Source organism: Mustelus asterias, chromosome 6 (assembly GCF_964213995.1).
Source record: "Mustelus asterias chromosome 6, sMusAst1.hap1.1, whole genome shotgun sequence".
NCBI lineage: Eukaryota > Metazoa > Chordata > Chondrichthyes > Carcharhiniformes > Triakidae > Mustelus > Mustelus asterias.
Genome location: NC_135806.1, coordinates 81,879,614 through 81,951,702, shown reverse-complemented (window position 1 = coordinate 81,951,702; position 72,089 = coordinate 81,879,614).

Below are 72,089 nucleotides of genomic sequence, written 5' to 3'. Positions count from 1 at the left end.
CCCAGCGCAGATATGCACTTCTGGGAGGCTAGGAGACTCCACGACCTCCCACATCCGGCACTGAGAACAGCAAACTGGCTTCACATTCATAATGCCCCTTTTCCTCAGATTCCACAGGGAAAGAACTAAGATTTAAAAATTGAAAAACAAAAATAAATTTTTTTTTTCTTTAAACCTACCCTCCCTCGCCCGTTTCATCCGAAGTCCGTTGAGCCAAAGCCCTTCAGCTCTCACTCTGTTACCTGCTCAATCCGCTGCCCGCTACAACGCTGCCCGCTGAATAGTGCACTATAGAAACTGAATAGAAACTATGCCTTTTAAAACCTCGCGTGCTAAATGACCCCTTCCCAGGTCACCCCGCGGCCTACTTCCGCTTTTACCGTTAAAAATAATAAACTTTTAAAAACAAAAACCCCGCTAAAAATCAGATACAGCAAATAAAACTCTTACCAGTAAAAAGCTCCCTCCACAAGTCGCTCCTCTCAGCTTGCTCCCCTCGAAACAAAGGGAACGATTTCTTCAGGTAGGTCGATTTTAAATATGACCCCTTCCCAGATCACCCCGCGTTCTACTTCCGCTTTTACCATTAAAAATAAACTTTTAAAAACAAAATCCCCGCTAAAAATCAGATACAGCAAGTAAAACTCTTACCAGTAAAAAGCTCCCTCCACAAGTCGCTCCTCTCAGCTTGCTCCGCTCGAAACAAAGTTCCTTCCACAGTCCAAAGATGTGCGGGCTAGGGGGATTGGCCATGCTAAATTGCCCCTTAGTGTCAGGGGGACTAGCTAGGGTAAATGCATGGGGTTATGAGGATTGTGGTGGGATTGTGGTCGGTGCAGACTCAGGCGCGAAATCGCGGTAAAGTTGGGCGTCGGGCCTTTAACGTGGTGCGCACCCGATTACTAGCAGAGCGCGGCTTTACCAACACCCGATTCAGGCGCGGGCCGGGCCTGTGCCGGATCGGGCGGCCCGTCAATTTAAATGCATTTGCATGCATTTAAATCGACTTAACGAAGCGCGCGCCCAACTCTACCACCAAATCCCACTTTACCACCGTGCGGCCCAATCCGCGTCTGCGTTTTAAAATCTGGGATAATATTTCAAAATGTATATCCCCCCATCCATGTTCTGGAATATTATCCCAGATTTTTGACTGTCAGGTTTTTAGTCCCTGCGATTATAACTTTGACATTATCTTCCAAAGGGGATTCCTCTAATTCTGTGCAATGTTCAGATGAAAACAAGATGACAAAGGATCCAAGACTGCTCCAGAGGCAGAGTAGCTGCACCCAAAGTTGCCCAGGCAAGTCACATTCGTAAGTAGGGACACATCTGCCATGGCATGTGAGAGAAGAGTTGCCAATACAAGCTTCTTTTCACTATGGTTGTTCCCCAGATGTGGTAATCTCCTTGAATCTTATTTCCAACCAAGTTCCACCACGGGGACAATTCTGCCAAGTTCACCACAGGACTCTGAACATTTGAGCACCAACAATCCAGTTACAGATCACAAATGTATTATACAGGTCACTACTTGCTCACTAGGACACTGTAGTTTAATTACCTTTCCCATAGATAATTAGGCAGCACAAAGAGGATGCTACATTATTTGCAGTTTGCAAGATTCTCCCAAGTCCATCCGTCCCCCCCTCTCTGCTGTTTTGTATTTCGCGCCCGGGTGCGCTGCTTCGGATTTTTTTCGAACTGCGCATGCGCAGTTCACAACTCAGATCGGTCCGCCAGCGCCAAGCACTGCCGACAGCGCGGATCAGGCCGGAGTCGGCAAAACGCGTATGGGCACGCTGCAAAGAGGATTCCGGGCTCGGATCCGTATTACGCCCGGATCCCGCCCTTAGGCTCCGATTGGTAAAATCGGGCCCAATGTGTCGAACGGCCTCCTTCTGCATTGTAGGATTCTATGATTCTATGAGAAGACTTTGTCTCTCCAGGGAATCTATGAGATGTGACCATTTGGTTCACAAAATTCTGTAGAGACATTCAACTGCCATGTAATGCAATACCAGTGGCAATGAAGTTTTCTGTCACAAGGTTCTTCCATATATACACACCAGCAAAATAGCAGCACAGCTGCATTTCTGTTCGTGTTTTGGGCAACTGGTAGTTTCTTTTCAGAATACTGATAGACTGAAAGATATATTCAAATTAATACATTATACTTGCAGTGCTTGTGGTTTACTTACTTAATTTGGTCTTCTGTCCTGTGTGTTCTGTAAGCTTCTTTGTTGTGTCCATGTGCCCTTCTACTAAGTGTTCCCTTTGTTTAAGAAGTAGCACTAGTGCGTGGTTCTCAACTTGTGACTGCCAGGAGCTGCAGAAAGCCAACTACCTAAAGCTGTGACTAACATGAATGCCAATTGGCTGCTTCGCTCCTGCTTTATTTCAAAAAGTATCGCCTCATGATGCCCATTTCATGATCTTAGTGAACAGCCATGAACTACTTCCACAACTGTGCTCTCAGACGTAACTTAACCTTTTCAAGAAGCTTTTTATTATAGTAATCACAGGAGATTGGCATGGCCATTTACCAAAACAATGTTGTTGCTGTAGCAACAATGTAGACTATCTCAACAATTACATTATCTTTCTGTTCTTTCTGTAGGATGATGGGCTGCCTTCAACTTGTCACAAGTGAACCATCACTGGCTAACTGTACCATGTACTGATATTAATTCTGTTGTGCCACCTCATTAGGCAGCAAATTTAACTTTGTTCTAGGAATGTTTGACTGTCAATGCCAGTACTTTACAAAGCATAACCTTGGCGCAGCTAGCACAGTAGCTATTACTGGAACTGAATCTTGTAATCAGAGCATGAAGAAGTTTGACTATTTTCCAAGACTCTCTTCCACCTTTCTTCTCATCCTCTTATTCACAGTTACGTTAGTTAATATGTTTAACTTCTGTACTGATTTATAAAGCAGCATAATGCACATTTTAATACTGGATAATAATGTGCTAAAAGTTGCTGACTAAAATACCAAAGAACCTGGGAATCAGCAAGAGTAGTAAATTGGCGTTGGTCCAAACTGAATTCCCCATATTTCTGTAATGCATGTAGGAGATGGTCATGTCTCAGTAATCACTAGTAGAGTTTTTCATGGTCACAACTAGGCTGCAATTAGTATTTGAATGAAAGCATCTCATCTGGAACACAAGCCTGCAAATAAAGAATAACATGTGCTTGGCTGTTCAGCAAAGATGACTGTCATTGTAATCCTGCAACTTAAAGTAACAAAATGAAGATATGTGTCCATGCAAAAATAGCTACCAAACTGAAATGATGTAGTGCGAGGGAGCAGTGTCTAGTTTGGATAGAATTAGCATAGAACCATTGAACTCATTGGGAAGAAATGGGCACCATTCAGGATGGACTGCTGGCTCATGTAAGCAATCAACCCCAGTTAGCTTTCAAACATTTTTCTTTTCAATTCTGTCTTTGAAAGTATTGACAAATTTAACTTAACGGTAGTGTTACGGAATGTGGTGAGGCCTTCCCTTATTTAGATTGTGCATTATGACCCACCGCCACGGTTACCTGCCGACCTGGTTCTACAAGTACTCAGAGACCAGTTGAAAGGGAGACTTCATCATAGCTACCTGCAGTAAGGAGACAGAAATGAATTAAGTACAAGGAGATTTCACATTTCTTTTCATATCCTGGTAAAACTGATTCCACCAGACCACAGCATCAGTACCTTTTCAAGCGTTATTCTTTTTGAACACATTATTCATACAACTACAATATTTTTCATACTGAACTTAGAATTGCAACGGCTTAGATGAAGATTTTAGTGGAAATGGATTACAAAGAAAAAGTATTTATGAAAAGAATGCCTCAAAGTTGTATCGCAGCTGCTCATTCACACATTGCCTTTGTCTTCAAACTGAATTCGCAGCTATTTCAATTCAATACACATTTGACAGTAATTCCTTAATATTTTTTGAATGAGTGTGCAGTAATAAGGTGGTTCAAACCAGTGCTACATTCCTATGAAATGTCATTTGTAATTCTGTGATAGGCTCACTGAAATGGACACCACAAACTGCAAAGACTATTTGTCCAATTTGGGCAGTAGCCATAATATGCAATTTATTTTGTTTATATGTTTGAACTTGTATGTTTAGCAACTGAACCCACTCAACCAGATTGAGCAGATTTACCTTATTATGGAGTACTTCGCAGCCCTGCAGTTGCATTTATTTTATTATTGATTTCATTCGTCGACAAGAAACAGTGGACCCACCACAAATGAAATGTGATTTGCATAGACAAGGGGCGCGACCTCACCTGCAGTTCACGCCACGCTCCTGCTGCAGTGAGGTGGGAGAATTTGGCTGCCAGCCAAATCTCTGTTCACCGTGACAGGTTTGGAAAATTCTTGCCGGCGTGAACAGTGATAAGATTCCAGCCAAGGGCTTTTTTATAAAGCCACTTTTTAATGACAGGTCCTGTAAGGATAACATTCATATGGAGACCCGCAAACTTCTGTGCTCATCTCTTTTATAGTGGACCCATCTTTTCATTCAATTCCCACTGGAAATTAGAGAATGCCAAACACCACTGGTAAAAAAAGAAAACTTGCAAGTTGTCCACTGTTATTTGATTTTCAGACTTCCCCCACTTCTAACACCTGAGGAGAGAGTACAGCATTCAGGTGCAGGAGGGAAATGTTCATATAGGCACTGGCATGAGATGCTGTTGGATCTGAGAAACAGTGGCTCTAACAGTGAAGATTGGGTGGAGGAAAGGCTAATATGGGCTGGCTGCAATGTGGCAGGTTGTGGGTTTGCTTACTTTTTTGTTGTGCAGTCGAGGGATAGCATTAGGAAGTGGGTGGCATGGTGGCACAGTGATTAGCACTACTGCCTCACAATGCTAGGGACCCGGGTTCAATTCCGGCCTCGGGTCACTGTCTGTGTGGAGTTTGTACATTCTCCACTGCGTGGGCTTCCTCTGGGTGCTCCGGTTTCTTCCCACAGTCCAATGATGGGCGGTGGATTGGCCATGCTAAATTGAGCTCAGTGTCAGAAGACTAGCAGGGTAAATATGTGGGATTATAGGAATAGGGCCTGGGTGGGATTGTGGTCAGTGCAGACTTGATGGGCCAAATGGCCTCCTTCTGCACTGTAGGGATTCTATGATTCTAAATGCAGACTTGCCTAGCATCTGTACCCTCTTCACCTTGTAGGCTGGCATCCAGAGGAAAGAAGGAAGTCTATACGTTGACCCAAGTTGGTTGCAAGAGTTACTGGAAGATGCTAACTTGAGGGAGACTTCAACAGCCTGAAGGGACGCTACTCCAGATTTTGTGTCAGGATTACTCCCTTAGCCATTAACTCTTGAAGTTTTTGTTGTTGTTAGTGCTGAAAGGCACTGACTGGCGCATTGTGGCATATTGCCACAGATGTAGGTGTGATTTATCCATTCCCTGACCCTTCTCCCGGCAGCTAGCCCCCACACTTCCGAGTCTAGTGCCTGTCATTGAGACCCAACGTAGTCACTAATCTCCCCCATCTTGGCAAAGTAAATTAAACGAAGTTAAATAAAACCCTCTCACTATATCACCAGCTCAACAATTTGACAGTTCAAATTCCAATTCTCTTCCCGCACCTAGTGGTGCACTAAGCCATTGTAACACGAAATCCCCTCACCAAAGTATTAAATCCCCTAATGGCCCTCAATAAACCTCTCAACAGAGTCCAAAAAAATCCTCACTATGCCAGAACGCTGAATCCATCCAAATTAAGCCAACCACAGCACTAAAACCCACCAAAAAAACCCTCACAACACTAAATCTCCCAAAAATAACTGCTCACCACAGCAAAATTCCCCAACATAAAGTAACGACTCCTCACTGTGACACTAGGTGCCCCAAATTAGCTCCTCGCTCCATGCTAAAAACTAACCTGACTATCATTGCTCTGGTTAATCAGTGAGGTCTCCTCCAGTCACATGAGGCTTCAGGGTGGCCCTGGCAGGACCAGCGGCACTGGAATAACTGAACTCCAAAGACTGGTTCCCAGGGCCACTCCAACCCACCTTATTCCTCATGGCTTCCAACCAGTCTCACATTCAGGCTTCACACTGTGCCAGGCCCCGGCTCCCCCTTCAAGGAGCGGTTCACTTAAAAATGGTTGCCGCCAAGCCGATCGGACTTGATGACTGGAGGGGATATGGGTAAATCGAAACCTCCGAACCATTGTGGATGATCCCGTTAATGCTGAGCACATCAACACATTATTGGAGGCGTCCACCATTGCTCTTCTGCTGTCCACCATCTTGGCATCCGATGTATGCAGGGTTTGGGAGACTTTGACAAAAAGAAATGAAGTGTGGAAATTCAAAGAACAAAACAGTACCAGGAATGTGAGCAGGAAGCAAACAGACTTGACAAAAAAAGAGCCAATGGGGAGGAAATACCAGGCATAGAATCAACGCTTGGTTGTGCACTTCTCAACTACAGGCTCTAATACCAGCTCAAAATTAGGTGTGGGCCTCATATATATGTTTACACAGGTTGCATATTCTCGCAGCAGTTTGAAAGTAAGTCCCATAAAGGGGATTGCAGTGGACCAAGGGGTTGGCTGATCATGACAACTGAGGAGTTGGGCAGCACTTCTACTCAGGGTGACCAGCCATCTCAGATTTTCCAGGGTTGTCTCAGAATTTGGCTTCCAATCCCATGTCCCAGATCTGCACTTCCCAGGATGATATTTTTCCCAAATTCCTCTGAGCAGCGAGTGGAGAGGCTGCTCGAGGTCTGAGCATCTTCTGGTGGTGGTGGGGTGTGGCGGATGGCAGGGTGGGGAGTGATGGTAGAACATGCCAACTGATATAGGGCAGGGGGGAATGGTCTGAAGTCAGTGTTAGTAATTATCTCACGCTTGATTCTGGATCTGGCACAGACTAAGAGAGATCCACCAGGCCTGAAGGAGAAAGAGCGACTGGGCATGCCTGTTCAGAAAACAAATACAGTTTTAAGGGATTTATATTTGTATTGGTAAACATTAGAAATAAGGCATAGTTTTAAGTGTGTTTAATGTTTCTGTGTTTTCTGTGCTTGGAAGGTGTCTGGAACTAAAACTGCCGGCAAATGAAATAGTTCCACACCCGAAATGGTTGCCCTGCTTCTTGCAATTTTGGGCATTTAAAATTCGCTGACCCATTCAGGTGATTAGATTCATGCTGGAAAAAGGTGCTAGTATGTGTGGCGGTTGGTTAAGTTCCAACTGCGTTTCTATTGTGCTTAGAGAGGGCTACGTTATGAAGAATAAATGTAGTTGCAGAGGTGTTGCTTAATAACTGGAGGTCCACTTCCCAGGGGGAAGGGCTTCCTTTGTTCTTAATTTTTAACTGGGCATTAGAGCAGTTGGAGGTCACTGGGGAGTGAATCTCTCAACCCTGCCAGGAGAAACTGGACAGAATAAGGGAGTTGCAAAAATGCAAGCTTTCTAAGGGATAAGTTACAATCCAGATAACTAGGGAATTGGGACAGAAAGACTGACTGAGATGACTGAAGTTAAGTGAACCGAGACCAAGGATTTGTCCAGAAGAATTCAAGGAAGAGTAAAAAAAGTGCTCTGAGTTAGAGACAATTGCATTAACTAGATTTCAGGTGGGACAGCAGACCTTCAGAGGTGGAAAACGTTTGATGTCATTTTAATGAGTCAGGGATTCGAGAGTTAAAGCAATTGCGACCAGCGTGTATGGCAGTCAGTAAAAAGAAATCCGACAAAGGTTGCTGTAAAGTCCAGGACTAAATTCACTGTTAAAATTGGAGTGGGAGCTTTGTTCAAAAGTGCTATTTGAAAATCCTGGACTGGATTTCCGAACGCAAATACGAAGTGAAGGTATTACCATGAGAGAAGGTTTTAAAGTGTGCTTTTGGGAGGGGAGTTTGGAAACTCATCTGGGGGATTTTGAAGAGAAATCCATGGACACTAACGTGGGTTCAGAGTAGAGTGTGTGTTAGATCACAGCCAATCTGTCTGCTTCAAAAACAGACTTTGAGGACGATTCTCCCCAAAATATTCGAAGAGCCAAATTGCGTGAAAACTGGAGTAACTCCCGCTGATGTTTTTAGCAGGACTTTCAAAATGAATCTCCCACAATCTGAACACTGGAGAGTGCCCTTGCAAGATTCACTCTGAAAATTAGGGGGCAGGGCCTATTCCTGCTGGAGTAGTCAGCAGCATAGCACTGAGCGGGCCACTGCGCGTGCGCTGAGCTGTCGGCGCCGAGTTTGCCACATGCACAGTGGTCCCGCACTACCGCCTCCCGATTGCTGGCTAGCTCGATCGCTGGCAAGCCCCGCAAGCCCGCATCGTGCCCCCCAACACCCCCCCGGCCCCCAATCATTGGCCTCCCAGATGTCTCCGGGCAAGCCCTATGTCTTCTCCGCCCTCCCCCGCCACAGCAGCCTCGACGCCCCCTGCCCCCCCACCCAGGTGGCCAGCCCCAATCAACCCCTTCCCTCCTTCTGCCACCGATCCTTTTGCAGAGTGGCAACGGGAACCCCTACCCCCATTATTCAGCCCATATAGGCTCCTCCCCAATAGACCCTATCTTCACTGGTCCTGCCCCCTTGGCACTGCCCGATGCCCAGTGGGCAGTGCCAAGGGGGCCCTTGGGCATTGCTACTTTGCTCCTTGGGCAGTGCCATGGGGCCAGGCTGGCACTACCCAGCGGACACTAGCCTCTTACCTATGAACTCCTGGGGGGCCTCCATGGTCTCTGTTCCTTCCAGCGGGGTCAGGCCACCAGCTCCCCGTTAGTGGGGAGCTGTTGTAAACCCTGCTTGAGTGAACCACTCCTGGCTGGGGTTGTAGGTTGGGGGCGGACGCCAGAGGGCTCAGAGACTTCACTCCTGGGCCCGCTAATAGGATGCAAATCCTGATTTAAATATTGAAATCAGCTCCGTGCCAATTTCTGGTGCGGAGCTGATGATGCTACAAATCTTCATCTGGGAGACGTGTGGAGGCCGTGGCGCCCATTGGGGAGCCCGCTGAACGGCCTATGCTGATGTTTCCCACCCCACTGCGCTGACTGGGAGAATCCCCCCCTTTGTCTTTTAATGGCACCTTTGTAAATTCAAATGTACTTTGTCACCCATGTTGGTCATAGAACACCTGGCATTTGATAAGCTAAGGGGGAGTAAGGGAGCAGTGTATTATAATCCATTATTTCATGTCTATTAAATGTATTTTTCTTGTTTAAACTGAGAGTCTGTTCCTCTACGTTTGATTAAAAAAAGTTAAATTTACGGTCTTTTGAGCAGGGTTCCATTCCGGGATCTTCCTGTCCAATTGCAACATCAAACTGTCTGGGAAGGCCCAAGGGAGTGTTTGGCCAGATCAAGGGGAAAGGATCTGTACAGGCCTGGGAGTGGAGTATATGGACAGTTCCAAAGTGAGAGGGGACCTGACAGGCTTCTTCCCTTCTCCAACCTCTTCAGCCCTCCCCTCCAACAGCCCTGTTGGATCTTCATAAAAGAGACTCATCGAATCATACAGTGCAGCAGAGGCCCTTCAGCCCATTGAGTCTGCGCTGACACGCGAGAAACCTCCCATTTAATCCCATTTAACAGACGTCTTCCTACACCCTGCTCCTCCAGTCTTGTCAGCCCCATGCCCCCAGCCATTTGTCAACCCCTACCCCCCTTCTCTGGCCCTCCACCCCATCTGCTCTTCTTGTGTAGTCAACAGTGCCCCACTCCCAGCACCCAGGTGTATTAAATATGTAAATGAGAGCCCCACCTGTTTTAGGCAGTCACCCGGGATGCTTGCAAAATAGCCAATTTCAGATCAGTCAATTTTCAGGCACTCTTGGTCTAGGGCATGGACCGAGCTGAACTCATTTTACATCCATATGAAGAATGCATACACGGTCTGATTTGTACCCTTAAGAAACTACAAGTCATACAACATCAGTCCCCTTGAAGAAATAAGTAGAAAAGGAACAGATCAAAATACAGAGCCATCAATGGGCCTTGAAAAGAGCAGATTCTTTCAAAAAATAAGCTAACAGGGAAGGAAAAAAAAAGAGAAAAGTATAATTAAGAATAGGTTTTATAAACTTGTTTCCAAGTCCCACCTCGGCAGCCCCTGATCCCAGTATGGGAGTGCACAGTGGGAATTTGGCACAGGTGCCATTAATTGCAATAAACAGAAAATCCTCCGCGACTCAGTGACCCATGTAACCAAATTCTGATCTGCAGATCCAGCAAGTAAAGTCGAGCATCAATTTGTAAAATCTGTCTTCTAGCATATAGAATCCCTACAATACAGAAGGAGGCCATTCGGCCCATTGAGCTTGCATTGACTGAAATCCCACCCAGGCCCAATCCCTGCAACCCCATGTATCCACCCTTGCTAATTCCCCTAACACTAAGAGACAATTTAGCATGGCCAATCCACCTAACCTGCACATCTTTGGACTGTGGGAGGAAACTAAAGGACCCGGAGGAAACCCACGCAGACAGGGTGAGAACGTGCAAACTCCATAAAGACAGTGACCTGAGGCCGGAATTGAACCCGGATCCCTGGTGCTGTGAGGCAACAATGCTAACTACTGTGCCATCATGCCACCCGTAATGAAGTTACTGTGAAAATCCCCTAGTTGCCACACTCCAGCGCCTTTTCAGGTGCACTGAGGGAGAATTTGGCATGGCCAATGCACCTAACCAGCACATCTTTTGGACTGTGGGAGGAAACCAGAGCACCTGGAGGAAACCCACGCAGACACGGGGCGAACGCACAGACCACGCAAACAGTGACCGAATCTGGGAATCGAACCTGGATCCTTGGTGCTGTGAGACAGCAGTGCTAACCACTATGCTACTGTGCCACCCTACTCTATATATTTACCCTGCTAATCCCCCTGACAATAAAGGACAATTTAACATGGCCAATGAATCTAACCGGCACATCTTTGGACTGCAGGAGGAAACCAGAGCATCCGGAGGAAACCCACACAGACATGGGGAGAACGTACAAACTCCACACAGACAGTGACTCAAGCTGGGAATCGATCCTGGGTCCCTGGCACTGTGAGGCAGCAGTGCTAACCACTGTGCCACCATGCTGCCCTTATATAGTTAGTATCCTCAAAGCACATTTAACTTGAATACACCTACTCCATCTATGGAATTCAACGTTATTCAATTAACTTATTATAAATAAATAAAACAAAGGTCAATGTGTTTCATTGACAAACACTACTACAATAAAATCCACGTTTCTGTGTAGCAAAATACTTAGTCAGAGTACTGTTGTGATATAGCCTGTTGTCAGAAATATGATTTTAAACAGACATAAACCATTTATGTTTATCATAGAAAAGTGGCATGTTCAATTTGTTTAAAAACCATGCTATACTGCTATTATATAAGCTAAAAGGATTTGTTTACTGACAAATGAAAGAAAATTGCACAGCAGAGAAGGAACTCTCTTCTGCCAGTTCTTCACTGTGCTGTTTTTAACCTTTACCAACACTGCCACTGGATTAACGTTTTACTGTTTGGTATGTCTGTTGCTTAATCTGAAAGAAACATTAGCGCTGATTTCAGCTTTTTCTTGGCACCGATGTATAATCTCCCCTCCCCCAGCTATAAAAAGGCATGAATGCCGAAATTCCCAGTTCTCAGTACCTCAAAGTTCTAAGTGACAAATGCCTTTTGAGGTCTTTCAACTGTTGGCAGTTGTATTTTTTTGTACCCAATCTCCATGGCAACAAGGCATCTCGATTCCACTTGGCCTTGTCCTATACACAAATGACTGTAGCTCCAGTGATAAAGCCATGTGCTTAGCACTTACGCTGACACTATTTTCAAGTAAGAAACAATTTAATATTTTAGGTGAAATTTTATGATTAAAGGAATTCATTAAAATAAATTTTCTAACAACCATGATCACATTTTTAATTAAACCATTCAATGAATTCTCACCTTGAACTGTTCTTTCTCTTCATATTTTAGAATCATTAGCATTAATCACATGAGCCAAGACGACACGAGGACAGCCATTTTCTTTTCTACAAATGATTAATAAATGCATTACGCATTCAGACTGGTTTCGAAACCTGAGAGTACCCAGCAGCATCAGCTAATAAACTCCCCTGCAATGATTTAACAATATGAAACCACTGAGTAAGATAAAAGATATCGAAAACTGTCACTGTAGGGAAAGTAAGAAAAGGAACAGTTCTCTCCACGGTTACACAATGCATTCATCTGTCTCATTTTTATGGTTTAGATATATTCCATTGTTTTGCCTTTATTGAACTGCAGAATGAACTAAACACATGGGCTTTTAACTTGGTGTGTACACCCTGAATTTGCTGCATTGTTGGCATTTCTTTTTAATTTACGTATGCCTCAAACTTGGAATATTTTTGGTACTTATATCAAACCAATAAATCAGCATCGCATTTAATATATTTACCATTCATTAAAATGTTTTTAACCAAAGCTAGCACTTGGTGTCATTTTGCAATAATTACACTGAATGGATATATAACCATCAGCATTCAACGAAATGACATTTCCTGTGGGACTGGCTATGGACGCAAAGGTTAATGCTGAATAATTCATTGTTTCAATTAATTGAAAACACACATTCTCAGGAGAGTGGCTGTAACACTTCCACACAGTCTTATTTTGAGTTTTAAAGCTACAATATGTAATAAAACTAATCTACAGTTACTGAGCATTGCAGTTACAAATCAAGTATTCGCAATGGCTCCCTTGAGGATTCATCTGGCTAAGGCTGAGCCATATAGACTAGGATGGTTCTGAATTCAACTGCTGACCTGCGCTGGGGTTTAGCTGATCTCAGTGTGCACTGATACCGGCACTACAATGCACCTCAGTGCATCCAGGTTAGTGAATTGAAAATCTACGACGATGCACTAGTGAAAGGTAGGTCATCTCTGACTAAACCAGCTCTTGGTGGATCATGTAAAACACTATTGGGTTCTGCTCTTGTCTGCTAAAGCTGCACAATATTCCAGGATCATCCTGGAATGCAAAGGTAACCCCCCTTCTTGTCTTAAATCAGTCACCCCAATTAATAGCCACAAAGCTGGGAATAGGGTTGGGACAGAAATAGTGCAGGCCCAGTTTAAATCAGCGATGGCAGCCGTTACTGTGGTTGTCATTTGATGAAACAATTGCTGCATTATAGATGGAGCCAGAGAAGCAGAGGGTTGGGAATTTGGGGCAGCACTGCATCATGCTTTGCTGATGCAATCCTCCTTGAGGCAGTGAGGGAGTGGAGGGGGATTCTATTCCAGAGGTTGGTAGGAAAAAACAACCATCCCAGACAAAGCAGCACTGGAATGAATGCCAGAATCTGATCAGGAGGATTTGAGTTTAGTACACAAAAAGGTTCAATGACTCTCTTTGCTCCAGCAAAATGAACCAAGTAGGCCCCAGGGACTCATTTCACCTTTAGGTGAACATTTTTCTTTTGGTTCAAGACAATATAAATGTTGACAATATAAATATAATATTACAAGTGTGAGCATTCGTTTTGTTAATGACAACAAGAAAAGAGAGATGAAGTGTGAAGGGGTACAAAGACACTGTAGGCACAGTGAAACTTCTGGACAGTTGTGTACTGTTCATTGGCAATAAGAGTTGATCTATTCTGGGCTATGTCTTCAATGGAAGTTTTCTCACAGGCAGCTCCAAGTGAGTTCCAGACCATACTCCCTTTGACAGTACCATTCACAGTGATGTAAAAGAGTACATAACCCAAGACCTATGGTTAGCGTGGTGTTGGTCAGAGACATGTTAAGACTTAGAGATGGAGATGGCTCATTGCCTACACACATTATTGTATATATGTATGTAGTTACAAGTATTTAATAAAGGCTTGCTGTTAACATACAGAAGACTACAAAAACTTATATAACAGACATGTTTGGCTGAAAAACTAAGAAAAATAAAATCAATGGATTCTGAACTGAAAGAAGGTTCCAGCTGAAGCTATAGATGCTGAGAAAATGCCAGATAAAGCTCCTGATGGAAGATCCTGAAAGTTAAACTGAGTTTTTCCTGTTCTTGATGTGCATGTAGGTGGCGTAGTTCCATTATCTCGTCTGCTTGGCAGCATCTTGCAGCTGGTCTGCTGTGTCCTGAGCGCAAGTTGAGAATATGGACTCTATCTTGGTTTCCAAGTTGTGGCGTCTGCTATAGAGCTGGCGTACGAGGTGGTTGAGGAGTGTGAGAGAGGTGAGATGGCAGAGTCTCTCAGCGTAGTCTGTGTTGTATGTCGACTTGAGTGGGTTCATAACCTGTAGTCCTTTGGGAATCTTGTCTGCTTTCTTGCATCTTTGTAGAAACTTGATGTCTGTGTTGATATGTGCGATCTTCCTGAAGATCCTCTCCACTTTGAGCCGGTGGTTTGCGGTGTTGATGGTAGCCATGATGTGGAGATACCAGTGTTGGACTTTGGTGGGCACAGTAAGAAGTCTCACAGTACCAGGTTAAAGTTCAACAGGTTTATTTGGAATCATGAGCTTTTGGAGCGCTGTTTCTTCATCAGGTGAGTCTGATGAAGTTTCACTCACCTAATAAAGGAGCAGCACGCCGAAAGCTGATGATTCGAAATAAACCTGTTGGACTTTAACCTGGTGTTGTGAGACTTCTTATTGAAAGTTAAAGGCAGAGAGTTACTGAAGCAGAGGACTGCAAAGAATCTCCATCAGAAATCTAGCTTCAGCACATACAGTCCAGAGCCTGTAAGGGTGAGCTAAATCTTTTAAACTTCCAGGCTGCAGCCCATCCTGAGAAGCCCTTGTTACTAATTTAGTCAGAAGGGCCATTTGAGCAAAGCTCAGTACTAATCCCAATCCTTGACTCCCAGCCTCAATATGTAGCTCTGAGTTGAAAATAAAAGAGAAAGAAAAAGGGTTGACATTACAGGCTACAAGATGAAGGCATGTAAATTTGCCGGCTCCAACACACCACTCCTTGATGAGCTCGGTGCATTTTACAAATGTTTTGAGCAAGAGATCAGCGACAGCATGCCCGCCACCCTGGAAGCTTCGGATGAACCTGTATCTGAGGTCACCATTGTAGATGTCAGAGCAGCTTTCTCGAAGGTCAACCCACGGAAAGCGACTGGTCTGGATGGGGTACCCGGACGAGCCCTGGCAGGGGTATTCGCAGGTATCTTCAACCTCTTTTTACAACAATCTGAGATCTCTATCTGCTTCAAGATGACGACCATCATCCCAGTACCAAAGAAAAGCTAAGCAGCGTGCCTTAATGACTATCGGCCGGTGGCTCTGACATCCATCATTATGAAGTGTTTCGAAAGGTTAGTCATGACAGCAGACACCATCTCCCTGACCCTGCACTCAATTCTGGAACACCTAGATAACAAAGGCACCTATGTCAGACTCCTATTTATTGACTACAGCTCAGCCTTCAACACCATTATTCCAATGAAACTCATCTCCAAACTCCATGACCTGGGCCTCAGCTCCTCACTCTGCGACTGGATCCTGAATTTCCTAACTCACAGACCACAATCAGTAAGGATAGGCAACAACATCTCCTCTATAATCATCCTCAACACCGGTGCCCCACAAGGCTGTGTTCTCAGCCCCCTACAATATTCCTTATACACCTATGACTGTGTGGCCAAATTCCCCTCCAATTCAATTTTCAAGTTTGCTGACGACACCACCATAGTGGGTCGGATCTCAAACAGTGATGTGACAGAGTACAGGAATGAGATAGAGAATCTGGTGAACTGGTGCGGCAGCAATAATCTCTTCCTCAATGTCAACAAAACAAAGGAAATTGTCATCGACTTCAGAAAGCATAGTGGAGAATATGCCCCTGTTCTCATCAGTGGAATGAAGTAGAAATGGTCGAGCGCTTCAAGTTTTTAGGTGTTCAGATCACCAACAACCTGTCCTGCTCCCCCCATGCTGACACTATGGTTAAGAAAGCCCACCAATGCCTCTACTTTCTCAGAAAACAAAGGAAATTTGGTATGGCAGCTATGCTTCTCACCAACCTTTACAGATACACCACAGAAAGCATTTTTTCTGGTTGTATCACAGCTTGGTATGGCTCCTGTTCTTCCCAAGACTGCAAGAAACTACAAAAGGTTGTGAATGTAGCCCAATCCATCACGCAAACCAGCCTCCTATCCATTCAACAGCTTCAGATGATTTGCTGTACCCCACCTCAACTCCTTTGTTTTCATTCTATTTTATTTAATTTTTTATTGTTCTCTGCCTTTTATTTCTTTTTTGTCTTTCTTCATTTTTCTTCCCTCCCCCACTCTTTCCCCCTACTTTACGCCCCTTCCCTTACCTTTCCTCCCCCTTTGCTTCTCTTTTTCTAAATCTTACCTCTGTCCCATCTATTTTCCTCCCCCCCCCCCCCCCCCCCACCTTCCCCAACACCTTCATTTTAGCTTCTCTGCCGTTTGGCCATTCACACCCTTTATTCCCTCTGTGGACAGCTATTAGCTGGTTTCCCTGGTTTCTGTGGCTATGACTCATCTTTCATTCCCTCACCCTGCAGTATAAATACCTCCCACTTTCTTTGCCTTTTAGCTTTGACAAAGGGTCGTCTGGACTTGAAATGTCAGCTGTTTTCTCTCCTTACAGATGCTGCCAGACCTGCTGAGATTTCCCAGCATTTTCTCTTTTGGCTCCCATCCATTGACTCTGTCTACACTTCCCGCTGCATCGGCAAAGCAGCCAGCATAATTAAGGACCCCACACATCCCAGACATTCTCTCCTCCACCTTCTTCGGTCGGGAAAAATATACAAAAATTTGAGGTCACGTACCAACCAACTCAAAAACAGCTTCTTCCCTGCTGCCATCAGACTTTTGAATGGACCTACCTTGCATTAAGTTGATCTTTCTCTACACCCTAGCTATGACTATAACACTACATTCTGTACTCTCTCGTTTCCTTCTCTATGAATAGTATGCTTTGTCTGTATAGCGAGCAAAAAACAATATTTTTCACTGTGTACTAACACATGTGGCAATAATAAATCAAAGGATAGCAGAGGAGTGTGAATATGGATATTTAAAGCCTGAGCTTATCAGAGACAGAATTGTAGTGGTTGTTGCAGATGATACACTTTCTGATCTCCTACAAGCTATGGAGGATCTTACCTTAGACAAGGCAATTCACCTAGCTAGACTGCCTGAGCTATGTGGGAGTCCTTTAAGGAGCAGTTGATAGGACTGCAGGATAGGCATGTGCCTGTAAAGAGAAAGGATAGGAATGGTAGGATTCGATAGCCGTGGATAACCAGTGAAATTGTGGGTCTAATCAAAAAGAAAAAAGAGGCATACATGAGGTCCAGGCAGCTAAAAACAGATGGAGCACTGGAGGAATACAGAGAAAGTAGAAAAGAACTCAAACAGGGAGTTAGAAGGGCAAAAAGGGGTCACGAAATGTCCTAGGCAGACAGGATTAAGGAGAATCCTAAGGCATTTTATACATGCGTTAGGAACAAAAGGGTTGTTAGGGAAAGAATCGGACCTCTCAGGGACAAAGGAGGGGAATTATGCTTAGAACCAAAGGAAGTAGGTGAGATCCTAAACGAATACTTTGCATCAGTATTCACAAAGGAGAGGGACATGTTGATTGGTAGTGTCTCAGAGAGATGTGTTGACCCGTTAGAAAAAAATCTCAATTACAAGGGAGGAAGTGTTAGGTTTTTTAGGAAACATTAAGACAGACAAATCCCCAGGGCCGGATGGCATCTATCCTAGACTCCTCAGGGAGGCAAGAGATGAAATTGCTGGGCCTCTAACAGAAATCTTTGTCTCTTCGCTGGACACAGGTGAGGTCCCAGAGGATTGGAGGATAGCAAATGTGGTCCCATTATTTAAGAAGGGTAGCAAGGATAACCCGGATAATTATAGGCCGGTGAGCTTGACGTCCATGGTAGGGAAGTTGTTGGAGAAGATTCTTAGAGATAGGATATATGCGCATTTAGAACTGAATAATCTCATTAGCGATAGACAGCATGGTTTTGTATGAGGGAGGTCATACCTCACTAACCTGGTGGAGTTTTTTGAGGAGGTGACAAAAACGATTGATGAGGGAAGGGCCGTGGATGTCGTCTATATGGATTTTAGTAAAGCGTTTGACAAGGTCCCTCATGGCAGGCTGGTGCAAAAGGTTAAATCTCACGGGATAAAAGGTGAGCTAGCTAGATGGGTGGAGAACTGGCTTTGCCATAGAAGACAGAGGGTAACAGTGGAGGGGTCTTTTTCCGGTTGGAGGTCTGTGACTAGTGGTGTTCCGCAGGGCTCTGTACTGGGACCTCTGCTGTTTGTGATATATATAAATGATTTGGAGGAAGATGTAGCTGTTGTGATCAGTAAGTTTGCGGACGACACGAAGATTGCTGGAGTTGCGGATAGCGATGAACATTGTCAGAGAATATAGCAGGATATAGATAGGCTGGAACATTGGGTGGAGAAATGGCAGATGGAATTTAATCCCCAGGTCAATGTGAAGTGATGCATTTCGGTAGATCTAATGTAAGGGGGAGCTATACAATAAATGGCAGAACCATCAGGAGTATAGACACACAGAGGGACCTGGGTGTACAAGTCCACAGATCCTTAAAGGTGGCAGCACAGGTGGACAGGGTGGTCAAGAAGGCATATTGGATGGGGCATAGAATATAAAAGTTGGCATATGATGTTGCGGCTGCAGAGAACGTTGGTTAGGCCACATTTGGAATACTGCGTCCAGTTCTGGTCGCCACACTACCAGAAGGATGTGGAGGCTTTGGAGAGAGTACAGAAAAGGTTTACCAGGATGTTGCCTGGTATGGAGGGTCTCAGCTATGAGGAGAGATTGGGTAAACTGGGGATGTTCTCCCTGGAAAGATGGAGGATGAGGGGCGACCTAATAGAGGTGTATAAAATTATGAAGGGCATAGATGGAGTGAACAGTGGGAAGCTTTTTCCCAGGTCGGAGGTGACGAACACAAGGGGTCACAGGTTCAAGGTGAGGGGGGCAAGGTTCAACACAGATGTCAGGGGGACGTATTTTACACAGAGGGTGGTGGAGGCCTGGAATGCACTGCCAAGCAAGGTGATTGAGGCGGACACGCTGGGATCGTTTAAGACTTATCTAGATAGCCACATGAACAGACTGGGAATAGAGGGATACAAACGAATGGTCTAGTTGGGCACATGAGCGGCGCAGGCTTGGAGGGCCGCAGGGCCTGTTCTTGTGCTGTATTGTTCTTTGTTCTTTGTTCTATGTGAGTGAGCAGCACAGGACCATCCTAGGAGAAGAGAACACAACACGGGGCAGAAACCAACCCTCAGTCCAGCTTGTGAGTTCAAAAAGACACAGGGACAATCTACATCGTAGAAAACAATTCCTAAATCCCCCATCAGAGTGACCCTGCCAGCAGTGTGATGTGGAGTGTCCCCACAGGAGAGAATAATGTACTACAAGGACAGCCCAATGCTTCCTCTGCATAGAATGGGTTACTTTGACAAACTGTGCCAGTCCAAACCTCAACAACACACAGACAACCAACTGCTAAATCCGGACCAAGCACTCAGAAGACAACCATGCTTCTTAGTCAAAACCTTTGACATATATATTTATGCAGTAAAGGGTATAGGCCTGGAGCTATCTCCATCTCTTGATCTTAACACTGATCCGAGGTCTAGAGCCAAGTGCCTTCTTACATCACTGTGGGGGTGGCACTGCATTCAATCCCACGTTAATCCTGTATATACCCGCGCTTCCACTACAGAAATGGTCTCCCAATTAAGTGCAAAAGCCTTTCCTTTCATGCCCTGATGTTGCGAGGAGGATAACGACCTCCTGCAATACCCAAGTGAATCTAGAAGGTTCCCAGGGCCGGCTTCCTCTGCCTAGGTGAAATTCCCTGATGACGGGAACGATGACAGGAAATTCCAGGAAGAGTGAGAAATTAGAAACAAATACAGAGTGATTATCGCAGCTTCAATGAGCAATGCTTTATTTGGAAAAAAATATATATTTTCTGCCATATTTCTTTTCCTTCTGAAGTATGTGTGGTGATGAAATCCCTTATTAGTCCTAACTTTTGACTTCACACTCTTATACATTCTTCTCCATGTAAGATGACAGAAAACATCAAATATAAGAGAAAAACAATGTCACCATTGGAGAGTAGATATTGGTTCAGAATGCTGAGGGATGGTTTTCGTGGCTTCTGGTTTCCTTCTATCATGGACAATTTTTTAAAGCAATACTTCTCCTTTTTGTTCGGCTCAATATGAAAATCAGCTAAATCTGAGCAAGAATATTAAAATCTCTCACTGTCCTTTCGATCTATTTTAAGGCATTGCTACGTCTGAGTAATCTATTAGCTCACTCAAATGCAGATGAAGGTGCCATGATGGAAAATGTGAAGTGCATTCTAACTGGTGCCTGCTTGCGATCCTATGAATTATGTAAAGTTCCGCTATCATTTGAGACTTGCAAACTCCGACATCTGAAGAAAAACCAAGAGTTCCAATTGCTTTCAAGTTCAGTGTAAATTTAAATAATTTTCAGGTTCCTACAGAATTTGAAAACAGATGTTAAAAGAGGCCGGTAGAAACTTTGAACCCCTCAAAATCTAACCTTGTCAGATAGAAACGCGATGGCCATGATTCTCCTGAACTGGGACTCAGTACCCACGCCATGCTTTAGCAGCATCTAGCAGGTGGGATTCTCACACCTGATGGATGACAATTTATCCATAGAGGACAATCTGGAAGCCAGTCCTACTGTTCCGAGACTGGCCAACCATTCTTAAATGGCGACTCGTTCTCTGTACCTGGCGATAGGCCCCTCTCCCACAAAAACATAAACGGTGCTGCCCCCCCCCCCACCCTCCCCCCCACCCCCTCCTCCCCCCCACACACTGACTAGGGGAGCACCACCAATCTCTCACCAAAGAGGGGCATCCTCCCCTTCACATACCAATAACAGGTATACACCCCCCACCCCCACACCACACAGGCATGAAGGTGACCCGACTGTCCCCCACTCAGCCCCCCTCCCCCCACAGAGCCCCCACTCAGCCACCCACCCCCTCTAATGCCTCCACTCAGCCCCCCCTTCCCCCTCAGACCCCCTCTCAGCCCCCTTCGCCATCCTATCCCCCACATGATCTCTTTCCCTGTCAGACCCCCCCACTCAGCCCCCCCTTCCCCATCAGACCACCCACTAAGTCCCCCTTCCCATCAGACCCCCACTCAGCCCGCATTTCCCCCTCAACATCCTTCTCCTCCACTCAGTCCCTTTCAGGCCATTCAGCTTGGCAGTGCCAACAGTGCACTACCCCCGGCAGCTTGGCATTAACACATAGGCCTTAGGCCTTGTGGAGGCTCGAGGAGGTAGGTCCAGTGGCCATTTGCCCCTCTACTGCTGCCAGGCTGCAAAGGAAGGAGCTCTCAAGGGTCCTGAGGGTTGGGTGAGCTTGGATTGATGGCAAGGGGTTGACTTCGCTACTTTCCACTGGGATGGGGGTGTTGTGGCTGCACTGCCCCTTCTAGCCCTGGCAGACTTGAAGATCACCATGGTGATTTTAGGCAGCCCTGTGATCAATTTCTGCATTCCTGCCTGTCAGCTGTGAAAATTCTGAAGTGGCCAGGTGCAAGTGAGAACAGATCCCTTTGAAGTCCTCTGACAGAGAGGAGATGCCAATTTCACTGGGGGAGAGGAGGAATAGGTGTGGGAGATGGAGTGGTCTGCATAGGTGTGCATTCAGTCCCAATGTCTGCACACAGCTTTGATTTGAAGTTGCTGAAGCTTCCCAGCAAGCTGAAATCATTGAAACCCTCTCCAGTAAGCTTGAAATCTTTGATCTGTAACAAATACCACATGCAGTGTCTCGTAAAAGATTCGACTGCCAGCTCGAAGGATTTCTATCATCCTCCAGCCACCTGTGTTTATTTTTTTATTCCCCTTCACCGTTGAATGCACCTCATGTACCCCATTAATACTGACCACAATGTTGACAGAGCCTAAGCCTGACTGACAGTCTGTGGTTTAACTTCCTCTTTGAAGTGGTTTGCAAAAGAGGCTTTTTTCTGCCCACTCCCGATTCTCCGGCCATTGTGATACGCGCCGGGAGCTAGCGGACCCGGAAAATCCCATATGAATCCTTTGCAGTGCAAAACGTACTATTAATTCCATGCTCCAACCTGGCATGCACGCTTATCTTCACCTGATGAGCAACAAGCTAGGAGGACAGAGAGCCTATATTTTTTCCCATTGGACGTCCATTCCTTCATCTGGTCTTTTAATTATTATCACACGTTCACATAATTGGAGGGATAGAACTTTCTAACTCAGAAACTTTCTCATGAAAATGAAAGTTATGTAAAAGTGACAATATTCAACATTGTAAAGCTTGTAACAGATACTCGTGGATGGAGAGAGGTGTGAATTGAACAATCACATTACATATCTGTTGCAAGTATTTAAATTCCACATCTGTTGTCTGGCATTAGAATCTGTACACTTCAGTTCCAAATGTTACCAGCAGCAGATCAGAAGTTCTGAGTCAGCCTGTTACACAATGGCTCAATCTGCTTGTCTGTAGGTCAGGGTGGCCTAAGTGTGCTGTGGGAGTTAGAAGGCCGCTTTACCAGTTAATGAATTCATGTTTTGTAAGTAACAAAAACAAAATCCACGAAGAAGTGCACAGATCGGTTCCCATAACGAACATGCCGGCTTGAAACAGAACCTGCCTGTCTACTGGAAACAAATAAATGGAATTTTGTGTCACCAAAATCAAACATCCCGAAAATAATAGCTATCCCTGACCTTTCGACAACTGAGGTCAAGTCATTTCTGGGAAAAGTTCAGTCATTATTCTGCTCGTCTACAAGTAATAATTTCTCCTCATAATTCTGCCTTTTGCAGCTCTTTTGATTCATTCATCTCGTATCTTTTTCATCTTTTATTCCAAAGCAATTGCTCTGCACATTACAACTAACGTAACCTATTTGATAAAACTGCATGCCCGCTTAATATGAATGAAGCAACATTTTTATTTTCATTCCTATTTTTGGGGCCCAGCTTCTTCGCATTGAAACTCTTTTCAAATAACATCTACGTTACCGTTGTAAAACTTTTCTCTATTAAGAGTTTCATTTCATCAGTAGCTAATTGATTCAGTAAAGGACATGACAGATGACACTGCTGCAAGACAGAGAAGACAAAATTGGTTCAGCCTTTACAGGGCAACTTGTCACTCTAGGCAGCTGAAGGGAAGAGCAAATTAGAGAAAGAATTACAGGCTGCAGAAAATCAAATAAATGGATTGTCACAGAGACTTGATGAATGGACAAAAATAAGCTGCAATAAAATGAAAACTGATGAAAAGAAACTTAAGAGATGAAAATTAAGTTTTTCAGAAGAGTGAAAAGACATAGAAATGTAAAGTTGAATAAATTCTCCCAGAATTGAATTGACTTGGCAGAAAGTATCAGGCGATAGATATAATTGTGGACAGCTATTTTTTTTCCAGATTTGACGATGTCATTGCCATTTACCTATACTATGCTAAGAAATATTCTATTAACTGTTGCTACCAAGATTGAACACTTCAATAAAGTCCAATTAGAAAATGCAGTCAGTGCACAAACATAAATAGTTTCTAGAGCTTTCATGGACCACTTCACTTTAGCATCATTTCTATTGAGCTGGCATAACCATGCTTCCAAACTCTCAAGTGGATTTGGCATGTCCTAGTGTAGTGTATGACACTCTCAGAAGGGAGATCACCTCAAAGCACATGCTTTGAAAGTGCTCCCCTTAACTCCTTGTGCAATGGAAGAGAGACCAAGAAGGGAGGTATTCAATAAAAGGAATTAAACAACATCTCTCCATGGTTTTTCGTTCCGTTCCTGCTCTTCATTTTTATTCTCCCTAATCCACAATTCCATCTCAATTCAGGCATCATTCCTGAATACTATTCTGTTCTCCTGGCATTCCATCCACTCCCCCCTTCCAGATCAGTCCTTCCTATCCCTCATTTATTCACCAGCTATTTCCCTCTTATTCTTCATTCCAAGCTGTTGTTTTCAGTCTTTGCATGCTGTGCTTCTTTTTCACATCTCCCTCTATGTATATGAGAAAAATCCATTGTAAATATAGAAATGAAACGAGCTTCAAAAACCCAGTTGCTTAAGCAGCCAAGGAACTCTTATTTCCAACACCATGATCCTAAATTTCCTTAACTTGTTGCAGGAATTTAGAAGTAAAAAGAAAGTGAACACGGGTGAGCAAAACGTCAAGGTGCATTTAAAGCCGAGGCGAGGCAGAGATTGGAGAGGAAGAACAGAGAAAGATATATTTATATTGCAAAATTACTGGACAAGCTTGGTCTATTTCTGCCATGCGATTGCTTCAGTGTAGCAATTACAGATCAATCCAGCACGGAATACTGGGCCCGTATATACAACAAACAGGGTTTTCATAAAAATCAGACAGGAAGGCATGTGATTCTTTCCATTTAATTTTTCTGTGACTAGGTGATGCAGTAATTTCAGGTGCAGAACTGGGAGAATCTGTTTTATACGAACATTATCACTTAGATAAGGGAGGGAGCCATACAAACAGATTCAGGAAATCAACTCCTATTGGAATGCATGCCAAGCTCATACCAGCTTGAAACAAGCCCCAGAAGGGCTAGAAGTCAATCATAGTCAGATTGGAATATGTGGTTTGCCAGGTTCACACCCAAGTGCAATCCATACCCCAATCACTCTGGGCCAAGCTGGGCATATATTCACCAAAAGGCTTACACAATTACTCAGCGAGTATATGGGCTTTGTTGTGTTGTCGTAACCTCTAACAGATAACATAGCTGACAGAGTCAATCCTTGACTTTTGCTGAGTTAGCAAGGGAAAATAAAATAGTTTTTGGCTGGGGAAAAAGAGAAATCAATTTGGATCCCCATGTCTGACTGCAATTTAATGATTTCTGGTGGAAAGAGAGAATGTTTGATTTTGCAAAGGGTAAGATTGAGCTTGGTTTTAATGATTTTAGTGTTGAATAGCTTTCCAACACACCGCTGTAGGAAGATTTAGTTGAGGCACCAGGGTACCATTGTGCTTGCAGCAGTACTCCACCATGAGTTATTGCCTTCAGGCAAGGTAAGTAGCAGAATAAAGGCTATTGGAAAACATAGATTTTTAAATAAAAAGACAACTGTTCTGAAATGCACATAATCTGCGATCAACATGAAATGGGATAAAATATTCATTCAATTAAAATAAGCTGGTAGTATCGTACAGAAGAGATTTATACGTAGACCAATAAACTAGAGAAATCGATATAAATAAAGGTAAAAGAAACACCAAATTGTTATGGTGCAGAAGGAGGGCATTTAGCCCATTGTGTCGGCACCAGCTCTCTAAATGAGCATGCTGGCTGCCATTCGCCTGCCTTTTCCCCGTACCCCTGCACATTGTTTCTGTTCAATTAATCATCTAATGCCTTCCTGAATGCCTCGGCTGAACCTGCCTCCACCACACTTACAGCAGTGCATTCCAGACTCAAACTACTCGTGTGAAAAGGATTTTTCTCACACCAGATTTGCTTCTTTTACAAATCACTTTAAATCTGTGCCCTCTCATTCTTTATCTTTTAACAAGTGGGAATAGTTTCTCCCTATCTACTCTCTCCAACCTCCTCATGATTTTGAACATCTCTATCAAATCTCTTCTTAGCCTTTTTCTCTCCAAGGAAAACATCCCCACTCTCTCCAATCTATCCTCATTACTGAAATTTCAAATCCCTGCCATTCTTGTAAACCTCTTCTGCACTCCATCCAATGCGTTCACATCTCTCCTATAGGTTGGCACTCAGAACTGTATACAATATTCCAGATGAGGTCCAATTAGTGCCCTGTATAAGTTCAGCATAACCTCTTTGCTCTTGTACTCTATGCCCCTACTAATAAAGCCCAGATAACTATATGCTTAGTTAACTGCTCCCTCCACCTGTCCTGCCACCTTCAACGATCCATGCACATATACACCCAGGTTCCTCAGTTCCTGCACCCCCTTAGGAATTTTACCCATTATTTTACAGTGACTCATTATGTTGTTCCTACAAAAATATATCGCTTCATACTTCTTTGCATTGAACTTCATCTGCCACCTATCTGCCCACTCCACTAAATTGTTTGGCCGGGATTTTATGAGGCTCGTAAAATCCCGCCCAAGGCCAACGGAGGAATTACGTTCTGCGAGCCTCGCCTGCCTCGATTCTGGGGTGGGCCAGGCGATAAAATTCTGGCCTCTATGTCCAGTTTGTCATTGTCCTCTTCACAGTTTACAATACTTCCAAGTTTTTGTTTCATCCACAAGCTTTGAAATTTTTCCCCACTCACCAAAATCTAGATCATGAATAGATATCAGGAAAAAAGCAAATTACTGTGGATGCTGGAATCTGAAACCAAAAGAGAAAATGCTGGAAAATCTCAGCAGGTCTGTCATCATCTGTAAGGAGAGAAAAGAGCTGACGTTTCGAGTCCAGATGACCCTTTGTTAAAGCCCAAATATCAGGAAAAGCTTGGGGAACTCTACTACAAACCTTCCTCCAGCCCAGATTGACCATTCAATGGCCATTACTCTCTGATTTCTATTTTTCAGCCAATTTGTGTCCATGTTGCTACTGTCCCTTTTATTCCATGTGCTACAATTCTTTGCACAAGTCTGTTTCCTGGTGCTGTATCAAATGCCTTCCAAAAACCCATCTACACCACATCAAGAGCATTACCCTCATTGATTCTTTCTGTTACCTCCTCAAAAAACTCCAGCAAGTCAATTAAACATGATTTCACCTTTAGAAATCTATGCTGGCTCTTCCCAATCAAGCCATATTTTTCCAGACTGCTAATTCTGTCCTGAATAATTGTTTCTAGAAGCCTGCCCACCACTGATGTTAAACTGACTGGTCTGTAGTTGCTGGGGCTATCCTTACAACATTTATTTGAACAAGGACGTAACATTTACAATTCTCCAGCCCTCTGGCACCTCCCCTGAGTCTAGAGAAGACTGGAAGATTATGGAAAGGTCAAAAAGATGTATCAAAGCTGGTATAAGATTCTTCAAAAAATCTGTATAACTATTTTCATGGCAAGGTGAATGGTTAAATGTTGTAAACCAATGCTGATTTTATTTTTATATAGCAGTTGGACAAGGTTTTTGCATGCTGACCCTAATTTACCTCATAAAAGAGTTGATGATCCTAATCACAATCCTAAACCTAATCCTAGGTTAGCTTTGTTAAAGAAGTTGACAGGATCATGGTGAGATTCCCAAAAGTTTTGGGGAGGCTGCCTCAAGTGAAGCTGCTGAAGGCTGAGGCACTTGCAAAAGTGGAACATGGCTGGCTGCTTTCGAGACTGCGAGACACCCACGATCAATTAATCCCCATGCGGAGGGAATTTAAACTGCTAACACCCAGCTTTGTTATACTATTAATGTGCAAAATATATGTTGCGTCATTTTTTATTTATTAACACATTATTCAAAAACACCCACCTACATGTGGCCATACTCAATGCACTTCTGGTGATGAGCTGTGGAGAAGTGACAGATCAGTTTCCCATCTGATTTCATTCACTACTCATTGGAACTGCATCAGAACAGCAATGTAAGCCTCTGAGCAAGTCATCCCCCACTACAGCCAGAGACCAGGAGAACCCTGTAGAGTTTCTAGTTGGTGCCGTCTCCTAGCTAAGTTCTATTCAAGACAGTGATTGCAGAATTAAGCATTTGTTTGTATGGATGGGCTGTATGTTTACTCTGGAGCTGGAGTAAACACTCACCTCTGTATCATATATGTCAACTGTACGCTGCTGTCTTCAGCACTGCCAGCAAAAAGATCTCTACTGGTCATTTTTACCTCCAGTAGCTAGTGTTTTCATGGTTGCTAAACTAAAAAACTGTTATCTGTTATTACTTTACTAAATTAGTAACTTGTACAAGTTATATTAATTAATAAATCAACTATTGTCAAACTAATTGGAAAATTGGATTGATTAATTGATCAAACAAATAAATAAATGAGGATTGACAGATATGGCAAGGCAGGTGATACGTCGTAACTGTAACATGTGAGTGTTTGTGGCGAGCATTGTGATCCCAGGCAACTATATTTCTGGTAAATATCTACAGCTTTCACTCAGAATTGCTGAACTGGAGCCTGAGCTGCAGACATTGTGGTGCACCGGGGGAATGGCAAAATGACCAGGACTTTGTTGCAGAAGTCAGTCATTCCCTTTGAGTTTAAGTAGAACTTTAGATTTGCTCAATCTAACAGGTAACAGGAAGGTATACCTGTGAGTAGGGCAGGTTGAGGAATCTAGGATGTAGTGATGGAGGAGCCTTGGCCCTTTTTTTTATTCAAATGATGTGGGTTTCACTGGCTAGGCCAACATTTATTACCCATCCTTGATTGCCCTTGGGAATGTGGTGGGGAGCTGCCTTCTTGAACCGCTGCAATCCATGTGGTGTTGGTACACGTACAGCACTGTCAGGGTAGAAGTTCCAGGATTTTGACCCAGCGGCAGTGAAGGAACGGCAATATATTTCCAAATTAAATGGTGAGTGGCTTGGATGGGAACTTCCAGGTGGTGGTGCTTCCGTGCATCTGCTGCCCTTGTCCTTCTAGATGATAGTGGTTGTGGGTTTGGAAGGCGCTGTCTAAGGAACCTTGGTGAGTTCCTACTGCATCTTGTAGATGGTACACACTGCTGCTACTGTGCATTGGTGGTGGTGGGAGTGAATGTTTGAGGATGGGGTGCCAATCAAGTGGATTGCTTTGTCTTGGATGGTGTCAATCTTCTTGAGTTTTTTTGGATCTGCACTCATCCAAGCAAGTGGGGATTTTCCATCCCTCTCCTGTAGATTGTGGACAGGCTTTGGGGCGTGAGGAAGTTAGTTAATTGATACAGGATTCCTCGATGCTGACCTGCTCTTCCACCTATAGTATTTATACGGCTTGTTCAGTTAAATTCCTGGTCAAAGTCAATCAACAGGATATTGATGGTGTGGGATTCAGTGATGGTAATGGCATAGAATGCCAAAGGGTGATGATTAGATTATCTGTTGTTGGAGATCTTCATTACCTAGCACTTGTGTGGCACGAATGTTAATTGCCACTTGTCATTTCAAGTCTGGATATTGTCCAGGTCTTGCTGCATTTGGACATGGACTGCTTCAGTGTCTGTGGGATCGCGGATGATACCAAACGTTGTGCAGTCATCAGCGAACATCCCCATTTCTGACCTTATGATGGAAGTAAAGTCATTGGTGAAACAACCGAAGATGCTTGGGCTTTGGACACTATACTAAGGAACTCCTGCAGTTATGTCCTGGAACTGAGGTAATTAAGTTCCAACCACCAGAACCATCGTCCTTTCTGTCAGGTATGACTCCAACCAGCAGAGACTTTTCTCCCTAATTCCCATTGACTGGGGCTTCTTGATGCTCGGTCAAATGGTCCTTGGTGTCAAGGGCAGTCCCTCTCAACTCACCCCTGGAGTTCAGCTCTTTTGTCCATGCTTGAACCAAGGCTGTAATGAGGTCAAGAACTGAATGACCCTGGCAGAACCTAAATTGAGTATCAGTGAGCGTGTTATTGCTAAGCAAGTGACGCTTGATGACTCCATCCATCATCTTACTGATGATCAAGAGTAGGTAGATGGGGTGATAATTGGCTGGATTGGATTAGTCCTGTTTCTTGTGTACAGGACATAGCTGGACAATTTTCCACATTGTTGGGTAGATGCCAGAGCTGTAGCTGTCCGGGAACATCCTACCAATGGGTGCAGTAGGTTCAGGAGCAGAGATTTTCAGCACTATCACCAGAATAGTGTCAAGGCCCATAGTCTTTGCAGTATCCAGTGCGTTCAGCTGTTCCTTGATATCACATGGATTGAACCAAATTGGCTGAAGACTGGCATCTGAAATGTTGTAGACCTCTGGAGGAGGCCGAGATGGATCATCCACTCAACACATCTGGTGGAGGATTGCAGCAAATGCTTCTGCCTTATCTTTTCCACTGATGTGCTAGGCTCCCCCCTCATTGAGGGTGGGGTAATTGTGGAGCCTCCTCCTCCAGTGAGATATTTAATTGTCCATCACTATTCACGGATGGATGTTGCAGGACAGTCATAGTAGTCGGGTAGTCATAGATTAGGACAAGAGTGGCCCTTGGGCGATAGTGCTTAATTGGACGAGGGCCAAATACATCCAAATTAGACAGGAACTGGGGAATGTGGATTAGGAGCGGCAATTTTAGGGCAAATCCATGTCTGGTATGTGGGAGGCTTTTAAAGGCCAGTTGACTGAAGTGAAGGACAGGCATGCCCCACAAAAATGAAGGATAGAAATGAAAGAATTTGGGAACCATGGATAATAAGGGAAATTGTAAGCTTAGTCAAAAGGAAGCATATGATAGGTCCAGGCAAATAAAAACTGAGAAGTCCTTGAGGAGTACAGAGAAAGTAGGAAGGAACTTAGGCACGGAATTAGGAGAGCTAAAAGGGGCCTTTAAATGTCTTCGGCAAACAGGATCAAGGAGAATCCCAAGGCTTTTTATGCACATATTTGAAGCAAAAAGGTAGCAAGAGAAAGAGTAGGTCCGCTCAAGGACAATGGAAGAAGGTTATGCGTGGAGTCACAGGAAGTGGGTGAGATACTTAATGTTCTCTGTGTCTGCGTGGGTTTTCTCTGGGTGCTCGAGTTTCCTCCCACAGTCCGAAAGACGTGCTGGTTAGGTGCATTGACCATGTTAAATTCTCCCTCAGTATACTCGAACAGGCGCTGGCGTGTGACGACTAGGGGAGTTTCACAGTAACTTCATTGCGGTGTTAATGTAAGCCTACTTGTGACACTAATAAATAAACTTTAACTTTAAACTTTAAAACTTCAATAAGTACTTTGTGTTGGTATTCACCAAGGAGAAGTACATGACAGATGTTTGGGTCAGAGATAAGTGTGTGAACGCTCTAGAGGATGTCAATATATCGAGGAGGAAGTGTTGGGTATCCTAAATTGCATTAAGATAGACAAGCCCCCAGGGCCGGATAGGATCTATCCCAGGTTACTGTGGGAGACAAGGGGAAAAAGAGCTGAGACCTTAACAGATATCTTCACATCCTCTTCGACCACAGGCAAGATTCCAGAGGACTGAAGGATAGCCAATGTTGTTCCCTTGTTTAAGAAAGGAAGCAGGGATAATCCAGGAAATTATAGGCCAGTAAGCCTGACATCAGTGATGAAGAAGCTTTTGGAGAAGATACTGACCTGCAGAATATATACAGAGTTGGAAGAAAATGGACTAGATAGTGACAGGCAGCCTGGTTTGTACAGGAAGGTCATGTCTCACCAACTTGATTGAGCTTTTTGAAGAGGTGACAAAGATAATTGATGAGGGAAAGGCTATGGATGTAGTTTATCTGGACTTTAGTAAGGCGTTTGACAAGGTCCCATGTGGCAGACTGCTACAAAAATTAAAATCCCATGGGATTCTGGGTGGACTGACTGGATGGATACAGAACTGGCTTAGCTATAGAAGACAGAGAATAGTGGTGGAAGGATGTTTTTCAGAATGGAAATCTGTACCTAGTGGATCAGTGCTGGGATCTCTGTTGTTTGTAGTATATATAAATGATCTGGAGGAAAATGTGGGTGGTCTGATTAGTAAATTTGCACATGACACGAAGATTGGCGGAGTTGCTGATCGTGCCGGGAATTGTCAGAGGATACAACATGATATAGATCGATTGGAGACTTGGAAATTGCAGATGGATTTTAATCTGGACAAATGCAAGGTGATGCATTTTGGAGGGTCAAATTTAGGTGTGAATTATACTGTAAATGGCAGTATTTACACCATTCTTAGGAACATTAACATACAGAGGGATCTGGGCGTGCAGGTGTACAGTTGCTTAAAAGTGGCAACACAGGTGGCCAAAGTAATTAAGAAGGCATATGGCATGCTTGCCTCCATCGGCTGGGGCATTGAGTACAAGAGTTGGGAAATCATGTTGCAGCTATATAAAATCTTGGTTAGGTCGTAATTGGAATATTGCATGCAGTTCTGGTCACCACACTATCAGAAGGATGTGGAAGCTTTGGAGAGAGTGCAAAGAAGGTTAACCAGGATGTTGCCTGGTCTCGAGGGTGTTGATTATGGGTAGAGGTTGAATAAACTAGGATTGTTTTCACTGGAAAGACGGAGGTTGAGGGGGAGACCTGATAGAGGCCTACAAAGCGTTGAGAAGCTTAGACAGCGTGGATAGTTAGAAACTTTTTCCCAGGGTGGAAGTGTCAATTACAAGGGGGCACAGGTTCAAGGTGAGAGGGGGAAAGTTTAAGGGAGATGTGCGGGGAGGTTTTTCATGCAGAGAGAGGTGGGTGCCTGGAATGTTCTGTCAGAGGCAGTGGTGAAGCAGGCAAATTAGCACCATTTAAGAGGCATCTGGATGGGTATATGAATAAGGAGCGAATAGATAGATATGATCCGAGTAAGAGCAGAAGGCTTTTTGTTTAATTTAGTTCGGGCATTATCATAGGTACGGGCCTGGAAGCTGAAGGGCCTGTTCCTATGCTGTACTTTTCTTTGTTTTTTGTTCTTTGACTGCAGACCCTACATCAGATTGAATCATTTAGCTCTGTCTGTTACTTGCTGCTTATGCTATTTGGCACACAAGAAGTCCTGTGTTGTAGCTTCACCAGGTTGACATCTCATTTTTAGGTATGCCGAATGCCCTCCTCCACTCTTCAGTTAATCAGAGTTGATCCCCAAGCTTGCTGAGAATGGTAGCATGGTGGGGGTATGTTGGACCATGAGGTTACAGATTGTGGTTGAGTACAATTCTGCTGATGGCCCACAGCACCTCATGGTTGTTCAATCTTGAGTTGCTGGATCTGTTCAAAACCTATCCAATTTAACATGGTGGCAGTGTCACACAACATGATGGAGGGTATCCTCAATGTGAAGATGGGACTTTGTCCCTATCACAGTGGACAGGTGCATCTGCAGCAGGTAGGTTCATGAGAATAGGATCTAGTATGTTTTATTCCTTTTGTTGGCTCTCTCCCCATGTCTGTGTGGGTTTCCACTGGGTGTTAATGTTTCCTTGCACAGTCCAAAGATGTGCAGCTTAGGTGGATTGGCCATGCTAAATTGCCCCTTGGTTTTCCAAGATGCATAGGTTAGATGAATTAGCCATGGTGAATGTATAGGATTATGCGGATTGGGCAGAGTGAGGAGGGCCTGAGTAAGACATGCTCAATGGAACAATTGGCCTCCTTCTGTACTGTAGGGATTCTACCACCTTCCACAGACCCAGTCCAGTAACTATGTCCTTTGGGACTCTTGACTTTGACCATCAAGTATGATGTACGTAGCATTTGCAACAAATTAGATGAATTAATAGCATACATAGTCAATCCAGAGATGTGATTGAAAAGTGACCAATGTTCCGAACTAAATATCCCAGGATATTTAACTTTGAGAAGAGGATAAGCAAAGTGGAAAAGGAGGAGAGGTTACGCTCTCTTGAAGATGGGTTAAAGGGACTAAAGAGAAAGGATCTTAGCTCAGAAAATCAAGAAGAGGAATAGGTTTGGATCAGGCTGAGAACTAGCAAAGGCCAGAAAACATTGCAGGGAGTTGTCTCCGGGTCAACTAACAGTAACTGTACTGTAAGGCAGCGTAAATATCCAGAAATTAGAGGAATAAGGGTAATCCTGCAATCAAGGGATTCTTTAACCTTCATACAACAAACACAATTGCAGTTATATTATGGAGATAAGTTGATGCAATGCATTGAAAACAGTTTCTTTGATCAGTATGTGAAGGACTCAATGAGGAAACAGACAATTTTGATTCAATAAGAATAACAAAAGACCACCAAAAGGTTGATAAAAAGGGAAAAGTTGGAAGGTGAGAGTGAACTAGCCAGGGATATAATAACAGATTACAAGAACTTTTACAAGTATATAACAAGAAGGAGAGTAAAGTAAACTTTGACCCCTTAGAAGAAGAGACAGGAGAAATTATATTATGACCCAGTGGAGTGCTGCCAGGATCATGCCAGGCTCTCCAGTGTGTATTAATGACTGGAGGCCCAGAACATTCATGGAGTGGCAATCATCGCTGAATTGCCACTCTGCCCCTTTTTACTTACCCTAGTCTAAAGCAGTGCAGTTGTCACCCAAACTTCTGACCTAGCAAGTAATAGCACCCCCATTACCACGCGCCCCACCCCCCCTCCCCCACCCCATCCCATCCCTGTAAAGTTGAACCCAATGGGCTGAATTTTACGAGATTGATTCTAAGGCTGGAATTTTACCGCCACATCCACTCCGGAATCAGGGAGGGCGCGGCTCACAGAACGGCATTCTCCGTTGGCCTCAGGCAGGATCTTACGAGCCTCGGGCAGCTGAGGTGGTAAGATTCCAGTATAAGTGCCCAGCTGGTGTGAAAATGGGAGAGTTTCTGATCCATTTTTTGGGTGAGTTTTCATGCTCAATCTGATGGACTTAGTCTTGGAAAAATGGTCTAGACCATTTCTAGCTGCAGCAGGCAGTGGGCTAGGCTTAGCTGCTGGATCCGATCCCATTGCAGAGTGTGCAGTGGGTCCCCCCTCACCCCCAATCGGGCTACCCCTTCATGCTCCACCCCCATAGGCCTGTCCCCACATAGGATCTGCCCCATTGATCCCCCCAGGCTTTGCCCCCATATGCCCCACCCCATAGGCCCTGCCCCCCCGGCACTGCCAGACTGGCACTGTCCAATGGGCACCCTCCTTGCTCTCGCCCCCCCCACCCCCCCCACTTTCACTGGGGGGCCTCTAGTTCAACCGGTGAGGCCAACACGACTGTTCCCCATTTGTGGGAAGCAGGTGTTTTCCTCACCGGAAAGAACCTATCCCAGCGAGGCCATGAAGGCAGGTGAGCTCAGACGATTGAGCGCAGGCTCACTAAACACATGTAAATTCTCATTTAAACACATTTAAATAAGTTACTCAGTCTCTTGCCCAATTCTGGTGAGTGGCTGATCTCACCGGAAATCCGGTTCTCGTTAAATCTGATTTCTTCGCTCTCGCCCGATTTTACTGGCTTGCTCCGTCCATTGATGGGTGGGGCTAGGTGTTAAAATTCCATTCTTAGTCACTGAAAAAATGGTCTAGACCGTTTCTAGCTCCTACAGGCAGTGGGCTGTGCTTAATTCGCCAGCCTGCCTGTAGGGGGAGCTACTGAGCATGTGCAGACCACTGATTCCTCACATGCTGAATAGCAGCAGCAGGTGTCTGGCACACAGAGAGCTCCGACTCACCTGAAGAAGGGGCTTGGGGCTCCAAAAGCTTGTGTGGCTTTTGCTACCCAATAAACCTGTTGGACTCTAACCTGGTGTTGTTAAACTTCTTACACAGAGAGCTGTCAGCCTCAACCAGCTCACCACGCCCTCCCGCAAAATCGCGGGGGCCCACGGCCGATTGCGAGCCCTACAATGTATGACCATCTAGTCCCCATTGCCCCTCCACTGCCCAGAACAATCGTGGCCCCCCTCCCCTGATCCAATCGATACTGCAGAGCGGCAGTGGCCCCTCTCACCAATCTGATCCCGTTGCAGAGTGTGCAGCCGGCCTCCCCCCGTTCTGATCCCGTGCCAAGCTGGTACTGCCCAAGGGGCACCTCCCTTGCCTTGGCTTCCCCGGGGGGGCTCAATGGGGATAACATTCTGCCCATGGTTTCAGGTTTGTGACTTTTCGTCAGAACTGGGAAAAGATAGCATGCAAGCAAATGAGCAATTAAAAGGGTAAAGAATCAAGGATGGTGGTTTGGGCGATGGATGTGGTGGTGGCAGAAGAACAGTGGGGAAAATCTGTGATACGGTGGAGGACAGGAGAGATTTGATTACAAAAGCTTTCATGGTTCAAGGTCAAAAGGGGCATTAATGGGACAAGCAAAGGAACAAATGGATTGTCTACAAGAGATGTGCAGAGCAAGTCCTGAATAGTCACTATCTGAAAGCAAAGAAAAGGAAATAGGAGAGAAATAAGAGATAAAAGAAAAATCAGACAAAATGGGAGGCGGAGCTTTAGATCTAAAACTTCTGAACTAAATATTGAGTCCAGAAGGTGGTAAAGTGACGAAGCCCAAAGTTTGTCACTCGTATAGTTCAATCATACGGTGTGATCTAATTAACTAATAAACATTTGAAAAGAAACACAAAGTATTTTCTTAAAGATACAAGGCATGGTGGAATATAGGATCATTAAAGTTAAAAAAAACTTCAATGGAACGTATAAGGAAGCAAATAACTTGTAAATATCACATTTAGTTATTATTAATTATGGATGAGAAAGGTCATTCAGTCATCTTGAGAGACCATCAAATTCTCACACTGCAGCTCTCAATTGGCTCTTCAATGATTCCAGTATTTTTCAGTCAGCTACTCTACCTGAATGTACATTATTTATACTGACCACTCTTTAAGTGAAGAACCTCCCGATGACAGCCCTAAAGTTGCCTTTCAATTGTTTAAGTCTGTGTTTCCTTGTTCTACATATGCACATTTAGAATTCTCCTTATAGACAGGAAGTACTTTACAATATGGAAGACAGGAATATAGTGGACACTAAATAACTTGGAAAGGGGGGAGGATTGGAGATACTGTGAAAGGGAACAGAAAGCATGAATGAAAAGGGGATTTTGGAAAGCACGCAGTGAAGGTGGCAATGTAAAGGATAGTGAGCCAAGGGTGCCAAAAGTCAGGAGAACAGTAACTGAACAAGAGGTTGCCGAGCAGGGCATGATGAGGGAGCAGAAGATGTGAGATGAGAAGCCCTGTGCAAGTGAATCAGAGGTTGTGTCCAGGAGGAAATCACAAAAGTAGAATAGGATGAGTTTGTCAAAAATACAGAGGTAATGTTGAATGTGGAGAAGATGTAGGGAAAGTATAGAATGTATAAAATGTTCAGAAGCTTTATGGGAAATGTTATGTTAATAGTGAAGAAAAAGGGACCAAGGATAGAACCCTCCGACGCACCATAGGCGACCTTGTGTGCAGAATGAAGAGAAGACAATGATACCAATATTGAGCCACTGAGGAATGGAACCAAGAAACAGTAGTGCCTCAGAGGTGAAATGCAGGGAAGGTATATTGGACGAAGATCCAGCGGTTGAAGTTGGCAAAGACATTGATAAGAATAGGTAAGATTATGAACGATGGTCACAAGTGTATGGGGTATCATTTGTATTGTGGATGGTGTGGAAGGCAGAACGAAAGAGCAGAAAAAGAGTGGTAAGAGATTTGGGATTTCAGTTGCGAGGTAACAATATCTTCCAGGACTTAAAAAGTTAAAGTTTGAAACTTGGTTACAATTGAACAGAGTAAAACTAATTAAGGTGGATTTATTGAGGAGGGGACAATAATAAGGTTGGCATTGTATCATCAAAAGAGAGTGGTAGATAATTTCAGCATTGGGAAAAGAACATGAAGTTAGCTAATCAGTAACTGGGATTAAGAGGGAATCAGAGCATGAGGTCTTCATGGATAAGATGAGAAAATGCAGAGTGGGAATAGTAATCACACTGTTGGTTTAGGACAAATGGGAACTGGCCTTTGGGGTTTTGGAGGGGAGTAAGAACAGCTGGAAGAGGACACAGCAGATTTGGCTAAAAAAATCCACAAGATCCTTCATTCTGGGTCCAAAATGATAGTAAGGGTGAGGTGAGTCAATTTTTATGGAGGCTGTTAGTAGTGGAGAAAAATAACTTGGAGTAGTAAATGATTTAGGAGAGAGAATGATGGTTCAACATGAGGCACAAGGCAATAACAGATGTATCATTAATCTTTTTGCAGCCTGTTCAATAATGTATATGTTCGTACACTAGGGCCATACCTTTATTCTGTAACAACCAAGTTGTGCTAATGTTCTCCCAGAGGTTTGATTCAACAACCCGTCAGGTCTCATGAACACAGGTTAAAAGTTCAAAATACAACAGATCACCTCTTCCCTTCAAAACCCCATAATCACCAGCAACATGTAAACCTGAGTGTTGGTAAATACTAGGTCTGTCCTTCATCAAATGCTGCGAAACACTGTGTTGCAAAAATCTAGTTCATAACTCCGGTTTTCTAATTAGAGTATTTAGCTTCAGGAATGTAACTTATAGGTTGGAGATTAATGTACTAAATGTAAGATAAATGGACATCTGACTGAGAAATTGATAAGCAACCATATTGTAAATACAATTCAAAGAAGCTTTAATTTATTTTTTAGATTATTTTTTCACAGGATGTGGGCATCACTAGTTAGGCAATTTCATAAGACCATAAGACATAGGAGCAGAATTAGGCCACTCAGCCCATCGAGTCTGCTCTGCCATTCAATCATGGCTGATATTTTTCTCATCCCCATTCTCCTGCCTTTTCCCCCATAACCCCTGATCCCCTGATTAATCAAGAATCATAGAATTCCTACAGTGCAGAAGGAGGCCATTCAGTCCATCGAGTCTGCACTGACTCTCTGAAGGAACATCCCATCCAGGCCCTCGCCCCTGCCTCATCCCCCCAACCTTGTGCATTTACAATGGCTAATCCACCTAACCTATACATCCTTGGACTGCGGGAGGAAATTGGAGCACATGGAGGAAACCCATGCAGACACAGGGAGAATGTGCAAACTCCACACAGGTCGGAATCAAATCCAGGTCCCTGGTGCTGTGAGGCAGCAGTGCTAACCACTGTGTTATTGTGCTGCTGATTTGTTACCCATTTCAAATTGTCCTTGACAAGAATTATGTTGACAGTAAAGAAAAAGGGATAGAGTAGGGAAAGAAAATTACACTTAAAAGGTGGCTTGTGTTTATCTTACAAAGTCAGACATAGAAACTAGCAATGCTCAAAATCCCTGAACAGAACTTCTTTCTTAATTCTCCCTATGTCATGGTCATTCATGTGGATCACAATCACTGGATCCATCCTGTCCATCTGCAAGTTCCTCTCCAGCCCAGAGCAGACATCCCGAACTCTGGCATCGGATAGGCAACACAGCCGTCTGGCCTCCTGTTCTTGGCTGCAGTGAACTGCATCTGTGCCCCTGATTATACTGTCCCCAACTACCACTACATTTCGATGAACTCCCCCCTGTTTGAATAGCTTTCATGGTCAGTTTGTTCATCCACCCTGCAGCCACCACTTTCATTTATTCAGGCTGCAAGAACCTCAAACCTGTTGGAAAAATGCAAAGGCTGAGGCTCCTCCACTTCTACCTTCTGGGTCCCTATAACTTTTTCCTGTCCCTGACCACTGACCAAATCGGGAGGCACTACCCTAAGGGGTGTTACTGCCTCCTGGTACAGTGTGTCCATGTAACTATTCCCCTCCCTGATGCAATGCTCTGAGCCAAAAGTCCTCAAGCTGCAGACACTTAGTGCAGCCATAAATCACCCAGCAACTAGGAACCCCCACGTTCTTCAGTTACAACACATCAAATTGTCTTGCCATCTATATTTTACGTTAATTAATTTATTTTTAATTACTTTGTGATTAATAAATACTGCCACTCTCAATAATCTTTACTACTGCTCGTAAACCACACTACAACTAATAAACCCTTACAATGACTCATAAGTTGCATAAACAAGCAAAACATTCACAAACCAATCACTTAGCTATTTTCCTGTGTTGTCACATTGATTTCTCTCAGAACCTGGCTGCTCCACTCTGGAGCCACAGACTGGGCTGGATTGAATTGGATTGGATTGGATTGGATTAACTAGCTCTTCTAAGTGCTGTTGACAGCTTCCAAGCCCTCTTTACAACTGATCCCTAACTATCCCGACTAAATAGTAGTGGAGTGGCAATCGATCGTGATTGACACTCCACGGAAGATCACCCAATATCTCCAGTCTGTCTGGACACTTCTGAATGATGGGTAATGTCTATAGAGGTGGCACGGTGGCATTGGGTGGCACAGTGGTTAGCACTGCTGCCTCGCAGTGCCTGGGACTGGGTTCGATTCCCGGCTTGGGTCACTGTCTGTGTGGAGTTTGCACATTCTCCCCATGTCTGCGTGGGTTTCTTCCAGGTGCTCCGGTTTCCTCCCACAGTCCAAAGACGTGCGGGTTAGGTGCATTGGCCATGCTAAATTCTCCCTCAGTGTACCCGAACAGTTGCCGGAGTGTGGCGACTAGGGGATTTTCACAGTAACTTCATTGCAGTGTGAATGTAAACCTACTTGTGACTAATAAACTTTACTTTTTAACTTTAGAGATTAAAATGGGAAAATGGCATTGCTAGCCTGCAAAAACAGATTGAGAGATCAGCCATCCCGTGACACATTCAAGAATGACAGACCCATTTCAGTGCCAGTAGCAGCTGTTTTTATTTGCTGCCTCAATCCCACCTAACATTTCGAACCACCAAATGAAACTCAGGTGAGACTGGCATTATTTCACTTATTTTATGGAAATGCCTTCAACAGCACTTTTCCTCTTACATAAACCGGTAAAGCAAACGAAGTATAACGTGCCACAGGTTTCCAAACGTTGACACAATATATAGCTTCAGATGTGCTTAGGAATCAGAAGTATCTTATCTGCTGATCCTTAATGTGAAAGATGAGATCTTCAAGGACAGATGTGAACTGAAACTTAACCGAGAATGAATCAGTGTCCTGTGCTTAACCAAGAGCATTCCTCAATCCCCTCCCTAGTGTAAACAATAGTTTAACTTAGCAAATGCTGAAATATGGCTAGCTTCTGATGCACTTGGACCCCAAGGCAGTAATCTGAATAAACATTTCACCAAATAAAGACTTAATAGATATCAAAAGGCAAAAGAGAAGCCATCTCAGAAGATCAATCACTATTCAGCCTGGTAATTCTACCCTTTAGCAAATGGCGAGACATGTTCCTGCGTAGAGATTGCTGTTCATTACAATCCTATTGTGAAATGCATGAAACAAATAATGTCTGTGCTCTGGTATTTGTAATACATCTATGCACTGTTTACATTCCAATAAGCGGACATCATCGTGGATCCAAAACAATTTTCATTTTAAAATAGCCATGTCTAGAGCAGACATTGATATATGAACTTGAGAGTTTAAAAACAAACAATTAAATGCATCTTGCAGTTTGTTGTGCTAAAAATATATAAATTCTGTCTTCTTGCTTGCACAAAGATTTATAAAAGTCCTCCTCTATATCAGATAACTTGTTAAGGAATTTGGAATTATATATTGAAAATAATACTTCCTCATTGTATTTTGTCACTTCAGCCATTTAACTTTCTCATGTTTGCCAGTGAAATATTTGCAGTTCATTCAGTTTGTGTGTGTGTGTGTGTTGTGTGGGTTTGTTTCCCACTTCTTCCATTGTTCTCTTCCTGTTTAGATGTTGTTCATTTGTAATACCTCCCAGTTCCAGACAATGGGCCCAACTCTGAAATGCTATTTAATCCATTAGCACCTAGTATCTTGTTTAACCTGTCTCTTTATGCCTTAGATATTGTGGTGAACCATAGATGGTTACCACTATGGGTACTTGTACATATGTTATTCTTGTTGCTGTTGGGGTTAGGGTTGGGGTGTTCCACCTGTTAGCATTGTTCTGTGGTACACTCCGTTTGGCCCTGCCTTCTTACAGGGATATAAAGGTCACTGCTACTTCCTAGTAGCCCTCAGTCTGGGATAGTATTGTTAAGCAGTGTGCTCTATTCTTGTTGTGAATAAAAGCCTTTATTCCCGGGTCCGACCTTGTCTCCCGTGTGGATCAATCGCACATCAATTTTATTCACAACAATAAAATCGAAAATTTTGTTCGAAGAAAAATGGAGCAGATGCTGAAACCCGATCGGCTAACCTTGGATCCGCGTGCCGCGGGAGCGTCGAACACTTTCGACCATTGGTTGAAGTGTTTTGAAGATTACATCGACGCCTCGACAGCAGTCCAGTCCGACGCCGACAGATTGCGGGTCCTCCATGCTGGGATGAGTGACACTGTGTATGCAACAATCCGTGATTCCCAAAATTACAAAGAGGCCATCGAATTACTCAAGAAGCTGTACCATAAACAGCCGAACGAAATCCATGCTCGTCACCTATTAGCCACTCAACGGCGGCAGCCCGGTGAAACTACGGGACAGTACCTGCGCGAACTTCAACAGCTAGCCAGAGCCTGCAACTGCAAGGAGGTGTCGGCTACTCAATACACCAACGGTCTTATCCGAGACGCGTTCATGGGGGGAATCGGCTCATCCTAGATTCGCCTGCGGCTGCTCGAACAGGGTAACTTTGACCTGGCTAAGATGGCAGAATTGACCGATGCAATGGAAACGGCCTCCAGAAGTCTCGAAACCTACCCCACTGACCACGTGGGAACAGCGTGGCAAGCACAGCCACCGCCTCAACTGTACTCGGCGGCTCCTCGGAACTGCGCGATCATGCTCTCAGCTTCAGACCTGACGGCTGCGGCAGTTCCTGGAGGCCCACAGTGCTATTTCTGCGGATTGGCGAAGCACCCTCGTCAGAGATGTCTGGCCAGGACAGTGTTTTGCTCCGCCTGTGGAAAGAAAGGGCACTATGCAAAAATGTGCCGAGCAAAGACCCCTTCCAAGCCCAGCAGTGCTGCGTATGACTCCCCAGGATCCATCTCCTCGTCTCCGGCCTCGTCGATGTCTTCAGCCACGTGCAAGCCACGGACGCCGCCATTTCCTATGACAACGACGCAAGCCACGTGCGATCTGCGGGTGCCGCCATTTTCGACATCATCGACCATGTGCGATTCGTGGGCGCAGCCATTTTGGTCGACACCGGCCGCAGAAGACCAGCAGGGGTCCTCGTCGTCGGCTATCTCAGCTGCCTGCAGTTACACTTGGGATCCAACAGTGGCATCAATCATCCTGGACCAGGCCAAGTCTCACAGACTTGACAAGTCCGTGATGGACATTGAGGTAAACGGATGTCTGGCTCATTGCCTGTTTGACAGCAGGAGCACGGAGAGCTTTATCCATCCGGATACAGTGAAACGGTGCACTCTCCATGTGCAAACTGTCAGGCAGACAATCTCCATGGCGTCGAGGTCCCGATCTATAGTCGTTCTTGGGAGCTGTGTGGTAACCTTAACGGTGCGGGGCACAGTTTATGAGAACTTCATGCTCCTCGTGTTACCGCACCTTTGCGCTCCGGTACTCCTGGGGCTAGACTTTATGGTCCACCTGAGGAGTGTGACCCTGCAGTACGATGGGCCATTCCCTCCTCTTTCAGTGGGAGCACAGCAGCCTCCAAATTGTCCAGCGTGCTCCACTTGCAGTCTCTCGACACTCAAAATTACCCCGCCTTCCCTATTTGAAAATCTCGTGCCAGGCTGCAAGCCCATCGCGACTAAGAGCAGGCGTTACAGCGCTGAGGATCGGATCTTTATTCGATCTGAGGTTCAGCGGCTCCTCAGGGAAGGGGTCATCCAACCTAGCACTAGCCCATGGAGACCACAAGTCGTGGTGGTCAAGACTGGAGACAAGCCCCGGATGGTCATAGACTATAGTCAGACCATTAATCGATACACGCAGCTGGACGCGTACCCTCTCCCGCGCATATCTGACATGGTCAACCAGATTGCGCAGTACCGGGTGTTCTCCACCATCGACTTGAAGTCAGCCTACCACCAGCTCCCCATTCGCCCAGAGGACCGAAAATACACGGCCTTTGAGGCGGATGGCCGTCTCTACCACTTTTTGAGAGTCCCTTTCGGCGTCACTAACGGGGTCTCGGTCTTCCAGCGTGAGATGGACCGAATGGTGGACCAAAACGGGCTACGGGCCACCTTCCCGTCATGGTCCTGCGGCCATGACCAGCAGGACCACGACGCCAACCTCCAGAAGTTTCTACGCACTGCAAATCTCCTGAACCTGACCTATAACAAGGAGAAGTGCGTATTCAGCAAGCACCGCCTAGCAATCCTCGGATACGTGGTGGAAAACGGGGTCATCGGCCCCGATCCAGACCGTATGCGCCCCCTCCTTGAACTTCCCCTACCCACTAGCATCAAAGCACTGAGAAGATGCTTAGGCTTCTTCTCGTACTATGCACAGTGGGTCCCCAATTACGCGGACAAAGCCCGTCCGCTCATAAAATCTACCTCTTTTCCCCTGACAACAGAGGCTCGCCTAGCCTTTGAAAGGATGAAGGCCGACATCGCGAAAGCCACGATGCACGCTGTCGATGAATCCATCCCCTTTCAGGTGGAGAGTGATGCATCTGATTTCGCCCTGGCAGCCACACTTAACCAGGCGGGCAGGCCCGTCACCTTTTTATCCCACACCCTCCAAGGCCCTGAAATTCGGCACTCCTCTGTGGAAAAAGAGGCCCAGGCCATTGTGGAGGCCGTACGGCATTGGCGCCATTATTTGGCTGGTAAACGGTTTACCCTGCTCACGGACCAGCGGTCCGTGGCCTTTATGTTCAACAACACGTTAAAAGGGAAAATCAAGAATGATAAAATCTTGAGGTGGAGAATCGAACTCTCCACCTACAACTATGATATCATGTACCGTCCGGGGAAGCTCAATGAGCCCTCAGATGCCCTGTCGCGTGGAACATGTGCCAGTGTGCAGGAGGACCGGTTACAGGCCCTCCACAATGATCTCTGCCATCCGGGGATCACTCGGTTTTTCCATTTTGTAAAGGCTCGGAATCTGCCCTACTCCATCGAGGATGTCAGGTCGATAACTCGAAGTTGCCAGGTTTGTGCAGAATGCAAGCCGCACTTCTACCGATCTGACAGGGCACACCTCATTAAGGCCACTCGCCCGTTTGAACGACTGAGTGTCGACTTCAAGGGGCCCCTTCCTTCTACAGATCGGAACGTGTATTTCCTCAACGTGGTTGATGAGTACCCCGATTCCCTTTTGCCTGAGTCCAGGAGATTGTCGCCACCTCGAGGTCCACAGGTGTGTGAGGAACTGGAGAAGTCACTGGACACCACCTCGGAGAGAGGGTCGTCACCACGGTCACCAGAACCGACACCGGAGCCGGTACTGCGGAGGTCGCAGAGACGGTGCGGATCTCCGATACGGCTGAACTTGTGAACATATGGACAGTTCGTATTGTCTCCTTACCCCGCCGGCCTTTGTTTTCAAACGAGGGGTGAATGTGGTGAACCATAGATGGTTACCACTATGGGTACTTGTACATATGTTATTCTTGTTGCTGTTGGGGTTAGGGTTGGGGTGTTCCACCTGTTAGCATTGTTCTGTGGTACACTCCATTTGGCCCCGCCTTCTTACAGGGGTATAAAGGTCACTGCTACTTCCTAGTAGCCCTTAGTCTGGGATAGTATTGTTAAGCAGTGTGCTCTATTCTTGTTGTGAATAAAAGCCTTTATTCTCGGGTCCGACCTTGTCTCCCGTGTGGATCAATCGCGCATCAGATATTTTGATCATCTGCTCTATATATTTTATCATTATACAGATCAAGTATCCTTTATCTGTAAATCCAAAAATTGCACTTTTTTTGATCCCCATTAACCTCTATTGTGGAAAGCCTGTGACTGAGCCAACAAGACCTGAGCTGACACGAACCTTGCCGACACACCCACCCTTCAGCATGGGAAGTCTTGGACCCAAGCTGACACGAGTCTTACCAACCTCACCCAGTCTTTAGCACGGGTAGCACGACCCACAGGTGGGTTGCAGGATGTTGAAAATGGGTCGTCGGGTAAATTCTCGCTGCCTATAAACTGATTCTGTTCAAAAAACATGGTTCTGTTAATAGCGCACATTTTGTAGAAATGTGTATGACAATGGGGACCTCTCAGATGATGACATAGCCAGCATGAGGACTTTTGCTGTGGAGGCAAAGCTTAGTATTGCCTGATACAATTCAAATTACATGTGCTTTATGAAAGGAAAAGGTAAGAATTGGGAGAGAGGCATATTTTTAAATGTACTGTAAATCCTGGTTAGAATGTGACTGAACCAGCAATACTGCAGCTTAGAATCATAGAATCCCTACAGTACAGATGGAGGTCATTCGGCCCATCAAGCCTGCGCCGACAACAATCCCACCCTATCCGGTAACCCCACATATTTACCCAGCTAATCCCTCCGAAACTAGGGTCAATTGAGCATGGCCAATGCACATCTTTGGACTGTGGGAGGAAACCCGGAGGAAACCCACTCAGACACGGAGAGAACGTGCAGACTCCGCACAGACAGTGAGCCAAGTCAGGAATCAAACCCGGGTCCCTGGTGCTGTGAGGCAGCAGTGCTTACCACTGTGCCACCGTGTCGCCCTTGCCTGGTCAGTGGACACTGCCTGAGCCTCGAATTTCCCGCCATGAACGTAGGCTATACCTTCAGAATTTGACAAGTATAGTCATTATCTCATAATCTAAACTCATTATTTTTCCCCTGTGTGCATAAAAATATTTTGCTGTTGAATCAATTTCAAAATGAGATGATGTCCAAAAAATAGGAAAACAATTGAGACTTTTTTTTAAATGATGGCTGTATGTGAGAATGGGTAATCGACATATTAACCACAAATGCTACTGGATGCTGCAAAATGTAGTTATTGGATTTGATTTGATTTCTTATTGTCATGTACTGGAATACAGTGAAAAGTATTGTTTCTTGCATGCTATACAGGCAAAGCACAGAGTTCATAGAGTACATGGGGAAAGGAAAGGAGACGGTGCAGAATATAGAATTGCAGTTACAGTTAAAGTGAAGAGAAAGATCAGCTCAACAGGGAAATTTATTGATGGGATGGTAACAGATCTCTGCACTCCAAAGGTGCATCTTAAACAGGAAATCTGTCACAAATAAATGGCAGTCAATTAATTTTCTGTAGGTGGCTGATGCACAGTAAATAAGTGTATTGTCTGATTTCGGACTTTTGAATGTATATGTTGATGAGAGCAGTTTGCCAAAAAACAAAGAATAAAGAAAATTACAGCGCAGGAACAGGCCCTTCGGCCCTCCAAGCCAGCACTGACCATGCTGCCCGACTGAACTAAAACCCGCTACCCTTCCGGGGACCATATCCCTCTATTCCCATCCTATTCATGTATTTGTCAAGACGCCCCTTAAAATACTGACATCAATTTCCTTTGTGCTGGAAATGGCCCGAATAAATTGGAAAATGGATCCGAAACAGACCCCCTGACATTTAATGTACTGTATAATGTTCGAACAAAATGGAAAGATCATATTTCATTACTCATTCCACATGACATGGGTCACAAGGAATGGCCATTTGGTAAAAGTGGGTCATCGGAAAAAAAGTTTGAAAAACACTTGTCTCGTTGTTTGCACTGTTTACCTTGTGAACCTTCTACCACAAGCAAAATCGCAAATGGTACCATGGATGAGAACTTATTACAGGTAGCCTGAATTTATTATTCAGAAAGAAGTCTCTCAACACCAGGTTAAAGTCCAACAGGGTTATTCAGTATCATGAGCTTTCAAAGTGCTGTCCTTCATCAGGTGAGTGGATGAAGGATGAAGGGGCAGCGCTCCCAAAGCGAATAATACCAAATAAACCTGTTGGACTTTAACCTGGTGTTACGAGACTTCTTACTGTGACCGCCTCAGTCCAACGCCGGCATCTCCACATCATTATTTTTAGTGGTACATCTTACTTTTCTGGCCATTTATTTACTTTAGAGTTAGACTACAGCTAGCGCAGGCTTTGGCCATTGTAACGTAAATAGGCCAATGAGCGGTATCTGAAAACCAAAATGATCTGAAATTCAAAGTATAATTGGCCCCGAGGATTTCAGGCAAAGGATGCTCGACTTTCTTCCTCACCTCTCCCAAATTCATATCTCTTTCTCTTTAGCTATACATTGTAGTGGTTTCAGCTTTTAGAACCACATAAATGTTACGAATTAATTTGATTTCCCAAATAGTTCCAAAGTGGCAGCCTGTATTTCAGCAGGATTAATCTGTTAGCTAAATACCAGTGGGTACTGTCTCACTAATTTTCCAGAATGTACATTCAATGATAACTTTGAGTCACTGTCAATATTAATTCAGAAAAATTCTCAAATGTCTCATTTACTAACCAGCTAAAAAGTTAAACTCCAATACAATATGTTGCTAAAGTTAATTTTTAAAAACAAGTGTATCAGTATAATGTTGTTCTGGTGGCTTCAACAGCGAGAGCATGTTATAACAAATATATTTTTTGTGGCTACTCTACTAATGAGCACCGCATAGCCAGATGGAATTTAATTTTCTTTTGGGTAACAGACTGATTAACATTTTTACATAAATTTCCCTTGGGCATTACTTTAATGGAGCCGTTAAAATAAACAAGTTAATAACAGTGTTAAAATAGGCGGCATATAACATTTTATGTTCACTAGTGCAATACAAGAGAGAATAAAGCTCTGGTGTTATAACACTGGGGCAAGAGTACATTGTGGATCATTCGAATGAGGGACAGTTGCAGTTTACAATTGTAAAATGCATATGATTTGCTGAAACCCTGGCTGGAATTTATCAAAATATAAGTAGTCCCTCTGCCAGGACTGAACACAGAACCTGAAGCTGGCTGGGTGGGTGGGTATTGTACTGGTGGCAACCAATTAATAGGACACTGCTGGAGTGCTGTCCAATTAAGGACAGCAACCAGCCTTCCGGAGCTGCTGGTCCAATCAGAAAGTTGACAGCTCACAGCTGGCAAACCTAACTGCTGTTGAGTCTGTGGGAGGAAGAAAAGGACATCTGTATGCTGAGGACCCCTCAAAGGCAAGGTAAGTTGTTTTATTTATCATGCTGGAGCCAGCCAGACAGGTCTTTGCAATTGGAGGAGTGAATCCCCAAATGGCAGATCAGTTGCCGCAGACATTGCCAGCAAGGGACCCTTCAATGGGCCAAGCAGCGGCCAAAAAAGAAAAGCCCCCTGGGAACCAGCTGGGAGGCCATCAAGATTTATTTAGCAGTCTTCTCACATGGAGTGGCCTCCTTCTGATGGTGGGAAAATGCTGGCAGCGGTGGGAAGTGGTCGATAATTGACCAATTAGTTAGTATAATTAACTGTACGTAACTGGAGGTTCTCACCAATGGTAATATCCCATGGCAGCAGGAGGACATTGGGCTCCCTTCCTGAAGCCTCCCGCTGACATTTTGAGGCCACCTCCCTCCCAGCCCATCTTCAGAGCACTGGCAAAATCCAATCTCCTATGTTGAATGACTTTAGAGGCAAGTATGAAAGCTCTTTCTGGTTATTTAGACTGGAAAGAGTCAAGTTTCACCTGCCAATGAATATTTCAGAAGTTCTTTTCTCACCAAAATCCATCCTGAACAGCCATCAGGTTGACATGTTCCCCCATTTCAAGGACAATCAAGTATAAATGTGACCAATTTAATTTCAATTCGGATCCACGCCATTTGACCAGATTTTGAATCAGTTACTTCATAATTAGCAAATTATAGTCCTGGATTTTTTTTTGGACACTCACATCATCAAATGTGCTTCATTGAATCTGACTAGTTTTGAAATGTGAAATTTTAGTTGCTTTCAGTCAGCAGAGTGTGTACCTTTTAAATAATTGGAAATGAGAACTTGACAGTGAACACTGAAACATTTCCTGGGGTATATTATTTCTAAATACTTCGTAACAGCAGCTTCTGATCTTATTTGATGCTGATATTTTCCAAAGAATAGGCCAGTGTGTGATCCACAATGGGTTTTTTTGTATACATTATGGGCTGATTTTTGAATCAAAGCAAGGAACTTCTACTGGGTATTGAATGTGATAGCAGCAGTAATGGATCTTTAGTGAAATTGTTCCAAAATATGATTTTCCACCACCTCCAGACAGAATCTAAACCTCAACATTTCTTTAGAATCCTTTTATTTGTCATGGCATGAACATGTATTATTACAGGAGTCAAGTAACTTATATCCTGGTGAAAGTTTGCAAAAGCATCTCCATTTATTTTCAGGATATGACTTTAAGCAACTCAGCTAAATATCATAAAACATATATTGCTTTCACTATATATAGTTTTGATCAGAGAATTTAACAAACCAAGCCTGTCTTCCCCAGATCAATAGCAGTAATAAACTCAGTATCTTGTCTGGCACTAACTAACTGTGAGCCTGTGAACTGGGATTCAGCTTCAGATGAAAGGTAACATTTGGCAGACGGGCCCTCAGCTCATGCTAAACTATGATCATGGCAGTGCAGCATAGTAAATATGAGAGATAGAGCTTGCATTCATATAGAGCCTTTCATAACCTCATAATAATTCAAAGTAGATTATAGCCAACAAAATACTTCTGAAGATTAATCACCATTGTAATGTGGGAGACGTGGCAGCCAATTTTCACACTGCAAGTTTCACTGCAATAAAACTATTGTGATCCCTGTGGAGACCAACGCCATTTAAAAATATTTGAATTCCAGGACTGCCCGATAAGATCCCATGACAATATTTCAATGTTTAAGACTTTTACTGTAACAAATGAATTGAAAGCAACATTGAATAAACACTATTTTTGTAGGCAACTTGTAGTTTAAGCTACAGAGAAGAACTTCCCATTTTAACTGTTCACACATCTGAAAATCCAATTTTATGGTAATATTTTACAGTTTCTTAAGTGGACATTTCATTCTCCAGGAACTTTCATAAAACATGACACTCCTAACACATTGGAGAACAGTCAACAGCACAGCTGCCCTGGTCATTACAGGGGTTAATATCTTGCACATTTTTCACAGTAAAATGATCATCCCCCTAACTTCAACAAGCAAGCCATTCAAGCTTATTGTCAGGCAGAATTCTGAATAGGTCCCCTTCATTTGTCCATTTTACCCTAAGTTAATGAGGCAGTAAGCATAACAAACTTACAAACTTAATTTGTAAGAAAACAAATGACCAGTACTTTGGTGAAGTTGGTTGAAGGATAAATACTGGCCAGTGCTGTGAGATCATTTACATCCACCTGAGAGGGCAGTCATAGCCTTGGTTTCATATCTCATCTAAAAGGTGGTACATCTGACAATGCACAACCAAAATGCCAACCTACTTTTATACTTGTGCCTCTGAAGTATGGCTTGAGCCCCTGAAGCAAGACTAGAACTCAGAGATAAGTTGTTGTACAAAGGCTGAACATTACAACTGGAATTTCTATGCTTTTCAGTTAACAGATCAATCAGTATGTATGGAAGCAAACATATTCCTGGTCAAAGTATATAAATGAACTTTCCCTAAATCAAGGTCAGAATTCCAAAATATTGCTGGTGGTAACTACACTGTCTAATGTAAAGCTTTACCATGTAGGTTTAAGTCCATGCTTGTGCGAAGTTTACCTCGACTTGGATGGTGGAATGCTAAATTGGTCTTAACCTCATAGACTGAGAAGAAAGGCAATCAGTCTAATTTACCACTGGTTCTTATTAAACAGTGAGTTATGCTGGAAAGAGCAAGTATAGATATTGTGTGAACAATAAGCCCTTTGCAGGGTTGACTTACAGGGAATGCTTTTGTTTTGTCCTGATCTGATGCATTGGTCACAACTTGGTGCTCCATCTGGTTTTATTCTTGTTATCGTTTGAAGTTTTTTGCTTATATTCTGAAGGCCCACACCTTCTGACTCTGAGATGAGACATGCGATTCTATTATACTATTGGTACCAACTTAAAATCTCACAAGACAATCGTTTTGAAATAGGTTTCTTTGCACTGACAATGGTGCACAATCATTGTTGCCTAAGGCATTCCCTAAAGATCCTCAAAGCCACCAGAGATTTGGCTCTATAAACGAGGAGCACTACAGAAATGAAAGTCATTCTAGTATCAATATACTACACTGATGCTAAAGATACACTCTAGAAATGGCACAAACATTAGATCAATTAGTTGCTTGCTCTTTGGTGTGAATGGACTAGTGATGATGTGCAGGAACCATGGTTATTTTTCCCTGTCTTTAGCCAATTGTACCACAATAACTGTTACTCTAGTTAATCAGAAGAAATTAATCCAGGGACTTTCCTGGACTTAATAATTTACCTATGGTCTTGTCAGTGTGATGATCAAACAAACCATCAGTGAACTATATAGGCTGATTTGAAACATTATCACTTTAACTGCAACCTATTGTAATAACAAGAGATTTGTACTTGAAAATCCCTCAGAATTTGACATTATAAAGTCAAGCTATTAATGTAAAAATTGTAAGGGTGCATTCGATCTGAGTATGCAGCATAAATTGAGTTCTCTATAACTAACTAGTTAAGAGCTCAGTTAACATTGTCCCATATAAGTAATTGCACTTTACAATCATGGACACTTGCATGTTGGTTGTATCGGCCAGAATTTTACCATCCCGCCCGCCACGGGAATCGGAGTGGGCAAGGGGCGGACCATGGAAAGGTCTGTTGACCTTGGGTGGAATTATACAATTTCGGGACAAGCTGTAAAATCCCACCCATAGTTCTTTCATCAAGCCCCTCTTTCAAGTGATTATAATTCTACATTGACCTCGAAGGCTTTCATAGTCGGCGTATAAGGAACCCCCACACACAAACTGACATCCAGCACTTGATCACGAATTGAACTTGTGCCACTTTGCATTTTAAAAGAAATTATGGCTTAAAATCAAAATGATTTGGAAAAGAGATCAAAGATTATCAAGTGCTTCCATTAAATTTCTCAGATGTGAAGCTGCTGTTATGTGATTGCTCTCCAAGTTACAAATGTAAAATTCTGCTGAGTTTTAGAGGAAATAATAATTAATTCTACATGCCACTACTGCAGCATAAATCTGACCAAATAACCTTAAACAGAGTAATACTATTTTCCAATGTATAGCATAAATCTCACCAATAAATGCAATGTGTCAGACTCCTACCTTTCCTTGATAGACGAGAAGCGTTTTACTTATAATTGAAGTTTTGTTCCTCATGTTTTTCACAATACATACATTCATTAAAATGCTTATTTCAGCAAGTCGTAGCTCACATGTTCATTAAGCACACTGACTACATCAACAAGAGGTTAATGCTCTGCATGGCAGTTTGGGACCAAGAGTAGATCCACATTTTGCTGAAGAAATCTAAAGTTGTTCAACAGGGTCACTTGTTTGACTCTTTCATGGGATGTGGTCAGCATTTATTGTCCATCCCTAGTTGGCCTTGAGAAGGTGGTAGTGATGCTGTTGATAACAACTTGCATTTATGTGGTTCATTTAAGGTAGCAAAATATCCCAAATCTCTACACAAAGGCATAATCAGACAAAAAAAGACATTAAACCTAAAAAGGAGTTCTTATACCATAAAGCATATGGGTTTATCTGGGGAATTGCAGTGTGAGACTCAGACTGTTGAAGGCACAATGAAGAAACAAACAATTCAGGATGGGGAAGTGATGGCCGAGTGGTATTATCACTAGACTATTAATCCAGAAGCTCAGCGAAAGTTCTGGGGACCCAGGTTCGAATCCTGCCACAGCAGATGGTGGAATTTGAATCAGTAAAAAATAAATCTGGAATTAAGAATCTACGAATGACCATGAAACCATTGTCGATTGTTGGAAAGACCCATCTGGTTCACTAATACCCTTGAGGGAAATCTGTCGTCCTTGCCTGGTCTGTCCTACATGTGACTCCAGAGCCACAGCAATGTGGTTGACTCTCAACTGCCCTCCAAGGGCAACTAGGTATGGGCAATGAATGCTGGCCAGCCAGCGCTGGCCATGTCCCACGAACTAATAATAAAAAACATGTTAAATGCTGGTGAACTGGGAGCAAATGTCACTCAGTAAGGAAAGGGTGATCAGGATATCATTTAGGGTGAGAAATTGGCAGCAGGGCGTTGGATGGGCTGAAATGTATTGAGGATGGAAGATGAGTGGACAGCATTTCAGGAGTTTGAGTTTGAAGGTAAGAAATATGTGGATGAGAGTGTCAGCAGCAGATGGACTGAGACTGGGAGGAACTAAACAATATTATGGTTTGTGGTGGCGAGGATATGGGGTTGGAAAACTGAGCTCAATCAAATTAGAGACGGAGGTTGCAAACAATCTGGGTGAAGCTCAGAGAATTACCAGGGATAAGATTGACTCAGGGCCACGAACAAGTAACAAACATACCCTTCTATTTTATAGGCTAATGTCAAGTGAAGTTTTCGACAGAAGCATAAAAGTTTGAAACAGAAGTTTCAGCTACATTTGTATGTACCATGATCAGGCAAGTACATCATCTTGCACTAGCCAGTTCTACTGAAATTTAGCATTTATTTTATAATAGATTAACTCTGTTGTATACGTCTTATGGCCGACATTGTAGTCCTGTCCACCAGAACTACACCAATTTTGCAAGAAACAACAAACAGATCTAAGTTTTGGGACTACAACTGATTAAAGGCACCTCATGCAACTGAAATATGAAAGATCCATTAAATTATGAGAGCCTGAAGATGACAGAAATAAATATTTCTTCCACTATATTTTTAACTTTAATACACCACATCAGCATCTCAGCAATGCTGTTAATATATAACAACAAAAGTAAACAGTTGAGAAGTTGGTTTCTTAAGTGTCTTCTTTATAATGATTCCCAATTCAGACAATTTAATGTAGAAATTAGTTTGGACCAGTTTTCAGGTGTCACATTGGCTTTGACTGGATCCCAGTGCTTGAAGCCTTGTGAGAAATTGGTCACATTACTGCCTAGCGTAGTGGCAAGATGTTGGCACCAATTGGGTACCTGAGCACCTGACCAGTTTTGACGTTCCAAATTTGGGACACAGAGCCAGTCCAGAAGTAAAGTTTAAAGTTTATTTATTAATGTCACAAGTACGTTTACAATCACAGTGCAATGAAATTACTGTGAAAATCCCCTAGTCACCACGCTCCGGCAGCTGTTTGGGTACACTGAGGGAGAATTTAGCATGGCCAATGCATCTAACCAGCACATCTTTCCGACTGTGGTAGGAAACTGGAACACATGGAGGAAACCCACCCAGGCATGGGGAGAACATGCAAACACCACACAGACATTGACCTAAGCATGAGATTAACTGCATTTCAGTCTCATTAACATGTTTGGCACACAAACCATCCCCTCCCGGAATGCACCCACCTCTCCAGCATGATGTTACATGGGTACAAATCACTATTACTCCTTTAAAGTGTGGTTCTGGCACAACAGTTGTGAGGGAGAGTGAAGAGGTGAGTATTGCTGTGTACCAACTTGAAGGGTGCAAGAGGGTGGTTCATGATCCTTTGAGTCTGGGTCAAGTACTAAAGCTCTTAAAACTCTTCTGCAATTGCCAGCTGTGTCTTGAGCATGCCACCAGGGCCCTCAGCCATGATCCTCAGAGACTCGGCCATGTCTTGGACATCACCCATGGCTACTTTTTCCTGCCCAGGCTTTACATTGAGGTCGCCACTCTTGCAGTGTTGGCCTGTATACCATGCAATGCCAGCACCATGTCCTTCACCTGAAGGCTGTGGGTTGCCCCAACAACCTTGCAGTTGCTGGAATGTCATAGACACCCCTTCCAGTAGTCCCCGGCTCTGCTTCTGCATCCCCAACTGCTCTGTGAGAACTTTTTCCAGTGGCCTGGAATCTGACTGAGGACCAACTGCGTCCTTGGATCCAGCAAACCTCCACCTGCCCAATCCCTCGGATATTCCCGTCTCCACCTGATGTGCATCAGCAGCTGTGTGGTGCTCACTAAAAAGTGACCCCGATGCTTTTATTGAAGTGGTTATGGAATATGGGTCCTGGGAAGAACCTCACCCGTTCCATGGACATGCACACTCAGGTAAAGCAACATCCTCATTCATTAAAAGTTGCAGAAACCTAGTGTTAGTTCCATTAAAATGGGAACTTTCTGCACACTCTCATCACTACTCCTGGTCTGCTTGGGCTTTGCAGAGCTTTAACCCTGAGCGTCCCTTCAATAATTAAACAATTTTCTCTGCATCAGTGTGTGTGCATCTACGCTGGTGGATGGTGCGGGTGATGCCTCCAAAGCCTGGTTGGTGGTTTCCTTGGGGCTTTCCTCCTCGGTGCTGGCTGAGTTGCAAGGGGGAGAGTGGGCTATACGGGGGAAGGAGGGGTCACTGACTCCCGAGGACCCAATCTCACCCGGTGTTGCTTCTATAAAAGAAGTGGGTAAGTGCGAGGGAGGGACGAGTATCTGGACAATTCTGACAACCGAATTTTCAAAATTACATTGACTATTCATATTTGTGAATTTTATTGGTTGGAAGTGTTGGTTTATGTTATTATTATTTACTCTCTATGCTAAATAGGTAAAAACAACCTCCCCAAATTGATTCCAAACCATACGGATACTAACACATACAATGTACAACACAGAAGCAGGTCATTTAGCCCAACAGATCTGAGTAAATATACTTTTGAAATTTTGCCAACACAGGTGGAGGTAGTGGTGTAGTGGTATTGCCACAGGAATAGTAATCCAGCGACTCAGAGTAATGTTCTTGGGACCCAGCTTGAACCCCACCAAAGCAGATGATTAAAATTTGGATCCAATAAAAATGCGGATTTAAAAGTCTAATGATTGTGTTTTTATTATAAAAACCCATCTGGTTCACTAATGTCCTTTAAGAGAAAAAATCTGCTGTTCTGGCCTACAGGTGACTCCAGATTCACAGCAATGTGCTTGATTTTGAAATAGCTGAACAAGACAACTCAATTCATGGGCAATTAGGGATGGGTAATAAATACTGACCACCCACATGCCATGAATAAATAAAGTCAATAGGACTGTCGTATTATTCACTTGTTTTAAACGCTTAGAACAAATATTTAGATATATTTTTTCAGTTGCACAGAGGCAATCCTAGCTTGAACATTAGATTTGAATTTTCATATAAATGACATTTTCAATAAAAATAAAGCTGCATATGAATAACATAACAGTGTAGAAATGAAATGGGGGAAGTGTAGTATTTTAATCAGATGTGCCTAACAGCACATTTTACATTTGAAAATAAATGGATATTGCTTTGCAACAAACTATAGAAAATGAGTTGTGTGGTTATTTGACTTTAATGGTATTAACAGTGGAAATCTTCAGGATTAGACAGTGACAACAGCACCTCAGGAAACAGTGCAAGAAAAATCATATAAACATTAATCAAGGAAAAGGTAAATAAGCTTGATCAACTGGTGAACATCAACCTAAATGCACTTTGGTCAGGTATAGCTCCCAGAGAAATAAAATGGAACAATGTCAAGTGTAACTAAACATACATAAACTGATGAAAAGTACATTAAATAGTTGAAAAGCACACAAAAGCAATGAAAATAAATAATTGTAATGTGAATGTTATATAATGCCTATGGCCTTTTCAAAACTTCTATTATCTACAATGTTGTTATGCTGATTTATCTGCCAGAATGTTCACATCACAACACCTTGCATGTCACAGCTCATTACACAGCTTCCTTTGTTATTTGTGTTTCATCTTTTTCTCAATCAAATCACTTAATGTTTATCCTATTAACCTTTAAATTCTTTCTATTGTAGTCATCTCCTTTAATTTTATTTGTTACGGCTTGTTGTTATGGAAATGTGACTTTTTTTATCCTTGTGTAATATACAATGCTAGCCTACCCAATCTCTTCTCATAGCTGCACTTTTCAAGCCCTCGCGACATTCAGATATGGAAAAACTGTTCCCATTGATGGAAGGATCAAGAACCAGCAGGTAGAAATTTAAAGTAATTGTAATACAAGGATCTGGCACATATAGGGTTAATGTGGGACTGAGTACAATATCGCACAGTGATGTATGAAAGCACATGACCCAGGCCCAGGGGTCAGTGTGGAACTGAGCAGAGATATGACAAGATCTAAGCATGGAGATGAGCTGTAGCTTGTACCCTTTACTGTACATGTGTACATAGTTCTAGAAATTAATGAAGACTTACAGTTAAATTAATGAACACTACAATGACATCTTTAAGACACACCATTCTGTAACCAACACCCTACCAATAGTAATTAGCAAAAGAAGAAATGGCAACATAAGGAGAAATATTTTCAAGCAGTGAGTGGTTAGAACCTGGAATTCATTTCCCGGGAGAGTGGTGGAGGCAGAATAAATTGAGACTTTAAAAGAAGAATTGTCTCATTTTCCAAAAAATAACTACTTACATATTTATGAGGAAAAGACATGAGTTGAATTGCTGTTTCAGTGGGCTAACATAGACATGAGAGGGTGAATGGCCTCTTTCTGTGCTGTAAGCATTCTACAATTCTATATGATTCTATGGAAAGTAACTTGGGATGTTTTGCTACTTGAAGGGACTATATAAATAAAATTTGTTGTTGGTCCTCATTGTTGTTATACTATTGTTATAGTGACCAGCACTGGCCTGTTTTTCATATACTATAGCCATGACCAGCGTTCTTCTGGTTTTGATGTGGAGATGCCGGCGTTGGACTGGGTAAGCACAGTAAGAAGCCTCACAACACCAGGTTAAAGTTCAACAGGTTTATTTGGTAGCACAAGCTTGTGGAGCGCTGCCCTTTCATCAGGTGAGTAGTGGATAGGGTTCACAAACAGGGCATGTATAGACAATTTACAAGATAGTGCTTGGAATGTGAGTCTTAACAGGTAATCAAGTCTTTACAGGTGATGGCAATTCGAATGGAGAGAGGGTTAAGCACAGGTTAAAGAGGTGTGAATTGTCTCAAGCCAGGACAGTTAGTGAGATTTTGCAAGCCCAGGCAAGTCATGGGGGTTACAGATAGTGTGACATGAATCTAAGATCCTGGTTGAGGTCGTCCTCATGTGTGTGGAACCTGGCTATCAGTTTCTGCTCAGCAATTCTGCATTGTCATGTGTCTTGAAGGTCGCCTTGGAGAACGCTTACCCGAACATTTACTTCACTGTACCGTAAGCCCACAGATAACCTCACGATGCTCCACATCTCCAGCTTCCACCCTAAACATGTTAAAAAAGCCATCCCCTACAGACAAGTCCTCCATATACACAGGATCTGCTCAGATGAGGAGGATCACAACAGACACCTACAGAGGCTGAAAAACACCCTCGTAAGAACAGGATATGGTGCTTAACTCATCGATCAACAGTTCCCACGCGCCACAGCAAAAAACCGCACCGACCTCCTCAGAAGACAAACACGGGACATGGCGGACAGAGTACCCTTCATCATCCAGTACTTCCCTGGAGTGGAGAAGCTACGACATCTTCTCCGGAGCCTTCAACCTGTCACCGATGAAGAAGAACATCTCGCCAAGACCATCCCCACAACCCCACTACTTGCCTTCAAACAACTGCATAACCTCAAACAGACCATTGTCTGCAGCAAACTGTCCAGCCTGCAGGAGAACAGTGACCATGACACCACACAACCCTGCCAGAGCAACCTCTGCAAGATGTGCGGGATCATTGACACAGATGCCACCATCTCACATGAGAACACCATCCACCAGGTACACAGTACATACTCTTGCGACTTAGCCAATGTTGTCTACCTGATACGCTGCAGGAAAGGATGTCCCGAGGCAAGGTACATTGGGGAGACCATGCAGACGCTATGACAACAGATGAACGGACACCACTCGACAATCACCAGGCAGGAGTGTTCTCTTCCTGTCGGGGAACACTTCAGCAGTCACGGGCATTCAGCCTCTGATCTTCGGGTAAGCGTTCTCCAAGGCGGCCTTCAAGGCACACAACAATGCAGAATTGCCGAGCAGAAACTGATAGCCAAGTTCTGCACACATGAGGACGGCCTCAACTGGGATCTCGGGATCTTATGTCACACTATCTGTAACCCCCACAACTTGCCAGGGCTTGCAAAATCTCACTAACTGTCCTAGCTTGAGACAATAAACATCTCTTTAACCTGTGCTTAACCTTCTCTCCACTCGAATTGTCTGCACCTGTAAAGACTTGATTACCTGTTAAGATTCGCATTCCAACCATTATCTTATAAATTGAGTCTGTGTCTATATATGCCCTGTTTGTGAACCCAATCTTCCACTCACCTGATGAAGGGGCAGTGCTCCGAAAGCTCGTGCTACCAAATAAACCTGTTGGACTTTAACCTGGTGTTGTGAGACTTCTTCTGGTTTTAATATCCTGTGAAAGTAATTTCCTTTTGGAATTTAAGTGTATTTACGTTTCACTTCCTGAGTTTCTTCTTCATTGTTGTTATTAATCCAAAACCCTTGCAAGTTCATTTCTATTGCGAACATTGAATGAAAAAGATCCACCTTAATCAGCACATCATTCAATAACTCGATTTCTCAGTGTACATTCATCTAATCAATAAAATGTGTTGTCTATTTGTCAGTCAAAGCTAATATCATTTCCCAGTGTATTTGTGCCAAATTTGGTCCAAAATGTCAGAGAGACAACGAGTCCCTGTGCACACATACATCTCACAATATTAATGTCTTCTGCTTAAAGGCCTGTTACATTGCCTTATTAAAAGAGAATACAAATGGCATAAATGACATGGGAAACTATTAGAATCATAGAATCATAGAATCATAGAAACCCTACAGTGCAGAAGGAGGCCATTCGGCCCATCGAGTCTGCACCGACCACAATCCCACCCAGGCCCTACCCCCACATATTTACCCGCTCATCCCTCTAACCTACGCATCTCAGGACTCTAAGGGGCAATTTTTTTTTTTAACCTAGCCAATCAAACTAACCCGCACATCTTTGGACTAGAAATAGATTATTTCTATTTAGTAAACAGTTAGCAAAAATGTATGTATTAAACTAATAGAAATTCTAAATTAACGACTAAATATTTTCATCTTGAAAAGATTATCTGTGGCCCATTTGAGGTGTATGTTAGACACATTACAGTCATGCAAAACAGCAGCATACCTAATTCAAACTGAGTTCTGATGAAAGGACATCAGTCTGAACTATTAACACTGCTCTTCACTGCGCGGATGCTGCTTGACCTGCTGAGTGTTTCCAACACTTTGCGTTTTAGCTTACATCCGGTTAATTTTTTGATTGCTTTAAAATGTTCTCCTTTTCACTTTCCCCTCTATGAAACTGTTCACCCACGATGCTGTAACGTTCCATAGGTCCCAGCAGCCTTTCGACATCTGACCGAGGTGAAAATTTTCCATGCGTGATCCTTATCCATGGGGTATCCGAATTAAAAAGTTTATTTGTTAGTCACAAGTAAGGCTTACATTCGCACTGCAATTAAGTTACTGTGAATTTTCCATAGTCACCACACTTTGGTGCCTGTTTGGGTCAATGCACCTAACCAGCACGTCTTCCAGAATGTGGGAGGAAACCGGAGTACCCGGAGGAAACCCACACAGACATGGGGAGAACGTGTAAACTCCACACAGACAGTGACCCAAGCTGGGAATTGAACCCGGGCCCCTGGCGCTGTGAGGCAGCAGTGCTAACCACTTTGCCACCATATTCCCCACCTCCCATCTTCACCTGAGGTCAGCTATCAATAGGGTCACTATATAGCAATTAGGAGTGAAACTCTGGCCAGACTATTTGAGGTGATTTCTGTACCGTAATCTGGTTGTGATCAGCTAACTTACCATGTAACTGAAATCCAACTAGGCCAGTGTTTCTGTATCACTAAACTTAGTGAATTTTCCCACTGCACCACTGACAGCATTGAGCAATCAGTTCATTCGAAAATTGTATCATCGCGCCATATTAGTTAGTCTTGCCTCAGCAGCTGAGTCAGATGGCTGTGAGTGCTTTGTAGATTCGAACACCATAAACTAACCTTATAGTTTAGCATTGTGTTGTTCATTAAATGGTGCCTCTGTCAGATGAGGGCCTGAACTGGATCCTTAGTGCCTCTCAAATGAATGTAAAAACTGGACAGAGCACACGGCATCAACCTAGGCACAGGAAAAACAACACACCAAGCCTTATTAACCCTCCAAAGTCCCCCTAATTAACACCTGGGGCTTGTGCTGAAATTGGGAGATGGTCTGACATATTCATGCTCATGGAATCACACCTTACAGACAATGCCCCAGAAGCCATCATCACCATTTCTGGGTATGTTCCGCCTCACTGACAGGATAGAACCATTAGATGTGGCAGTGATTGACAGTCAGGAGGGAGTTGCTGTGGGGATCCTCAACTTTGACTCTGGACTACATGGAAGTCTGAAATGGTATCAGGTCAAAGATGGACAAGGAACTCTCCTGCTGGTTACCGAGTAGCATTCCCCCTCAGTTGATGAACCATTACTCTTCCATGTTGAGCAACACTCGGAGGCAGTACTAAGGGTAGTAAGGGCACAAAATGTACTCTGGGTGGGGAATTCAATAACCATCACCAAGAGTGGCTTGGTAGCATCACTACTAACTGTGTTCGTTGAATCCTATACGATAGAGCTGTTAGATTGCATTTGCCCATTCACTCTGCTTGTCTAAATCACACTGAAGCATCTCTGCATCCTCCTCACGGCTCACTCTCCAGATTTGTGTCATCTTCAAGTGTGGAGATATTACATTTAGTTCCCTCATCTAAATCATTCATATATATTGTGAAAGCAGGGGTCCTAATACCAAACACTGCAGTACCCCACCAGTCAATGCCTGCCATTTGGAAAATGACCTGTTTATTCCTACTCTTTGTTTCCTGTCTGACAACCAGTTTTCTATCCATCTCAACATACTATCCTTAATCCCTTGCTCTTCAATTTTAAATGCTAATTTCTGATGTGGGATTCTGATATTTGGACTTTGTCTGAAATCTAGTGGCTCCCCCTCATCAACTCTATGAGTTACATCCTCAAAGAATTTCAGTAGATTTGTCCAGGATGATTTCCCTTTCGTATATCTGTCTGATTCTACCACTGTTTTCCAAGTATTCTGCTATAAAATGTTTGATAGTGGATGATGCGCGATAAATCACACGGGAGGCAGGATGTACCCGGGAAATAAAGGCTTTTATTGCCAACAATAACGGAGCTACTATATACAATATACAATCCCAGACTAAAGGGTCACCAGGCAGAGCAGTGACCTTTATACCTCTCCCAGGAGGCGGAGCCAACTGGGGTGTACCATAGGACTATATTAACAGGTAGAACAGCCCAACCCTAACCCCAACAGTAACATATCTACAGACTCATAGTACTGGCCAAACCATGGCTCAGCACTCCTGGTGGTAACCAACAATGGTTCACCACATTCACCCCTCCTTTGAAAACAAAGGCCGGCGAGGCACAAAAAAAAACAGAACAACTGTTCATCTGTCTATAAGTTCAACGGTTTGGGGGACCGCACTGTCGCTGTGACCTCCTCAACACCGGCGATGACGCCGGTTCAGGCAATCGCGGTGACTTTCTCTCCAAGGCGGTGTCCAGCGACTCCTCCAGTGCCTCACGGGCCGGTAGACCACGAGGTGGTGACAATCCGCTGGACTCGAGCATGCCTCGAGGTGGCGACAATCTCCTGGACTCAGGCAAGCTGTACACGGGAGTAAGAGGGTTAGGTGATGGTCCCGATACTGCTCGCGCCGTGTCAGGAGGAGAGATAATGGTCGGGGGTCCCTAACTGGGGGTGTGGGAGCAACTGGGGTTTCCAAGCCCCCTGCTGGCGCCAGATCTCGAATCGAGACCGTGTCCTCTCGCCCGTCAGGATATGCCACATAGGCATACTGAGGGTTGGCGTGGAGGAGATGGACCTGTTCAACCAAAGGGTCGGACTTGCGGGTCCTAACATGCCACCGCAGGAGGACGGGTCCTGAGTACGTCAACCAAGATGGTAATGAGGTCCCAGAGGAAGACTTCCTAGGGAATGAAAACATTCTCTCATGAGGAGTAGCGTTGGTTGCCGTACACAGGAGTGAGCGTATGGAGTGGAGTGCATCAGGGAGTACCTCTTGCCAACGGGAGACTGGAAGACCTTTAGACCTCAACGCCAGTAAGACAGCCTTCCAGACTGTAGCATTCTCTCGTTCAACCTGTCCGTTACCCCTTGGGCTGTAGCTCGTGGTTCTACTAGAGGCAATCCCATATGAGAGCAGGTATTGCCTCAAGTCATCGCTCATGAACGACGAGCCCCTATCGCTGTGGATATAACAGGGGTAACCGAACAGGGTGAAAAGATCCCGTAATGCCTTGATAACCGTGGCAGCGGTCATATCAGAGCAGGGAATGACAAAAGGGAATCGTGAGTACACATCAATCACATTGAGGAAGTACACGTTCCGATCTGTCGAGGGAAGGGGGCCCTTGAAGTCCACACTCAGTCTTTCGAAAGGACGAGTGGCCTTGATGAGGTGTGCCCTGTCAGGTCGGTAGAAGTGCGGTTTGCATTCCGCGCATACCTGGCAGCTTCTGGTTATGGACCTGACATCCTCCACCGAGTAGGGTAGATTCCGGGCCTTTATGAAGTGGAAGAGCCGAGTGACCCCCGGATGGCAGAGGTCATTGTGGAGAGCCTGTAATAGATTCTCCTGCACACTAGCGCATGTTCCACGCGACAGGGCGTCCGAGGGCTCGTTGAGCTTCCCTGGACGGTACATGATATCATAATTGTAGGTGGAGAGTTCGATTCTCCACCTCAAGATTTTATCATTCTTGATCTTACCCCGTAACGTGTTGTTGAACATGAACGCCACGGACCGCTGGTCCGTGAGCAGAGTGAACCATTTTCCCGCCAAGTAATGGCGCCAATGCCGAACGGCCTCCACAATGGCCTGGGCCTCCTTTTCCACCGCAGAATGCCGAATTTCAGGGCCTTGGAGGGTGCGAGAGAAAACGGCGACGGGCCTGCCCGCCTGGTTAAGTGTGGCGGCCAGGGCGAAATCAGATGCATCACTCTCCACCTGGAAGGGGATGGACTCATCAATAGCGTGCATCGTGGCTTTCGCGATGTCGGCTTTTATTCCTGCAAAGGCTAAGCGAGCCTCTGTTGTTAGGGGAAAGGAGGTAGACTTGATGAGCGGACGGGCTTTGTCCGCATAACTGGGAACCCACTGTGCATAGTATGAGAAGAAGCCTAAACATCTTCTCAGTGCTTTGATGCTAGTGGGCAGGGGGAGTTCGAGGAGGGGACCCATACGGTCTGGATCAGGGCCAAGGACCCCGTTTTCCACCACGTATCCAAGGATAGCTAGGCGGTGCGTGCGAAATACACACTTCTCCCTGTTGTAGGTCAGATTCGGGCGAGATGCAGTGCGTAAGAATCTAAGAAGGTTGGCATCGTGGTCCTGCTGGTCATGGCCGCAGATGTTGATATTATCCAGGTACGGGAAGGTAGCCCGCAGCCCGTTCTGGTCCACCATTCGGTCCATAGCACGCTGGAAGACCGAGACCCCATTCGTGACACCAAAGGGAACCCTTAAAAATGGTACAGGCGACCATCCGCCTCAAAGGCCGTGTATTGTCGGTCCTCTGGGCGAATGGGGAGCTGGTGGTAAGCAGATTTTAAGTCGATGGTGGAGAACACCCGGTACTGCGCAATCTGATTGACCATGTCAGATATGCGCGGGAGGGGATACGCATCCAGCTGCGTGTATCTGTTAATGGTCTGACTATAGTCTATGACCATCGGGGGTTTGCTCCCATTCTTAACCACCACGACTTGCGCTCTCCAAGGACTAGCGCTAGGTTGGATGATCCCTTCCTTGAGGAGCCACTGAACTTCAGATCAAATGAAGATCCAATCCACAGCGCTGTAACGCCTGCTCTTTGTTGCGATGGGCTTGCAGCCTGGCACGAGATTCTGGAATAGGGACGGTGTGGTAATCCTGAGCGTCGAGAGACTACATGTGGAGCGCGTTGGGCAATTTAGAGGCTGCGGATCTCCCACTGAAAGTGGAGGGAGTGGCCCATCGTACTGCAGGGTTACACTCTTCAGGTGGACCATAAAATCTAGTCCTAGGAGTATCGGCGCGCAAAGGTGCGGTAACACAAGGAGCCTGAAGTTCTCGTAAACCGTGCCCTGCACCGTCAGGTTGACCACGCAGCTCCCTAGCACGGTGACAGACCGGGACCTTGACGCCATCGAAATTGTCTGCTTGACAGTCCGAATCCGGAGACCGCACCGCTTCATGGTTTCCGGGTGAATGAAACTCTCCATACTCCCGCTGTCAAACAAACAATAAATCTGGCGTCCGTTTACCTGTATGTCCATCATGGACTTGTCGAGTCTGTGAGGCTTGGCCTGGTCCAGGATGATTGACGCCACCGTTGGTTCGTGGGCGCAACTGCAGGCAGCTGAGATGGTTGATGACGGCCCCTGCTGGTCATTCGCGGTCGGTGCCGACCGAAATGGCTGCCTCCATAGGTCGCACGTGGTCGATGGCGCCAAAACCTGCGGCCCCTGCAGGTCGCACATGTCTTGCGACTCCATCGTTAGGAATGGCGACGTCCTGGGATCGCACGTGGTGGAAGACCTCGAAGACGCAGAAGAGAAGGAAGCCGGCTCCGGGGAGTCACACGCCGCACTGCTGTGTTTGGAGAGTGGTTTGGTCCGGCATACTTTGGAATAATGTCCCTTCTTGCCACAGGCGGAGCACAATGCCGCTTTAGCTGGACATCGCTGCCGAGGGTTTTTCACCCCCCCACAGAAGTAACACCGTGGGCCTCCTGGAGCTGCTGCCGTCGTCAGGTCCGAGGCTGGAAACGCAATCGCGCAGTTTTTCGATCCCGCTGAATAAAGTGGAGTCTGCGGCTGCACCTGCCACAATGTCCCCACGCGGTCGTCGGGGTACATCTCCAGACTGTTGGAAGCCGTTTCTAGAGCGTCAGCTAACTCTATGGTTTTAGTGAGATCGAGGTTACCTTGCTCCAGCAGCCGAAGGCGGATGTACGACGAGCCGATTCCCGCCACGAACACATCTCGAACTAAGTCGCTCATGTACTGGGCTGCCGACACTGGCTTGCAGTTGCAGGCTCTGGCTAGCTGCTGAAGTTCACACACGTACTGTTCCATCGTTTCGCCGGGCTGCCGCCGTCGAGTGGCTAGAAGGTGTCGAGCATGGATCTCATTCGGCGGTTTGTTATATCGCTTTTTGAGAAGCTCGAGGGCCCCTTTGTAGTCTGGGGCCTCACGGATCGCTAAGTATACAGTGTCGCTTACCCTCGCGTGGAGGACCCGGAGTCTGTCGGCGTCGTTGTTGACCGCTGTGGAGGCGTCGAGGTAATCTTGGAAACACTTCAACCAGTGGTCGAAAGTGTTCGATGCTCCCGCCGCACGTGGGTCCAACGTAAGCCGTTCAGGTTTCAGCATTTGCTCCATGGTTTTCTTTTGTGTTTTTTTTTCAAAAAAAAAATTTTACTTGTTGGCAATAAAATTGATGCGCGATAAATCACACGGGAGGCAGGATGTACCCGGGAAATAAAGGCTTTTATTGCCAACAATAACGGAGCTACTATATACAATATACAATCCCAGACTAAAGGGTCACCAGGCAGAGCAGTGACCTTTATACCTCTCCCAGGAGGCGGAGCCAACTGGGGTGTACCATAGGACTATATTAACAGGTAGAACAGCCCAACCCTAACCCCAACAGTAACATATCTACAGACTCATAGTACTGGCCAGACCATGGCTCAGCACTACCTGGTGGTAACCAACAATGGTTCACCACAGTGGACAAGATGACTGGTCTATAATTCTCTGCTTTCTTTCTACCCCCCTTTTTATATAGTGAGGTTACATTAGCTACCCTCTAATCTGTAGGAACTGTTCCTGAGTCAATTGAATCTTGGAAGATGATCACCAATGCATCCACTGTTTCCAGGGTCACTACCTTAAGACTCTGGGATGTAGATTATCAGGCCCTGGGTATTTTTGACCTTCAATCCCATCAATTTCCCCAACACTATTTCTCCACTCATCCCGATTTTCTTCACTTCCTCCTTCACACAAAATCCTGTGGTCCCCAACATTTCTGATATGTTATTTGTGTCCTCCCTTTTGAAGTCAGAATGAAAGTATGTACTTAGTTGGTCAGCCATTTCTTTGTACCTCATTATCAATTCCTCTGTTTTTGACCCTAAGGGACTTGCATTTGTCTTCACCAATCATTTCCTCTACACATACTTATAGAAACTTTTACAGTCAGTTTTGATGTTCCCCACAAGCTTACACTCGTACTCTATTTACCCCTTTTTAATCAGTCCCTTGGTCCTCCTTTGCTGAATTCTAAACTGCTCTCAGACCTGAGATCTGCTGTTTTTGTTAGCCAATTTGTATGCCTCTTCTTTGGATCTACTACTATCTCTAATTTCCCTCATAGGCCATGGTTTGCCCACTTTTCCCATTTTACAATTGTGCCAGACATGAATAAACAATTGTTGCTGTTCACCAATGCACTCTTTGAATGCTTGTCATTGTCTAACTATTGTCATCTCCTTAAGTAACGTTTCCCAATCCATCAAAGCCAACTCACACCTCAAACCATTGATTCCTTTATTGAGATTCAGGACCCTAGTCTCAGAATCAACTATGTCATTCTCCACCTTGATGAAGAATTCTATGATATTATGGTCGCTCATCTTCAAGGATTCTCGCACAACTAGATTGCCCATTATTCATTTCTCATTTGACAATACCCAACCTAGGATGGCCCGTTCTCTGGTTGATTCCTCTGTAAGCCATCCCATACTTTTCCTCACTATTGTGTTAATCTCCTCTTTAACCAGTAGTGCAACTCCACTGCATTTTTCTTTTTGCCTGTCTTTCCTAAATACTGAATACCACTGGATGTTCAGTTCCCAACGCTGGTCACCCTGCAGCCTTGTCTCTGTAATTCCCACCATATCTTACCTGTTCACACCTACTTGCATGATTGTATCAATCACGTTTTTGCAAATGCTCTGCATGCATGGGGAGATTTCAGAGGATCAGGAAATGGCAATTGTGATACTATTGTTCTAAAAAAGTTGTTAGGACATTCCAAGCAACTACAGGCCATCCATTTAAATCAGTGGTGGGGTAGGTTTTAGAAACAATAACTAGGGAAAGATTCAACAAGCACTTCGTGAGATTTGACTTAATTAAGCATACACAGAACATATATATAATAGGCAAATTTTGTTTGGCTAATCTAATTTATTTTCTTGTTTAAGGAGAAGGTTGATAAAGAGAATGCCATGAACAGAAGAACATAAGAAATAATAAGCCATTCATCACCTCGAGCCTGCTCTGCCATTGATCTGATTGTGGTCTTGACTCCATTCTCTTGCCAGTCCCCCATAACTTTGGAGTCACTTGTCAATCAAATATAAGTCTAACTGTGCACCTCAGATCTTCATTCCCCATGGCAGGAAGCATCTTCTTATCTACCCTATCAAGCCTCTCAGAACCTCATGTTTTTCAGTAAGATCATTTCTCATTCTTCTAAACTCCAATGAGTATAGGCCCAGCCTTCTCAACCCATTCAACTTGAGTGTGAGAATGGGGAATTAATGATACAAATAAGGAAAGAATGGATGAATTGAACAGATATTTCAACCGGAATTTTACTGGTACGCCCACCCCGGAATCGGTGGGGGTGAAGCTCACAAAACGGAATTCTCCATTGGTCTCGGGCAGGATTTTACGAGCCTTGCCCGAGCGAGGTTGTAAAATATTGGCCTTTGTGTCTGTCTTGACTGTAGAGGATACAAATAAGATCCTAGAAATAATTCTGAACCAGGAGGTGAAAGGGAGGGAGGAATTTAAAATGATTACAATCATCAGGGAAAGGGAAAATTGATGGAACTAAAAGCTGACAAGTCCCTGGGTCCTGATGAACCTTATCCTAGGGTATTAGAAGAAGTGACTGCTGAGATAGTAGGTGCATTGATCTTAATTTCCCAAAATTCCCAAAATTCTGGAAAGGCTCCACGAAGAAAAATAGAGAATGTAACTCCTCCATTCAAGAAAGGAAGGAGACAGAAAGCAGGAAACTACAGGTCATTTCGTTTAACTTCCCTATTCGGGAAATTGCTGGAATCTATTATTAAGGAGGTAACAGCAGGCCACTTAGAAAATCTCAATGCGATTAGGCAAAGTCAACATAGTTTTTTGGAATGGAAATAATGTTTAACTAATTTGTTGAAGTTCTTTGAGGAGGGAACAGACAACGTGGATAAAGGGGAACCTGTAGATGTATCATAGCATCACAGTGTTGTTATGGTGTAGAAGGAGGTCATGCAGCCCATTTTGCCTGCACCGGCTCTCCAAATGAGCATTATGACATTCCCCTGCCTTTTCTCAGTACCCCTGAGCAGTGTTTCTATGCGCTGTACTTTTTTTTCTGTTCATTTATGCGACATGGGCGTTGCTGGCTGGCCAGCATTTATTGCTCATCCCTAGTTGCCCTTGAGAAGGTGGTGGTGAGCTGCCTTCCTGAATCGCTGCAGTCTATGTTCTGTGGGTTGACCCACAATGCCATTAGGGAGGGAACTCCAGGATTTTGATCCAGCGACTGCGAGGGAACGGTGATATATTTCCAAGTCAGGATGGTGAGTGGCTTGGAGGGGAACTTGCAGGTGGTGGTGTTCATATGTATCTGCTGCCCTTGTCCTTCTAGATGAAAGTGGTCGTGGGTTTGGAAGGTGCTGTCTCAGGATCTTTGGTGAATTGCTGCAGTGCATCTTGTAGATAGTACACACTGCTGTTACTGTGCATCAGTGGTGGAGGGAGTGGATGCTTGTGGATGTGGTGCCAATCAAGCGGGCTGCTTTGTTCTGGATGGTGTCAAGCTTCTTGAGTGTTGTTGGAGCTGCACCCATCCAGGCAAGTGAGGAGTATTCCATCACACTCCTGACTTGTGCCTTGTAGATGGTGGATAGATTTTGGGGAGTCAGGAGGTGAGTTGCTCGCTGCAGTATTCCTAGCCCCTGACCTGCTCTTGTAGACTTACAGGAGGCATTTGACCAGGTTCCACATCAAATGTTGCTATGCAAAATGAGGGTTCATGACATAGGGTAACATATTAGCATGAATAAAGGATTGGTTAGGTGATAGGAAGCAGAGACGAGGGATAAATGGTATTTTTCAGGTTGGCAAGATGTGACAATTGGAGTGTCACAGGGATCAAGGGATATGGGGAGAAGGGGGGATCAGGATATTGAATTTGATGATCAGCCATGATCATAATGAATGGCGGAGCACGTGGCCTATTCCTGCTTCCAGTTTCTATGTTTCTATAATCAGTGTTGGGGTCTCAATTATTTACAGCTTATTTCAATGCCTTGGATGAAAGGACCGAATGTATGGTTGCTAAATTAGCTGATGACACAAAGATAGGTAGGAAAGTAAATTGTGAAAAACATGTGAAGAGTCTGCAAAGGGACATGGATAGATTAAGTGAGCAGACAAAAATTTGGCAGATGGAGAATAATGTGGAAATGTGAACTCGCCCACTTTGAATCATAGAATCATAGAAGATCTGAAAAGCAGTATATTATTTAAATGGAAAGAAATTGCAGAACTCTGAGGTACATGAATCAGGAGAAGTCAGTATGCAGGTACAGCAAGTGATTAGGAATGCAAGTGGAATATTGTCATTTATTACAAGGGGAATGAACTATAAACGTAGGAATGTTTGGCTCCAGATGTACAGGGAGTTGGTGAGACCAGGCTGGAATTCTCTGGCTGTTCATGTTGGTAGGGTCTTCTGGTCCCATTGATGGCGCATCCCTGCCATGGGCCTCCTGGCAGCATGGGGTGCAGTCAATGGGAAATCCCAGAAGAAATATGCCCTGGGGAGGCCAGAGAATCCCACAACATATCTAGAATAGTGTTACAGTTTTGGTCTCCTTATTTAAGAAAGGCTATAAATGTTTTGGAAGCAGTTCAGAAATGGTTCACTCGACTGATAGTTGAGATGGGGGATACGAGGAAAGGTTGAACAGATAGTGTTGTGACGCCTCAAATAATTTTCACAACATCCTTTCCCCTTATAAACTTCATGCATTTATACTTCTGCATATCAAATTGCATCTGCCACTTCTCTACTTTAGTAACCTATATTCTCTTTAGGCTTTGGATATCTGCGTCCCACCAGTCATTATTTGACACTGCTCCA